The 67,646-nt window shown below is 41.3% G+C and overlaps 6 protein-coding genes across 8 annotated transcripts in view; 3 read left to right on the top strand and 3 right to left on the bottom strand.

Moving 5' to 3' along the window:
- The window catches only part of LOC123514659 (girdin-like), a 320,990-nt gene extending 318,748 nt beyond the window's left edge, over positions 1 to 2,242 (bottom strand). Inside the window, 1 exon segment of the mRNA XM_045272682.1 lies at positions 1,995 to 2,242. Coding sequence (XP_045128617.1) covers positions 1,995 to 2,063 — 69 coding nt within the window. The 5' untranslated portion in view covers positions 2,064 to 2,242.
- A 7,847-nt stretch (positions 2,243 to 10,089) lies between these two features.
- On the bottom strand, positions 10,090 to 15,935 carry LOC123515045 (jerky protein homolog-like). The gene is made up of 4 exons (XM_045273437.1): positions 15,020 to 15,935; positions 12,601 to 12,797; positions 11,786 to 12,339; positions 10,090 to 11,404 (listed from the first exon to the last, which is right to left on the bottom strand). Exons 1-4 carry the CDS (start codon positions 15,216 to 15,218, stop codon positions 10,228 to 10,230), a joined length of 2,127 nt encoding a protein of 708 aa, XP_045129372.1. The 5' UTR covers positions 15,219 to 15,935; the 3' UTR covers positions 10,090 to 10,227.
- Positions 15,936 to 22,218: 6,283 nt separating this feature from the next.
- LOC123514796 (intraflagellar transport protein 80 homolog) lies at positions 22,219 to 35,089 on the bottom strand. 2 transcript variants are annotated; one of them, XM_045272978.1, is made up of 7 exons: positions 34,952 to 35,089; positions 28,946 to 29,050; positions 28,546 to 28,709; positions 27,887 to 27,997; positions 25,635 to 25,813; positions 23,537 to 25,210; positions 22,219 to 23,456 (listed from the first exon to the last, which is right to left on the bottom strand). In XM_045272978.1, exons 2-7 carry the CDS (start codon positions 29,038 to 29,040, stop codon positions 23,364 to 23,366), a joined length of 2,316 nt encoding a protein of 771 aa, XP_045128913.1. In that variant the 5' UTR covers positions 29,041 to 29,050; positions 34,952 to 35,089; the 3' UTR covers positions 22,219 to 23,363. The 2 variants fall into 2 exon arrangements, with proteins under 2 accessions (XP_045128913.1, XP_045128914.1); XM_045272979.1 differs by lacking the exon at positions 34,952 to 35,089 and adding an exon at positions 30,340 to 30,380.
- Positions 30,473 to 38,088, top strand: LOC123514797 (intraflagellar transport protein 56-like). 2 transcript variants are annotated; one of them, XM_045272981.1, is made up of 12 exons: positions 30,473 to 30,701; positions 31,005 to 31,127; positions 31,501 to 31,638; positions 31,974 to 32,171; positions 32,979 to 33,187; positions 34,152 to 34,344; positions 34,929 to 35,084; positions 35,608 to 35,718; positions 36,136 to 36,333; positions 36,589 to 36,697; positions 37,037 to 37,277; positions 37,622 to 38,088. In XM_045272981.1, the coding sequence occupies exons 2-12, from the start codon at positions 31,125 to 31,127 to the stop codon at positions 37,731 to 37,733; spliced, it is 1,668 nt and encodes a 555-aa protein (XP_045128916.1). In that variant the 5' UTR covers positions 30,473 to 30,701; positions 31,005 to 31,124; the 3' UTR covers positions 37,734 to 38,088. The 2 variants fall into 2 exon arrangements, with proteins under 2 accessions (XP_045128916.1, XP_045128915.1); XM_045272980.1 differs by having other exon boundaries at positions 35,590 to 35,718.
- An 8,956-nt stretch (positions 38,089 to 47,044) lies between these two features.
- Positions 47,045 to 57,976, top strand: LOC123514798 (zinc finger CCHC domain-containing protein 24-like). The gene is made up of 3 exons (XM_045272982.1): positions 47,045 to 47,202; positions 55,980 to 56,141; positions 57,574 to 57,976. The coding sequence occupies exons 1-3, from the start codon at positions 47,122 to 47,124 to the stop codon at positions 57,697 to 57,699; spliced, it is 369 nt and encodes a 122-aa protein (XP_045128917.1). The 5' UTR covers positions 47,045 to 47,121; the 3' UTR covers positions 57,700 to 57,976.
- Positions 57,977 to 62,456: 4,480 nt separating this feature from the next.
- The window catches only part of LOC123514542 (4-aminobutyrate aminotransferase, mitochondrial-like), a 46,083-nt gene continuing 40,893 nt past the window's right edge, over positions 62,457 to 67,646 (top strand). The window contains exon 1 of the mRNA XM_045272466.1: positions 62,457 to 62,665. Coding sequence (XP_045128401.1) covers positions 62,596 to 62,665 — 70 coding nt within the window. The 5' untranslated portion in view covers positions 62,457 to 62,595. The remainder of the gene's footprint in view (positions 62,666 to 67,646) is intronic.

The following is a 67,646-nucleotide window of genomic DNA, read 5'->3' as shown; positions in this document are numbered from 1 at the left end:
TGATAATCTATACACTGCTTTGTTTGCGTGGTTAGTATGTTATTCTCATAATTTTGTCCATGCATTTCCTTTGTTGAGTCCTGTGTATCCGTCTGTGCGAGACAGTCTGTACATCTGCCTGTCTGTCCGTGCATGACTAGACCGCCGTGGAAAAAATGAGAGCATCATCACAACAATGTTTCCTATCATCGCTCCAGCAACAACAACGCCAAGGGAAGAAGGCAAGAGTGAAACTAGTCGGGAAATAAACTCAACAATAACAATAACGAAAAACAAGCTTTACACGACTGCCTTCCACGACTCGGCAACACGAAGCTTCAACTCCAACCACTGCAAGAACATGAGATTCAGCAGCGAAGCATTACCTGGTCTCCAAACAGTCCTACGCCCGCCACCGCCTCACCTCTCGACGCTCTTTTTGTCCCTCCCTCCGCGCCGCGCCTGGCTAACTGTCCGCACTCGTGGGGCTCATACACTACTTGTAGCTAAAGAGAACATGGCATAGACAGTATATTTCTACTTCAACTTGAGTGCTCACATGCTATGCTTGTTTAGTATTCATAGTTTAAAACTAGAAAGTTGGAGAGTGCCACCGCGCTCGATAGATGCTCTACTCACTGTCACGGCACTGGCATCTGCTCGTGTCATTGTCACGTCTCTCATTTATCCTGAGTTTCTGAACACGCCACTCGGCTACACTTGGGTCGCCTCGGCAACTGCCCGGAGCCAGAATTCCGTCCCATCATCACAATACGTCGAGACAAACTGTCTGGGGCGGCGGGCATGACCCTCCAGGTGCAAGGAGGCTAACATGTTTCTAGCAAGGCAAGAGTTCTCCAGAAAGGAACGCCTTGGGCTCTCCATAGGAGCTCACGCCCGTGACATCAAGAAACCAGGCAATACCCTTAAAGGAGAGCGGATTTCCTACTGCAGTCCTTGCGAGCTGTGAGATAATAGATACTGAGGGTCAGCTGACTTCCCTCAGTGACACCAGGACCCGCTCCTACTGCCGCGGCCCAGTATTGTGTCATGGAAGGTGTGTGTGTTCTGAAGGGCAATGCTGACCTTCCATATCTCTCTCTCTCTCTCTCTCTCATTTATTTCCTGCTGCAGAGCCTTCAACGCTCTCTCTCTCTCTCTCTCTCTCTCTCTCTCTCTCTCTCTCTCTCTCTCTCTGCTGTGGATGGAATTGAACAAACGAGTAAAACGATTTGGGGTGATAAAAGGAATAAAATTTAGGATCTACAAGCCTGCCCGTCCCCACTTCCCTGAGGGAGGAGGGCAGGTTGCCTGATCGATTGGGTGGTGGTGGTGGTGGAAGTGTGGTAGAGTGGTGTGGTAGGCAGTGGTGGTGGCTGAGGGATGCGAGATCATACATGTAGGAAATTATGTGAGGTTTCAGATTTGTTGTTATTGTTGATGTTGGTGGTGTGGTAGTGTTGGGTGGCAGTGGTGTTGAGAATAATAGTGTTGGCCTTGGCAGTTAAATTGTAATCATAATGGTATTAGCGGTGGTGAAGAGGAATAGGAGGGGAGGTGGAGTAAGGTGTTGTGGTGGTAGTATTGTTACTGGTGTTATTGGTTAAAATGATGTTATTGTTGTTGGTAGTGGGATCGTTACTGCTACCGTTGTTGTCTGTGGTGGTGATGGCAGTGGCGGTGGACACAAGTAGCCACGCACTGCCCCTCACTACCTGGCGCGAAAACACCTTGTTTCCTTGGCCCAGCCCCCTCACTACCTCACTACACCATACCACCAAGCACACCAAACTTTAGCTATCCAACACACGACCTGACAGAGAGAGAGAGAGAGGGAGAGAGAGTCAAATACACACGCACACACAGTAGCAAATACACACAACCCTAATTTTATCACCTCTGCCTCTGACTCCTTCCTTTCCTACCTTCCCCCACCCTTACCATCCCTGCGTGAGTCCCTGTGGCCGGCGACCCCTGCCCTGGCCGGCCACCCCACGCGGCGCTCCAGTACTCACCCAGGTGACGAGGGCGCTCCTCATGAACTCCTCTACCGGGTCTGATGACATGTTGACCACCTCACTCATGCACACATGCACACATTCACATTATATCACCACACGCCTCTCCGGGCGCCACTGTAACTCCGCACGGCCTCGCGATCGACTCAACGATATCAGAACTAACATGTAAAGCGACACTTCATATTTTCAGTAATTGGTCTCCGCTGCGGAACAACGCACCTCACCGTTCGAGTAGGGAAATGACACTGAGCCCATTGAGGTGACCACCACCCATCTCCCGGCAGCGAGTTCCTCTACTACCGGGGAAAAAGCTTCTACCGCACTTCCTCCCAAAAATTACCTGACATTTCAGGCACCACAAAGCAGCGAATTCTCATGATGGGATCCGGTGTCACCCTAAAAACTCACTTAGCTTGCCCTGTGTTGTGGCTATTCATTTGTCTTTGTGTTCTGTGCATAAAGGTCATTATTAGAGAGAAGGGAGGGAGGCGGGTCTAAGGAAACGATAACAAGAGGGAACTAACTACCGTGACTTACTGACGGAAGGAAGACAACTTGGAACATTTTGATCTAACACGCAACACTGGGAGGGGTAATAGATCTCAAAACTAGATAAATAATAGGTAAAAACTTGTGTCCTTTTAAAATGTATACCACATGTTGACCTCTTTTTTAATAATATATCAGAAAGATCGTGTAGATCAGCTTAGCATTTAGCGTCTTTCAGGATGCGACACAGAGACTATACGATGAATATATACATTAGACAGACATATGTGTATTATGAGAGAGAGAGAGAGAGAGAGAGAGAGAGAGAGAGAGAGAGAGAGAGAGAGAGAGAGAGAGAGTTTGTGCTACTAAACTCACTTAACCTCCATCCCTAACTCATTCAAGCCTCTTCCCTCTCCCTTTGCCCTGTGTATCCTTATTACCTTGCCTGAACCAGTGAACCTATAGATGTAGAAGCGTAGATGAACTGTTGAGACATTGTTGTTGTTGTTGTTGTTGTTCACAGATGATAAAACTAATACCCACAAATTTATCAATTTATCAACTTACAGGAAGTAGGCAGAGAGAAAACTGTAGATGATAAAGATAAGAGGTTCTACAGCTGTGGTGCCTTGGAACAGACAAGCAGCATTTAGAGGAGTGAAGGTTAAAGGAGGTTGATGGTGATGATGGTAGAGATGGATGTTCGGTTTACCGAGTTGCTACTTCGCGATTTTGTGACTTGCCACACTACGAACTTCGAAGTTGCAAAGTTGAAAGTCACAAACGTTTTAAAAAAAGTTAGACTAAGCTAAGTCGCACCGTCAATTTTCCGCGACTTGTACCCTTACTTTGAACAGGGATCAAAGACAACTTCTAAAGAAATTGCCGCGGCTTGGGGAGAAGATGGGCCAAGAGAACATAGAGGAGGAGGAGGAAAAGAACATAAGAACATAAGAAAAGAGGGAAGCTGCAAGAGGCCGCCAGGCCTACACGTGGCAGTCCCTGTATGATTAAAACTACCTAATTGTATTATTTATTGTATTATTATTAATTGTATTATTCTTTTAAAGCCCATTATTGGCTCAACACTGACTTCATGACCACTGACACTGAGTCCGTTCCATTCATCAACCAGTCTGTTTGAAAACCAGGATGACCTGTATATATTAGTTAAGCTGTGTTTTAACTATATAGATAAGAAAAGCAATAATTATTGTTTCTCTGCCTTATAAAAGCATGTTTCTGTTATCGCCCTAATGTTTATTGCGTTATTTAACGGAGACGCACCTGAAAAAAGTCGCAATTGAAAATTCGGCGGCAAAGTCATAAAGTCACTCATACCTGAAAATATTAAAGTCGCCCCGACTCTAGATGATAGTAATGATGACGCTGATCATAATACTAATGATGATGATGGTGATAGTTGTGACGATAATAATGACAATGATGGCAAAAATAGTTACTAATGATGATAATGATGATGATGATGATAGAAATGGTAGTCGTGATAATGTTGATGATAATAAAACTAGTAATGATGACATATGATGCTGCAGCTGATGATGACAATGGTGGTGATGCTGATGATAATGACGATACTTTTGATAGCGCAGGGCGAACATATTAGTTCAGTAATATCTCATTTTATTTATCATTTATTGCCTATGATATTTACCTAAGATTTGAAAGACCCAGAATATAGTACATTTTTATTTTCTATTTGTGTAAACTTAAAAAGATTAAGAATTATTGATTTTTGTTTTGATAACAATTTTTTGAAAGTCCGCTGAAGTGATATAGCTAGATGAGCTAGGCTGGAGGGTTTGACACTTAATGTATTTTGGTGATTTTGGTAATGCAATTGATATATTATTTTTTTCTGCCGCGTCTTCGTGGCTAAATTGTGTTGAGGTGATGTGTATATTATACATTAACACTTGCCCGTGACAGTTTTTGAATGTTGTGGTGTGGTGAGGAGACGGTGTGGCGCCCGACAACCGACATCAGCCATTAAAACGGCTGCCATTCCAATACTTAGCTACGTAAAGTTTATTTAGCTGCCATGAAAGAGTGTCTTTAATCAGTGAATATTGAAGGTTTCGGAAAATTTCTTTACATACATGTATGAATAAATGAGTGAATGAATAAAGAAAGGAAATAATAATGGAAGGAAAGAGACAACTAAAGGAAACACAAAAATGAATAAATTAATGAGTGAATGAATGAAACATGGAAAAATGATGGGTGGAAAAAAAGCTGAAGGAATGAAGAAAAACAAAAACACTAACTAGAATTACGGCAACTTCTTCCCTTCTTTCTCATTTGCATTCTTCTGCAGTGCATGTTCCTCTCTTCCTGTTTTCTTTCACTTCGTTTAATCTAATGTTTTGTAATTTGATTTTTTTTTCTTCTCAATGTTTAGTTTCAATCTGCATTTCGTGTTCGAGCTGACAATAAGTGTTTGGATACCGTTGTTTCTGTCTAAACGTAGCTAATGAAGGGAGTCAGATTCTCTCTCTCTCTCTCTCTCTCTCTCTCTCTCTCTCTGGTAAGATGGCTAGTTCATGTATTTTAAGTGGAAGAGGTTCATAACGTTTTCGCCGTTTTGTCATACCGCTATCTTGCACCACAGATCCTCGTTTCTGATATCTCTCTCTCTCTCTCTCTCTCTCTCTCTCTCTCTCTCTCTCTCTCTCTCTCTCTCTCTGGTCTAAATAAGGCTTATGAAGGGTGTCTGATAATAAAGACGAAGATAGGTACTAATGATGATGAAAATGGTAGTCGTGATAATGTTGATGATAATAATGAAAATAGTAATGATGATAATGACAATGGTGGTGATGCTGATTATAATGACGATGCTTTTGATTGCATAAGGCGAACATATTAGTCCAGTAACATCTCTCATTTTATTTTTAACTCATTGCTTCTATTTACTTAAAATTTGATAAACAAAGAATATAGTATTTTTTTTTATTTTCTATTTGTATGGACTACAAGACTAAAAACTATTGATTTTTGTTTTAATAACATAACTTTATGAGAGTCTGCTGAAGTAATTAGTCTAGATGAGCTAGTCTGGAGGGTTTTCTTTACTCGACGCTTGTTATTATTACATGTTGATGTTAATTTTTGTGTCGCTTCATAGTGACGAATTTGTATTTTAATGATGTAAAGATTCACTTAAACTTGTCTGGGATACTTATTGAATATTATGATGTGGCGCCGAAACGGCTGCTATTCCAATACTTAGCTACTTAAAAGTTCATTTAGCTGCCATGGAAGTGACTTCAATCAGTGAATATTGAAGGCTTCGAAAAAATTTCTTTTACATACATGAATTCATAAATGAGTGAATAAATAAAGAAAGGAAAAATAATGGACGGAAAGAGACAACTGAAGGAAATACAAGAATGAATAAATGAATGAGCGAATGAATGAAAGAAGAAAAAAAGATGGGTGGAAAAAAACAGCTAAAGGAATGAAGAAAAAAAAAAAAAAAAAAAACTAACGAATTACGGCAACTTCTTCCCTTCTTTCTCATTTGCATTCTTCTCTCACCTTGAAATGATGTAGTGCATGTTCCTCTCTTCCCGTTTTCTTTCACTTCGTTTAATCTAATGTTTTGTAATTTGATTTTTTTCTTCTTAATGTTTAGTTTCATCTGCTTTCGTGTTCAAGCTGACAATAAGTGTTTGGATACCGTTGTTTCTGTCTAAATGTGGCTTATGAATGGTGTCTGATTTTCTCTCTCTTTCTGATAAGATGGCTAGTTCAGGTATTCAAAGTGGAAGAAGTAGCGTTTTGTCATACCGCTATCTTGAACCACAAATTCTCGTTTCCGACATAACTATATATTACCATCTCTCTCTCTCATGTGGCTTATGAAGATACTAATGATGATGATGATGATGGAAATAGTAGTCGTGATAATGTTGATAATAATGAAAATAGTAATGATGATATATAATGATGCTGCAGCTGATAATGACTGGTGGTGATGCTGATAATAATGACGATGCTTTTGATTGCATAAGGCGAACATATTAGTCCAGTAACATCTGATATTTTATTTAATTCATTGCCTCTATTTAGCTAAAACTTGATAAACAAAGAATTTAGTATTTCTTTTATTTTCTATTTGTGTCAATTTAAAAAAGATAAAGAATACATTTTTTTTTTCAGCATAACTTTATGAGAATCTGCTGTAGTAATTAGTCTGAGGTAGTCTGAAGTTTTTTTTTTTTTTCGTAACATTACCACATCTAATCTATTTTACTTGATAATTATTTCTGCCGCGTATTCGCTGCCAACTTGTTGAGATGATGTGTAGATATATTAACACTTGCCCGTAACACTTTTGACTTTTGTGGTGTGGTGAGATAGTGTGGCTCCCGACACCGGCGCCATTCAAATATTGTGCTGCATTAAATTCATTTAGCTGCCATGAATAAGTGTCTTTATTCAATAAATATTGAAGGCTTCGGAAACATTTCTTTACATTTTTTTCATTTTTCTTTTCCGCATGGTGTGGTGATGCTGATAATGACGATGTTTTTTTTTTAATGTTAGGGTGAACAAATTAGTTTTTTTTTTTTTTTTTTTTTTTTTATGTTGTGGCCTATATCGCCTGTAGGTTTACTAGAAGAGTATGGGAAGCGCTGTTCAGCTTCCTTCCATTAGTGGCGCAGGCAATTTTAAATTTAGTGGTACCCATATCACCACCCAAGCGGATCTTTAGTGTAACCACCTGGAACCTGGGTATCATGGTGATACGTAGGTAACTTTAAACTACTCGACAAATGGCGGTGTCAAGGTGGTATCAGGGCCCATTGAATTATTCAATGGGCCCTGGGTGGTATGTGGTGGGATGCGAACGAACGCCTGGACGTTTGCCGGAATCCACACTCACCACGCTATCCACTATAGGCCACCGCCTCCCTCCCTATATGTAAGATTTGCTATATCCAGGATATATATATATATATATATATATATATATATATATATATATATATATATATATATATATATATATATATATATATTTTTTTTTTTTTTTTTTTTTCTCGTTTTTGTAAACTGCAAAATACCTAAGAATGTGTTCATTTTAATTATCAGCATGACTTTATGTGAAACTGCTGAGGTGATTAGTTCAGATGGGTTACTGAGAAGGGTTTGTCACTTTCGTAAGTTAAAGACAACTATAAAATATAAGGTTTAAAGATGGAATTATTGACAATATATGTAAAAATAAAGAGTGTGTTTGAGGCAGGAACACACTGGATGAAAATTATGTCTTGCTATCCTTGGCTGATCACAGAGATGCTCACTTAATCCTTTCATTACTGGGACGCATTTTTACCATGAATTGTGGGTATGATTAGAAAATTTTATTCACACTAGGAAGGATCTATGGATACCAGAAGATTAATAGCCAGTCCACTATTTTAACTCCCACATAAGTTTCTGAAGATGTGTAAAATCACCAGATAGTAAGCAGAATTAACATGAAAACTTGTCATGGTACTGAAGAGGTTAAGGGACTTAATACCGCTATGGATAAAGAAATCTGAGGTTAGCGACTCTGCGCTGCGAACCGGTGGGTCGCGACCAAGGAATATACGAGGAGGTTGTGGTGGAGGTTAAAGTTTGGAGGACAGCGACGGTGCTGCCATCTGTTAGGAGAGAACACTTTCATTGAAGACGTTTTCAGGAGTAACTTATGAAGATTTCTCCCATGCTTCCACCACCCCCTATTTTTCCCTACATTCTCTCGTGTTTATGAACTTATAAGGCAAATAAAATATGTTAATATATGTGTATATATATATATATATATATATATATATATATATATATATATATATATATATATATATATATATATATATATATATATATATATATATATATATATATATATATATATATATATATATATATATATATATATACATACACGTTTTCTGCCAGCCTCCACCTGGGCCACACCATACTCAGTGCTCACTTGCACTACTACATCTGTCTCCTGACCCCTTCTGCCCTTGGTGTAGGACTACCCCTGAGGCCATGGAATATTTCCAACTTCAATACCCACGCTAACACTCACCATATTGCACTACGCTCATGGCTCTTCGCCATGGCCATCATAACACTTGACATGCCCACCCTCCTGGCAGCTTCAGGCGTCCACCCCTCCTGGCAACATACTGTCCTTCGCCTTACTTGTGACTTCTTGAGGAAGACTGGCCAGCTACCACGCCTGTAATACCCACACAGGACTACCCCAGGGCTCATAACGATCCCTAGATCTTTGTGGCCTTAACAGTTGGATCCTTATGAGCCCTGGGATAGTCCTGTGTGGGTATCAAAGGCGTGGTATCAGGCCGGTCTTCCTCAAGAAGGCACAAGTAAGGCGAAGGACAGCAGGTTGCCGGGAGGGGTGGACATCTGAGGCCGCCAGGAGAGTGGGCAGGTCGAGTGTTATGATGGCTAGGGTGGAGAACCGTGAGCGTAGTACAGTATGGCAAGAGTGGAAGCGTGACATTGGAGCAGGAAATGTTCCATGGCTTCAGGGATAGTCCTACACTAAGGGCAGAAGTGGCCAAGAGACAGATGTAGGCGGTGCAAGTCAGCACCGAGCGTGGTGTGGCCCAGGCAGAGGCGGGCAATGGCTGCTGTGGCTTGCGTTCCTTCCCGTGACTGACTGACTGTTTGAATCAAGGATTCTACAGTAAAAGCCCTCTTATCCGGCATCAACGGGACCGCCGACATGCCGGATACTGTTTGACTGTCCTGGCCGTCCGGAACACTGCACTGTGACTGCAGGCTGCAGCCCTGCTATCAAACGCACCCCAGAAGTTGCCAGATACTTGAATAGAAGTGAAATTATGTCCACAATCACCACCCTACGCTCACGCATCTTACCAGAACAAAGATCAGACTGATCGCCGTGCCGCGCGTCGCGCGTTGATGAAATCTTACCCTAGATTTTGTCGATTTTACCCTAGATTCGAGTGTTTTACCCTAGATTGTTGAATTTACTCATTAATTGTTGATTAATACACTCTTATCTTACATAAGTTTAAATATTGCCCCCCACCCCTAAACACACACACAGGACTACACACTACAGCCACTACTGCGGGTGCTCTGTGTGGACTCGTTCTCGCAAGTGACTGACTCTGTGTGTGAACTGTGATCTAACCGTCCGAAGGTCCAGAACGTGTACGCGTAGTAGACGGGTGAGTGGAGACTGGGGAGAAAGGGGATGGGGTGGGAGGGTGAAGGGATGATACAAGTCACGGGGATGATTGTGTACATGAATCGAACATGAAAGAGAACCATCCTGCCACCAGATTGGCACCATTCCAAGCACACCTATCCATAGGACGGCAGATTACCCTAGTTTATGCATTACCCTAAACACTACCCTAAGAAGGGTCCAATTACCCTAGTTTAGGGTATTTTACCCTAAAATGGAAGCACTGGTCGCCACCCCCGATGCCACCTCACACTCACCAACACACAATACTTACATTCTCTTTAATACTTTCCTCTTATAAATAAGTTGATGGGTTACAAAAATAAAGTATACACTTATTTGCTTTATTCAATATTAGCCAACAAGTATAGCAAACAATAACATTTCAATATAAACATAGGGTATAAAGATGTACAATAAAGATATGAAAAGTACGCGTTTGTGACACTTTTTCGCTCCCCACACCTCTCACTCAACATCATCAGATTCTGTACTTGTTTGCCCCACTTCTTTTCCCTTACAAGCTAAATAGTTTCTAATGTCTCCTTGTTTGCAGCTCTTTCTTCTTTGCAACAAAAACTCATTTTCAATGCAGTGAAGGGTCATAACATCTCGGGTTGACATGTATGTGCACTGCTCAGCAAACCTGACAAAGCCAGCTATGTGTTTCGCAGCCTGTTCCCAAGTTACTTTAGGCTCATTATCATCATCATCACTATCATCACTAATTTTCTCTAAATGATCATCTACTACAGCGTTGATAAGTTCCTCGTCTGTGAGAGTGAATGTTACAGCCTGATTTTCATCCACGTCCACCCATTCCCGTAACGCTTCATCTGTCACTTTAAGTTGCACATTTCCCCCCATTTCCCTCAGCTCGCTCACAACCGAATTTTTCATGCCACCTCCAAACCCTTCAAACTCCTCATTATCCTCACCAAACATAATCAAAGGGTAAAATTTGCGCCAACTTCGCATCAATGTTTGCCTTTTAAGGTCTAGCCAAGCAAGTGAAGCCATGAATATCGCATCCTTAACATTAAACTGTTTTTGGAACTCGGGGATTGTGCCGTCCTCATAATTAACAAGTTTGCGAAGGAAACTCTTACGATAGTTCATCTTAAAATTTTGAATGACTCCCTGATCCATGGGTTGAATAACACTTGTGACATTAGGGGGCAAATATACAGCAAAAATATTTCCCACAACAAGTTCCTCTGCTGGTGGATGAGCTCTACAATTATCTAATAATAAAACTACCTTACTGTCCTCTGGGAGACCATTTTTCTTCAGATTTTCCTTGACAGATGGCACAAAGCAATGCTTGAACCAGTCAAGGAAAATTTCAGCTGTCATCCAAGCACTTCGTTGGTTACGATAATCGACAGGTAGGTAATTCACGTTCTTAAAACAGCGCGGCTTCTTGTGCTTGCCAACCACGCACAACTTGACTTTGTGCGTACCAGCCATGTTAGCGCAGCACAGAACTGTTAGCCTGTCCTTGCTCTGTTTGAACCCCTTCACGTCTCCCTCTAACTCGCTTGCAAGTGTGGTTCTTGGCAGACAGCGGTAGAACAGGCCAGTCTCGTCGGCGTTGTAAATCTGCTCAGACGTCAGGTTATGCTCCTCAACTATCCTCGCAAACCTATAAAAAATAAAAACAGAACGTGGATTAGATAAAGAAATTAGGTTAGAAGAAATTAGGTTACGGTAGCATAGCCTAGGCTTAGTAAACAAAATCTAACCATGGTAGCATAGGCTAGGCTTATTAAACATAGTGATAACAAATATAACATGGTTTAGAGAACGAAATTAGGTTAGAAGTAATTAGGTTACGGTAGCATAGCCTTATTAAACAAAATTTAACCATCGCAGCAGCTAAGCTTATTAAACATACAGTGAATGAACAAATTTAACATGGATTAGAGAAAGAAATTAGGTTAGGATAAGAGTAGGGGACTTAGTCTATTAAAACATGGGTAGCACATGCTAGGCTTATTAAACAAATTAACAAATTTATTCTTACCTATCGACAAACTCTTCAGCCGAGGGTAAGTTGGCAGATTTTGATTCTCCCGAGGTGTCCAGCTTCCTTATGGCGGGATCACACGAGCAACTAACTCCTGATGGCAGAACTTTGGCTTTTGCAACCAATTTCACAACTTCTTGCATGAACCATATTTGATTTGTATGTATAAGTTTGTCATAGGTTGCTTCCACAATGTTTCCCAAGCTCGAAGCCTCAACAGACGCTGATTTTTTTTTGTTAATATTTTTCACATAAGTTTGCAATGTCTCCACACAAGAGTCAATATCTGAGACAACACTTGATGGCCTCTTTCTTTTCCTTGTTGTCGTGGGCCTCACTGGCAATTTTTGGTGACACGGAACACCAGCTTCAGCACTGCTACTAGTACCAGGTGATGGCTGTGGGCTGGATTCCTGTTGCAGGCGTGTAACCTCTCCAGATGGCACAGTCTCACAATCTGTCACCTGTAGGTCCAGCGTAGTTAGACAAGGCATTTCCTCCTCCCTCATGGAGCCATCTGGTGAAAGGCAAAGTGTTGGCACCAAGTTAACCTGTGAAGATACCAGGAAAACGAAAGGAAAAATATTAGTGAATAAACAGATTAAAGTTCAGAGTTCAGTTGTTACTGTAGTGTGGCACAATTTGAATACTGTACTGGGCTGTATTCTTTACAATTACCCAGTACTTACCTATGTTAATTGTAAATCTCAAAACAGTTACGTGGAATATTTTCTATTATATGTGCAGTATGAATATTAAACAAAATATGTCTTGAACATGCATGACAAGCAATTGGAAATATTGTACTGTACCTGCTCAGAATTGGGTACCACATAAGTAGATGTGGTGTTACTGGTATAAACCAGGCTGTCCACCAGGAACATTGCAGTCTCAAATAAAGGCCACTTCTGTCCAGGCTGTCCAGCAGATCCACTTGGTGTCTTCTGAATCTTCCTGTAGAGATTCTGGAAATAGGTCCGAATGTTCTTGAATTTCATCCGGACATGTTCTGCAAGGTAAATATATACTGTTAGTTGGCAGTTATTTTAGACGTTAAATATGTGACCCAAACTAACCTATCTTAATTTAACCTAACCTAACCTATCCACATCTTAATCAAACTTAACCATAGCTTCCTTTAGAGAGGTCTGCAAACTCAACTGAACCAATTTTAACCTAACTAAAGCTATCTTAGCCTAACCCCATCCCCTTTTTTATTTGGTCTCAGCTAGTGATGTATCGGAGGTCAAATTTCGTGGCTCCGCGGAGGCGGAGGCGGAGGCGGAGGTCAGTTTCTCAAAAAATGCGGATGCGGATGTAGTTGCGGAGGTTATGGAATAGTTTTTTGCGGAGGCGGAGGTTGTTGCCTACACCTCCGCGGAAGCGGAGGCGGAGGCGGAACAGATTTTTTTTTTACCCATTTACAGTACCGGTACTGCGTCGACAATAAACTCCTGTTACTCCTTTCCCTCACTCAAATTTGGGTACAATAGGAGATAGTAATCAAGTTTTGGCAGTGTCAAATCTATAACTTAATAATTCGGATGCAGCAACCAATGAAAAGAGGAATCATACGTCTGGCAGTGTGCGAGATTAGCTGTGGGTGGGGTGCATGAGATGAGAGCCGTATACGCGTATGTTTCACGTTCAGACGCGGTCAGAGAGGCCATATGTGCGTACTGCGTACTACAGTTGCATGTTACTGTTACGCCGTAATGAAACAAACATCTTACTATATTTTGGGGTGCAACTGTGTGCCGAAAAATACAGGTACCGGTAAACATCCGCGCCTCCGCAGTTTTAAATTGCGGAGGCGGAGGTCTCATTTTCTGAAAATGCGGAGGCGGAGGTCTCATTATCTGAAAATGCGGAGGCGGAGGTTAATAAAACGCGGAGGATCCGCGGAGGCGGATATCCGATACATCACTAGTCTCAGCAGTTACATTGAGCTGCCCCCAATGTGTTGCATTTTATCATAAAAGAAAAAACCTAACATGAAACTTTTAAAATAGGCAAAAGAAAAGAATTATACCACCGTGTACAGGGAAAAAATGGACATGTGAATACCAACTCCTTATAATCTTCTCTTTTACACCCCATCCCCTCCAACAAGCTTGGGGGCATGTAGGGAATCATGAGTTTTAGGGGGAGAAACATATATCAGTAATATAAGGCAATTAAAAATCTGTAGTCAAAGAAATCTAGTTTCCATGATTTTCCTCAAGTCTAGGGATATACTAAAAAAATAATATTTGACCTCCCTAACCTCCTGGACACACCCCAAAGGTTACTAACCAAAGAGCCTAACCTAAACTAACCTAATCTTTGCCAAATCAATAATGCGTAGCTCCGCTTGCCTCGCTCACTCTGCATGGTCCTTAAACCTAACCTAACCTTCGCCAAATTAGTAATGCGTGGATCTGCTTGCTTCATTTGCTCTGTCTTTTTTCTCTCACCCCTATTCTGTCCTCTCCAATGCACGAGTAAACCAGTATTCTCAATCTTTCATCCCTTTCTCTGGTAAACTCTGGAATTCCACTCTCTACTTGCTTCTATATCTCCCCCTTCCTATGACTTGAACTGTTTCAATGCCGTGCGGCACCTCAGTGTTTTTTTTTTTTTTTTTCTCTCAATGGATTGTTGTTGCCCTTGGCCAGTACCTCTTTTCATAAAAAAAAAAAGTACAATAAGATGCAGAATAAGGGCTTCCTCAGAATTGACCTATAAGTTGGTCTTACATATTATACTAACTGTTTTTAATATATGGCCATGTGAAGGTTCGAATGAATAGTGTTAGGCTAGGTTAGATTAGGTTAAGTTTGGTTACATAAAGTTAGGATCTATAAGGTTAGGTTAGATTACAAAAAAAAGTTACGTTAGGTTAGGATCTATAAGGTTAGGTTAGATTACAAAAGAAAAAAAAAATTAGATTAAGTTAGCTTACAATTGGTTAGGTTAGGTTAGGAGCACTCCTTTAAACCTTCATTCATGTGTTAAGGACAGTTAATACAATATGTAGGCCCAACTTTTAGGTAAATTCTGAAGGACTTATTTTGCATATCTAGCCCAATAAGAAATTATCACTTGTGTGAATATTGTACAGATTGGAGAGGATTTGCTGCCCTACAGATTGGTCGAAAAGTGTTGTGGTGGACCTAATATTACTCTTGACCTGTACAAATATTCATGAAACGAATATTATGCTATCAATAATAAAGTATAATAGCTTACCTCCAGTTAGCTGGCGGAGCTCCTTAAACTGTTGCCTTATGACACTGGCAATCTGGGAGAAAACCTCCTGTCTCCGCTTGATTTTGTGGTAACCTGGTTGTTTAGGATCCCACACATTGCGGTGTTCTCTTATCAATTCCAAAAGCAGTGCCTCAGCCTCCCGTGACCAGGGAAGCTTTTCAAATTTCACAGAACTCATTGTTGTAAACACGAGGGACGCTCAGCCTCAGCTGACGACTTCCTCTTCTTCTTCTTGCGCCCACAACAATTGCCGACCTCGGGAAAAAATAACCAACATACTGATTGCCGAGATTTCTCGAGAAAATTCGCCGACTTCGCCGCGAAATGCTGCCGACTTTGAATCTCGGCAGAAAATTCTGGAGTTAGTTGCTCGTGTGATCCCGCCTATATGCCATGACGAACCTTGAACCTGTGGAGCCAGCCATCAGAGAACTGGTATGCCCTTTCCTCGTCCATCTTCTTAGCTAAGTCACGCCCTTTCTCTTGTAACATTGGGCCTGTAATTATGACTCCTTCTGATCTTTTCAAGCTGAACCACTCGTGTAACACTTTGTCCATCATTTCACCACGATGATACTGTAGTGTGTGACGATTTTCCGTTGCCTTTGGGGTGTCGGTGGCTTTCATGTAATCGCGCAACTTTTTCGTTTGGGATTTAATGTCATAAATAGTTGATGAACCCACACCATATTCCGCCATTAGTTTGTCTGCTTTCACCTCTCTCTAATCGTCGACAAATGTCTACCTTCTGCTTAAGTGTAAGCACAATACGCTTCCTCTTTTCTACAACTTTAGGCATGATGAAGGCATCAGGCGATAAACAGTGCACACGTGGGACTGAGTCACTGAGTGAACCAAGGAATATAGAGAGGAAGTTTTGGTGTGGGTTAAAGTTTGGAGGACAGTGACGGTGCTACCATCTGTTGGAAGCGAGTACTTTCATAGAAAACGATGTTAGGAGTAACTTAAAATTTCTCTCATGCTTCCTCCCCCACCCCCTATTTTTCCCTGCATTATGAACTTATAAGGCAAATAAAACATGTTTATATATATATATATATATATATATATATGCATTTTCTGCCCGCTTCCACATGGGCCACACCATACTCCTTGCTTGCATCATATACGTTGACCGTCTCGTGACCACTTCTGCCCTTGGTGTAGGACTACCCTGAGGCCATGGAACATTTCCTGCTTCAATGCCCACGCCTCCTCTCTCAACATACTGCATCACGCTCCCAGCTCTCCACCCTGGCTATCACAACACTCGACCTGCCCACCCTCTTGGCACTGCTTGATGTGCCTTGCGCTCCTTCCCGTGACTGAATGACTGTTTGAATCTTGTAAAGTTGTAACGGTGCTTATTCTCCCCCGCTGATGGATCCCCCCATCCCTCACCCCGTTACTACCTGCGATCCGCGTGCCATCTGTTAGAAGCAAGGTTCCTTAATCAATTCCTCCAGCCCTTCCACTGAACCTGTATATCCTCCCTAGAATCCTTGGAGTGAACAGTGCAGCGGGCCGTGGGTGGCGCAAAGCAGTGCGCTCTGGTGGCGAGGGGACAAAGTATGCCTCGCGCAGTAATTTTAATCGATTTTATGTGTATACATATTGATTTTTTATTGATATTTAAGGCTCAGGGAAAAATGTGCTGGATACTTGAAGCTGCCGGATACTCGAATGCTGCATAAGAGGGATTTTACTGTATAAGGATATACGGGTTCAATGAGCAGGCTGGAGGAATTGATCAGGGAGCTTAGCTTCTAACAGATGGCGCACGGATCGAAGGTAGTAAGGGGGTAAGAGATGGGGGTTCATAAGCGGGGGACGAAGAGTACCAAGGATTCTAGAGAGGATATACGAGTTCAATGGGCGGGCTGGAGGAATTGATTAGGGAACCTCGCTTCTAATAGATGGCGCGCGGGTCGCAGGTAGTAAGGGAGTGAGGGATGGGGGGTTCCATCAGCGATGGAGGATGAGCGCCGTTACAAGATTCAATGTCAGTCCGTCACGGGAAGGAGCGCAAGGCACATCAACTGCTTGGGCCACACCACACTCAGTGCTCACTTGCATCGCCTACGTCTGTCTTGTGACCCCTTCTATCCTTGGTGTAGGACTACCCCTGAGGCCATGGAACATTTCCTGCTTCAGTGCCCACGCCTCCTCTCTCAACATACTGCATTATGCTTCCGGCTCTCCGTCCTGGCCATCACAACACTCAACCTGCCCACCCTTCTGGCGGCCTCAGGCGTCCACCTCTCTTGGCAACCTGCTGTCCTTCACCTTACTTGTGCCTTCTTGAGGAAGACTGGCCAGCTACCACGCCTGTGATACCCACACAGGACTACCCCAGGACTCGTAAGGATCCATAGATTTTTGTAGCCTCTTTTGAATGCTTATGAGCCCTGGGGTAGTCCTGTGTGGGTATCATAGGTGTGGTGGGTGGCCGGTCTTCCTCAAAAAGACACAAGTAAGGCAAAGGACAGCAGGTTGCCAGGAGAGGTGGACGCCTGAGGCCGCCAAGAGGGTGGGCAGATCGAGTGTTATGATGGCCAGGGCGGAGAGCTGGGAGCGTAATGCAGTATGTTGAGAGAGGAAGCGTGGGCTCAATATTGAAGCAGGAAATGTTCCATGGCCTCAAGCGCAGAAATGGTCACGAGACAGTCGACGTATCCGATGCAAGTAAGGAGTATGGTGTGGCCCACGCGGAGGCGGGCAGAAAACGCATATATATATATATATATATATATATATATATATATATATATATATATATATATATATATATATATATATATAAACATGTTTTATTTGCCTTATAAGTTCATAATCACGAGAGAATGCAGGGAAAAATAGGGGGTGGGGGAGGAAGCATGGGAGAAATTTTAAGTTACTCCTAACAACGTTTTCTATGAAAGTACTCGCTTCCAACAGCTGGCAGCACCATCGCTGTCCTCCAAACTTTAACCCACACCAAAACTTACTCTCTGTATATTCCTTGATGAGCACCGTTACAAGATTCAAACAGTCAGTCAGTCACGGGAAGGAGCGCAAGGCACATCAGCCATCGCCTGCCTCCGCCTGGACCACACCACGTTCAGTGCTCACTTGCACTGCCTACGTCTATCTCAGAACTCCTTCTGCCTTTGGTGTAGGACTACCCCTGAGGTCATGGAACATTTCCTCCTTCAATGCCCACGCTTCCACTCTCACCATACTGCACTACGCTCCTGGCTCTCCACCCTGGCCATCACAACACTTGACCTGCCCACCCTCCCAGCGGTCTCTGGCGTCCACCCCTCCTGGCAACCTGCTGTCCTTCGCCTTACTTGTGCCTTCTTGAGGAAGACCGGCCAGCTACCACGCCTGTAATACCCACACAGGACTACCCCAGGGTTCATAAGGATCCAAAAGAGGCCACGAAGATCTTTAGATCCTTATGAGCCCTGGGGTAGTCCTGTGTGGGTACCACAGGCGTGGTAGCTGGCCGGTCTTCCTCAAGAAGGCACAAGTAAGGTGAAGGACAGCAGGTTGCCAGGAGGTGGACGCCTGAGGCCACCAGGAGGGTGGGTGGGCATGTCCAGTGTTATGATGGCCAGGGTGGAGAGCTAGGAGCGTAGTGCAGTATGTTGAGCGTGGAAGCGTGGGCGTTGAGGCAGGAAATGTTCCATGGCCTCAGGGGTAGTCCTATTCCAAGGGCAGAAGGGGTCAGGAGACAGACGTAGGCAGTGCAAGTGAGGAGTATGGTGTGGCCCAGGTGGAGGCGGGCTGAAACGCATATATATATATATATATATATATATATATATATATATATATATATATATATATATATATATATATATATATATATATATATATATATATATATATATATATATATATATATATATATATATATATATATATATATATATATATATATATATATATATATATATATATATATATATATATATATATATATATATATATATATATATATATATATATATATATATATATATATATATATATATATATATATATATATATATATATATATATATTTTTTTTTTTTTTTTTTTTTTTTTGCCTCATAACCATGAGAGAATGCAGGGAAAAATAGGGGATGGAGGAGGAAGCATGGGAGAAATCTTCTTAAGTTACTCCTGAAAACGTTTTCTATGAAAGTACTCACTTCTAACAGCTGGCAGCACCGTCGCTGTCCTCCAAACTTTAACCCACACCACAACTTCCCCTCTGTATATTCCTTAGTTTGAATCTTGTAACAGCACTCATCCTCCCCTGCTGATGTACCTCCCCATCCCTCATTCCTTTCTGCCTGCGACCTGCACGTACGCCATCGGTTATGGGCTACACTCCCTAATCAATTCCTCCAGCCTGCTCATTGAACCCGTATATCCTTATAAAATCCTTGGTGGCCGCTATCCACTTCTCCGGCTACATAGCAGCCAGCAAGGAATAAACAAGAATATAGAATCCTTGGCAGCCATTAACAATGATGATGGCATTGGTGCTGGAGTGGGGATCATGAAAAAAAAAAAAAAACTCGCCTAATTAATTTGTGCAGGATATGAGGGCCTGTGATGTGAATGTTGCCGGAAGCAAACCACACCCCATAAAATCAATGGTCTCTTTTATCATTACGTAATTCCTTGGTGAAATAATTATGTACCAGCTGACCTCCAGGCTCAATTCCAAACAAGGTCACATTTCTTTCCCCCCCTTCCTCTCTCTCTCTCTCATTACATCTTAGGCAAATCCCCCCCTCTCTCTCTCTCTCTCTTTTACACTGTCCCTTCCTCATGTTGCATTTCATTTCCTTTACTTGCCCTCTTCTTCCTTTCCCTCATAAATTATCTCAAATTATTTTTTTCCTTTATCTTCTCCACTCTCAAATTCCTTTTCTCTCTCTCTCTCTCTCTCTCTCTCTCTCTCATAACTTCAAAAAGGTAAGAGAGAAATGGGTTAGTTAATGTGCCAAGATTATCCATTGTTATCACTGGCAGCAGTATTACCAATACAACAGTGAACTGTTTCTATTTGAATTTCATTGCCCCTGGCCAGAATCTCTTACATAAAAAAGAGACAACTGCTTTTATTTCCACCATCATTGCTACTACTACTTTTATTACAACAACAAAAAAAAAAAAAAAAATAAATAAATAAATAAATAAAAAATAATAATAACAATAGTGAGATGTTGAACAATGTCTTTTTTAAACACCCAACACAACACTTACAATTACTGCTACTACTATTACTACCACCATCATCACTACTACTATTACACAACTACAAACAATAGTGTGGTATTGCATTTTATGAGCCCACACAAAGAAGCCTCATTCTTTGAGCGTCATGCTTTAATAAAAGCAAATGAACAGGAATGGCTGTATTAATACACTGACTGGACACGGTTGATTAAAGTCCCAATATTGCATGATTTTACTTTATTCAGGTCACTTTTTTCTACAGGTTACCAATATTGAGTGCCCACAGGATGCAATGAAAAATAATGATAGTCCATCTCTTTCATTGATCTTATAACATGGTCATATTTAGTGATACACTCATACAGATCAAAAGCTCCTGTAATGAAGGCACTCCACTCTGTCTTAGGCACTGTGATTTATTAAAGAATATAGTTTGACTGACTCTCTTTTCTACGCCAAACAAAACAAGATTGCATGAATCAAATATATGTACTATAACATAAACCAATATCTTCACCTTCATCACCTTCCATTGGTTTGCATTTAGTGATGTTAAATTTTACACAAATGATCAATTCCATGCAGTGTCATGAGATTCTTAGAGGTTATAAATCTTTAACCCCTTCAGTACCATGAAGCATTTTCATATTAATTCTGCTTACTACTTGGTAATTTTATACAACTTCAGAAATCTATGTGGGATTAAATATAGTGAAGACTCTGGCCATTAATCATCTGACCTCCATAGACCCTTCCTAAAGTAAATAAAATGGTCTAATCGTACACATATCTCAATGTGTCCCAGTATTGAAGGGGTTAATGGCTATGCTAAGAACTAGAATGTGAATGAGTTTTGAGGACAATAATGTGACTAGAATAGTTCCTGCACAACATACATGAGTAGACTTATTATTGTAAGTTATAGTTAAAATTCTTTCTTAATACAGGTAACAGAAACACACACACACACACACACACACACACACACACACACACACACACACACACACACCGTGTAGTGAAGTGGTTAGCACGCTCGACTCACAATCAAGAAGGCCGGGTTCGAGTCCTGGCGTGCCAAGGTAAATGGGCAAGCCTCTTAATGTGTGGCCCCTGTTCACCTAGCAGTAAATAGATACGGGATGTAACTTGAGGGGTTGTGGCCTCACTTTTCCATTGTGTGGAGTGTGTTGTGGTCTCAGTCCTACCCGAAGATTGGTCTATGAGCTCTGAGCTCGCTCCGTAATGGGGAAGACTGGCTGGGTGACCAGCAGGCAACCGTGGTGAAAAAATTACACACACAGCTCTCACTTTATCACAGGCTACAAGACACAAAGGTCCCTTCCATACAGCTCTTCACCCCTAAATGCTTTGGACCCAAGAACTAAAAACTGTCTCTAACTCACAGATGCATCGTAATGAGCTGCTACTACATGAACAAGGCCGACAAAATGAAGCTTGTATGGAACCTGAGAAAATATACTATCCATAAAAGCTGCCACATGTACATATTAATAGTAACATCAGAGCTTTCAGTATAGTACTTCATCTGCTGTGAGATTCAAACTGGCTACACTAATAGAGATGTCAAACAGGAATAACAAAGCTGAGGATCAGAACAAAGCATTCTCCACCATTCTTCCCAGCTTAAACCTATTTTTATTTGGGCTCGCTGTTTTGGATGAGCTATCTCCATCTACCTATTTCAATCTTGTGCTTTCTTCTCATTAATTCCCTTCTTCAGATCTTCTCTCATGCACTCTCTCTATCTCTTTCTCTGTTTCTTCCTTCTCCTTCTACCTTGAACCTCCATCTCCTTAGCCTGCTTTCTAACATGATCCTTGTCCCTTCTCAATGAATGTCCAAACTATCCCAGTCTCCCTTCTTGTACTTTGATATCTCTAACTTTGTTGTCCCTTTTATATAATTTCATTCCTAATTCTAACCTCTCTTTTAACTCCAGACATCCAGCTAAGATTCTCATTTCTGCAACATTCATCATCTTCCTAGTCTTCCTCATGCTTGCTATTTCTGTTCCATATAGCATTGCTCTTAGCCTTCCTCATGCTTGCTATTTCTGTTCCATATAGCATTGCTGCTCTTAACAATGTCTTGTGGAATTTTAATTTCAATTTCATTGGTGTCCTCTTGTCACACAGGACTCCCAAGGCACCTCTTCAGTTGCTCCACCCTGTCTGTATCCAATGTTTCACTTCTTCCATACTTCCATTGGCACTGACTATGGATCCTAAGTACTTATACCTGTCTATGTACTCTCTTTATTTAATCTCCATCAAGTCCATTCAGTCCTTGTGAGCAGTGGCTATGGCTGCCAAACACACCCACAAGATGTCATTGACAAGATTATGCCAACTCTATTGCTACCTTGTTCATTTGCTCCACTGTAATAAAGCTTTTTTTTTTTTTTTTTTTTTTTTTTAATGTTATAGCCTAAAGCACTTGTAGGTAAACTTGAAGAGTATGGGAGGTGCTGTCCAGCTTCCACCCATTAGTGGCACAGGCATTTTTATTTATAGTGATACCCATATCAAGGCCCATATCACCACCCAAGCACATCTTTGGTGTAAGACAATTACACTTGAACCTAGAACCTAGGTATCATGGTGACATGTAGGTAACTTTAAACCACTCGACACATGACAAAGTTTCATGACAGCTTGTGGTGGGATTCGTATCTATGCATGGACGTCTGCCCAATCCCACACTCACCAACTTATCTGCAACACCACTACCTCCCTATCCATCACCTAGTTCTTTTCCTCTATTTCCTTTCCATTGTGTTTCTTGCTCACATAAAACACCTCCTGTCTTCATTCTCATAAGGTCAGACAGTTCTCTACCTATCATTGACCCAATATTAAGCTGACATGCTCTAACCCCACTGTGAGTTATCTTCTTTACCAGCACCTACTCCTGGTGCAATAGCCCTTGTCCAGCCACAGAGATAGGGCAATGTATCTGTGCGTCGTTTATGGAGGACGACCTACTACTATCACCATCCATATTTTGGCTCATTCCATTTGTGGCTTTGGCAGACAGTTTTAAAGCTAGATGCCCTTCCTGACAGCATTCCTCACCATTCATAAGTTAGCTTGTGGAGATGTTGGCTTCTCCCTCTCCCTCTGGTACTCCATTGCAATCTTCTCATTAATTGTCTTCCAGTCTATATTCACCTGTGGAAAAAATACAATTAGAATAAACACTGAACTGCTCACATTTCTATGCATTAGTATCACTTGTTCGCAATCCTCACCTGCTTTTCGTACTGCTGGAAAATTTTGCTGGTTTCTGGCTTATTGAAGCGAGCCAGGTACCTCTTCCTGTATGCAACTACTGTATCCACATGAGTCTTGTGTCTGATGGCCAGCTGCAGTGCTCGCTCAAAGTTGTATGTCATGAGATTCAGCATTATGGCCCTGAAGTGAAGGCCAGACTGAACTAAAGTAGCCTCAGCATCTCCTATGTGGCCTCCCAGCATGGCCATCTCAGCTACTCGTACTTCCTTGATGGGTATTTCCTTGATGTAGCGAATGTACTGCACCTTCTCAGCCTGGTTTATCGCAGCATATGCCACCTCAGCAGTGATGAGTTCCTTGTGAGCAGTGGCCATGGCTGCCAGACAGGCCCAAACAATATCATCCTTCACAAACCTGGCCAGCCTCACTGCATCATCCCAGCGCTTGGCAGTCACGTAGTTGTGGAGCAGTGCAGGATATGGGGTGATGCTTGTAGTGACCAGGCTACCATCTGCCCGCCTCACAGTCACCACAGAGTCCAGGAAACTGTCAACCACCGCATTCTTGCCATACTCCACTGCATCACGCTCCATGGCGGTGGCCTGCAGCATGTCACGGTCCACAAAAACCACAGCAGGATAGAACCAGACAGTAAACTTGGAGTCCTGCAGTGCTGCTAGCATATTTGCCCCATCATTCCAGCACAGGGACTGCACCATGCCGCCAAGCTTTACCGCCCGGCTCATGGTGCCCACACGCTGCAGGGTCACCAGTAGGAGGTCACGGTTTCGATCCACAATGGCCATACGCCTTTCGTGAGCTGTCCCAACTTTGTCCAGGGCCACCTCCACTATCTCCAGCTTGTGGGACCAAGCCTTGCCATCATTGAGGCCCTTGCCTGTGGTGGCGTCAAACAGATGCACCACCTTCTCGTCACTCTTGTCCCTGATGGCCAGCGTGTCATTGGAGAGCGAGACAGTGCGGCTGTTGAGCACATCTGTCCGCATGCCTGGCCAGCGTGGTGCACACAGCACCCGGCCGTCATAGGAGTAGACATAAACATTAGCCCCGTCCACCACCAGGAAGTGGCGTTCGGCTTGCATGATAAGGCTCACGTTGGACTCTTTGAGATCGAAGATGAATGGTGTGTTCCAGTTCCGTGTGGAGTAGATGTAGCCCTGGGAGGAGGTGATGATGACCATGTAGCCGTAGGACAAAGACACGTTGATGATGCGGTCCCTCATCTCCAGTTTCTCCCAGGCCTCGTTGGTCACGTCACGTAGGGCAATGCTCTTCCGGCTGGTCACTGTGGCCTCATAATTTTTCCATTCTAGGTGTTTCTCAATGATATGGGAGAATATGACTTGCCCGTTGCCACACGCCCCAGCAAATTGGGTCCCATCACTCGACCAGGCAATATTGAAGATGCTGCCAGTGCTGGGCTTCTCCAGGGAGTGACACCAGCCAGCCTTGTCACAAAGTCTGAGGGTGTTGAAGGACCCCACCGCAAAAAGCTGGCCATCGGGGGACCAAGCAAGGGAGGTGATGGGGTGGTGGTGTGGGCTGGAGGTGTACAGCTGGCGGCCAAAGTTGTCCCACACACGGTATTTGGTGTCCTCGCCACCTGACAGGATGAGGCCAGTGTTGGGGTTCCATGCCACCTTCAGGATCACCCCATCATGTGCCTTCCACTGTGAGACAAGCATGTTACATCTAAATATGTAGCAATTAATTGGTTTATCTAACGTTGGAGAAATAAAATACTCCTGCTACTCCTGAGTTTCTTTCCATCACCCACCAACCCTTATCTATTTATCTATGTTAGAGTGGCAATCCCACATAGGGCATCCCACACAAAGCACCACACACTCATATACACACCACTCACACTCTTAGCTCTGTCAGCCCCTGTTGCAAAGATGACTTCTAGTGTGACTTCCTTTATTATTCAGCAATAGCAGATATTTTGACAAAGCAATAATAAAGTATGTTCTTTGTTAGTACATATATACAAAGATACCAGTAAAAAAAATAAGTAGAGAAATAGCTGCAATAAATAAATAAATCATAAATGGAAACAAATCATTCTAATCTAATACCTATGCTGCCTCTCACCTGTATAGGCTTTGAGTTGGGGGCGAGTGGCTTGATGATGAGGTTGGTGCCTGTGGTATACAGTACCCCATCAGAATCAGGGGCCCAGGCTGCCCCATACACCGGCACAGACACCTGGACCAGTGTAGACCTCAGCATGCCACTGCGGGACCAGATCTTCACTAACCCATCCTCACCAGCTGCAATGGGACAAATCTCACTGCATGGACCAGATGTGGTGTGGGAGGGAAAGGAAACTAATATTAATGAAGGAGATAAGCAAGGGAATCTATTGATTATGAGAGCTTTTATCTGCAAAAATACCAAAACATGTTACTGTAAACAGATTTGAATACACAGAAAGAAATTTTTCAAAACATGATACAAGTATGTAAAACAATATATGTACCAAGAACAGTACAAAACTATGATATATTGAAATATCATAATCCTTGAAACAAAAAAGCATCTTAAATCTAAATAATATACAGGCAATCCCCGCTTAACGAAGAGGTTACGTTCCTAAAAAACCTTCGTTAAGCGAAACTTCATTAAGTAAACCAATTATAACATGTTTGACCCCTGACTGAGCTTCCATTGAGAGCAAAGAAAGCAAGAGTGCATCACAGTACAGTGAAAGGTTTAATGAAAGTAAAAATTATGAAGTTAAACATTTAAGCAGTTTAATTTAAGACTAAGTCATTATAATGTACACTAATATATGTATGTAAGTAACTTTATAATGTTGATGATCTTAAATTTATGAAGGGAGGGAGAGTGGAGCAGGAAATACGCTAGCTGGCAACCTGTGGAATGTAAACAGAAGCACATCATTGTACCGCATACAAAACTTATATACCACATTTCCACAAGGCTTTCCATTTTACCCATTGCAGAGTCATGAGTTCAGGTGGTTCTTTTAGCTTGCAAGGAAGATATGATCTCACCAGCCTTCTTAATAGAGTCTGCTGACTTGAAAATGGTAGACAGTAGATGGAGTCAAGCCATGGTGGGAAGCAATGTTATTAGTTTTCTTGCCTCTCTCGTGTCTGTGAATAATATCCAGCTTCACTTCGAGAGTAAGAGACTTCTTGGTCTCCTTAGCAACGCTAGGCAACATTGCAGGGCGTTTTGGTGGCATGTAGAGTGAGGGAAAACGAGTTTCTGCTGATGCTGTTATTGTTTTGAACAGGGGGAGTGAATGGTGTGCATTTTGTCCATGAGAGGCACTGGTGTATTCAAAAGGCTTGCGTAATACGGCGGGGCTTTCAAAATTGGAAAAAAATTACCTGGATAAAATTTTGTTAAAGCAAGTTTGGTGTTCATTAAACGACCAGATGGTAGTACAGTAATACTCCGCTTAACGAACAGGATAGGGGGTGTCAAAGATGTTCGTAGAGCAAAAATTCGTTAAGCGGACGTAATTTTCCCATAGGAAATAATGGAAATAGGGGGGGATGCGTTCTGGGCTATACATTTGGCAGCATATTGGACCACTGGTGTACCACTACTTTTATGATGTCATATGAGTCATTGGAAGTTAGAGGAGCTATGTACAAATTCTCTCACATTCTCGCATTTATGTTCACAAAACAACATTTCTATTAGCTTTTTACAAACCTTGCCCCCAAGAAAGGATTGTTTTGTAATGCATAAAGTGAAACCTCAGAGCAACCTGATAGCAACCTTGTCACCGTCTCTCCAAGCATTCATGGATACCATTTCACGGCAGGAGATTGCTCTGACGTTGTTAAAGAATCTTGGATCCAGCTCCAGGAGCGCTAGAGACAGAGGCGGGGAGCCAGCCAATCACAGCGAAGCTGCCGCGTTCGGTCCCTCACCCAGCAGATTCAAACCCAGAAAATTTGCTAAAACGGATGTGGTTGTACGTTATGCGGACTTTTGGTCTAACTTTATATAGTACGTTAAATCGGAAATTCGTTAAACGAACGTTCGTTAAGCGGAGTATTACTGTAAAAGGAAATCTTCGTTGTAGCAAAATTTCGTTGTGTGAACCTTCGTTAAGCGGGGGTTGCCTGTACACATTACACAAGACATGGGGCATCAAATCCATCTGAGTTTCATTTCTTAACAACACTCTAAAAGAAAACAAAAGGAATATAAAAAAGATAGATCAAAGGTAAAACACAGGACTTCAAAATAATAATACACACAATAAGGATTAACAGAATAACAAAAAACTCTAGCACTCATATCTCTAGTGTACACAAACAAAAGATGCTCCTGCCACACTGGATGGAGGAGGGACACACCAGTGACAAGTCCGGCCCCATCATGGCTCCATTGCCCTGCCAGCACAGCCCCACGGTGAGCCTCCACAGTTTTCTCAATGCGACCATTCCGGCTCACTATGTAAAACTTTCCTGAAAAAATAATGAGTTATAAGTACATACACTCTTATTCCTTACTATCCTCCAATAACTTTTCCATTTCATACAGTTTTCCCACAATCTCACTTTTATCTACTTATATGTGATAACTAAAATTCTAAGCTTCCATCTCAAAACAATGAGCATTTCAGAAAAATGCAAAGACAGTGGATGAATCGGTAATATAGTTAGGTGGTTCTAAAATTCTTTGTTCATTACTTGACTTTCCATGACACCTTAAGTCTGTCCTCCAAATTGAGAGTTACATCAACTTGTTGGTTTCCTAATGCTGTAACAAGAAAACAAGAGTAACAACAACATAAAGATGCCCTGTTCAGCACCATCTAACACAAATCATTGCTATCTGTTGTTACTCCAGCATCACTCAAACATGCATCATTGCTATCAGACTTATCCTAATATGTTCTTCGGCTGTCCTTTCGTGAAACTGTTAGTTGCTTGCCATTCCACTGAAATTTATTAACTATTGCATGATTCACATAACATTACATACATGCACACCACAACATCCCAAGCCTTACCATCACATGCAGTCAGTAAAAATACCTCTGACCCAACTTTGGTTTTCTGCACAGCTGTCCTGGGAAGCCACTGCAGGTCAATGGGGTACAGAGAAGAGGTGAACTGTGCAATCTTTGTGGTCTCATTGGACACCAGATTCCACTGAAGGAGTTGCTGGTCATCACTGCAACACAACATACACCATCACTATGCACACACTACACCATCCATCATGAAAAGCAAACCATTCAAAATGACATCCCACTGTTACACATAAACATCATTAGTAAGACATGCACATTCTTAGTAGTAGTATACATATCAGAAAACATTACATTAATAGTCCATCATTAAATTACATCACCACCATTTACCTACATTTTCTAGTACTACCAGACATAATCAAAAAGCAACACTCACCTACAGGAATACACTTCATCAGGTGACATCCATCCCACACATGATACAATGTCAGTGTGCTTGGGTTTATTCAGCATTGATGTTTTGAAACGCATTATCACAAGACTGTAAATATATAAACATAAATTGCTGATATGTATCAAATAATATGGAGGTAACCTTAGCTTATTCTCCTGAGATTAATACTTGTATGCCAGATAAAACTGAGGTTGCAGAATATCATGCAGCAACACTGTCCTTATGTATTTGGGTCCTCTCATGCTCACCAAAGATGACTATAGCTTTCTTCCATTTCCAGTTTCAACCATTTAGATTTCTTTGGCATTTGTTGTGTAATTTTAATACAGTGCCAGAGTTGAGTGAAAAGATCTTGCAAGTGCAAAAATTATTCGCTCACATGCTTCGCATGCTTGCATCCTGTGAATCTCCTGGGGCTAAATCCCCCTTTTTTAAAACATAGTGACGCCCCTGAACAAAACCAAGTATTTTCCAGGAAGTAATCATCAGAATCATCAAAAACACAACACCTTGGTCGTCTGCTGGTCACCCAGCCAGTCTTCTCCATTACGGAGCGAGCTCAGAGCCCATAGACCGATCTTCGGGTAGGACTGAGACCACAACACACTCCACACACCGGGAAAGCGAGGCCACAACCCCTCGAGTTACATCTCATACCTATTTACTGCTAGGTGAACAGGGGCCACACATTAAGAGGCTTGCCCATTTGCCTCGCCACAACAAACACATGACCAGAATCACTTAAATACACATAAAGCACATTCTGCAATCATTGTGATGAACAATGTATTAAAAATTTAAGTTCATATTGGAAAATGAATCTTTACCTTCGGAAAAAAAAAAAAAATCACTATCATGCTTTACATAGTCCAATCTAACTTAACTTGAAACCTAAACTAACCTTTACTAACATGTTTTACATAATCTGCTGTGTTTTAGATGATTCTAATCATTCATTCCGCAGACAATACTCGTTTTCGTCTTACTCCACCAGAAAAACCTGCATTCCTCAGGTCTCCATGCCTGTTAAGGGTAAAGGAAGGTTGGTGGCATTTTTTTCGCCACTTTATATTATCGTATTACATGTAAACACTAAATTTTCCTCAATTTAAGGGTGTTTCATAAAAATTTCTTCTTGAAATTAAACGTTCTCGGTAAAAGTAGAAAGAAAAACTTGAGGGAGGCAGGGAATTCCAAGGCTGAACGGTGTTGAGTAAGTACTTAAGGAAAACGTGGCTTTGACTCCTAGTTTAACTGATTCAGACGTTACTGGCTCCTGACCTGGCGTTGTGGAGGCAGCGCCAGAGCCAGAGCCAGAGCCAGAGCCACACACACACACACAAAAGATAACAGGTGACAGGTGACAGCTTCCCTACCTCCCGCCGCCCCGCGTTCACCACTCAGGAATGTAAACAAACACGACAGCCACGTGAGGAGGGGGAACACATTTATATGCTTTTCTTTCTTCATTACTTACCAGTCACTTAATAACTAAATCACACAGTCAGATAAAAACACAAAACATAATCAGAAACTATTTTGAAGCTTACATCTTGGTATTTTAGCTTTATTTTAAGAGCTTTTTGCCTGCCTGACTCTCGTTACCATGGCAACCTGAAGTAACAAACATTCCTGGGCCGCGTGGGGGCGAGAGGAGCCAGGGAGCGCCAGGCCACTTCAAAGGAACCTGCCACTGCCACAAGCAAGACATGTAGCCCTGGGGCGTGAGAGAGTAGAGGTCAGTGTGTGTTTCCAGTGATTAAAGCAACACTGAGGAGACTTTGCGCGGGGAGTCGTCCTACCAGCTACTTCCTGGCATAACATTTCAATCCTTACTCAGTTATCAAGAATATTCCAAGACGGTTTCATTATATGTATTTCATCTCTCTCTCTCTCTCTCTCTCTCTCTCTCTCTCTCTCTCTCTCTCTCTCTGTGTGTGTGTGTGTGTGTGTGTGTGTTTAAAATCTGATGTACTGAAGTATGAAAATGTAAAATAATAATAACAACAACAACAACAGTAATAATAAATTTCATTCACAGTCTCCAGTGTTTGAGGGTGAGCAGTGAGCTGACACACCCCCTGCTGCCCCGCTGTGGGAGGCCAGGGTCTACCTTCATCCTACAGGTGTTCCCCGCAGGGAGTCTCCACCAACACCCAAGATGGTGGGTGGGGAGGAATTTTCTTCTTTATTATCTTATATTTTCTACTTTCAATGAGATGATTTAGCATATCACAAGCAGCCTTTTCCTCAAATTGTGATAATCTTTCTCTCTGCACTTTTATTTAACTAGCATCTTCAGGAGCTAGTTATTCTTATTATAGCCTTACAAATCAGAAAAAAAAAAAGTTTTGGAGGACAAGGAGGTGACTCTCTACTATTCTTTTTGTTTTCCTTATATCTTTTTCATACTTATTGATATTAGTGTTATTTCTCAATCTTTACAATAATTTACTTTTTGTAAATAGTGTTTATCTTTTATATTTGATGTGCATGGCTCTTAATGTTTATATCTAATCAGTATAAATATATTCCAGATTCTGTCACGTGCAAAACCAGCTTTGGGTTCCAATGCTGGCGCTCAAGTCAGCGCTGGCACTAACAAGAAGGCTTTGCCAAAACTTGAAGATTTCCTCAAGAAGAGAGACTTTACAGGGGCAATCACTCTGTTGGAGGTGTGGCATCTATGTATTTTATGTTCGAAGTTGTAGTTTGTAAATGTGTTTATTTGCAAGTTTTTTAGTTTGAAACAAGCACTTTGGAGAAACAGTATTTATTTCATGTTTAAGAGAGATAGTTTTGTGGCTTGTGACAGCATTTCTTATTAAATCTCACATCAAAACAACCACTCTTTGCTTTTATTGATGGCAAGCATATTTTATACAGGGACTGCTGCATGTCAGCTTGATGGTTTCTTGCAGTTTCCCTTATTTTCTTATGATTACATGTTCTCTTGATTTCCTTCCTAGGACCAACACTAAAGCAATTTTTTTTTTTTTTTTCATCCCAGTTTCAACGTAACAGTGGTAATGCCAATGAGCAGACTGACCAGTGGATTGGCTATTGTGCCTTCCACCTCGGGGACTACAAGCGAGCGCTGGTGGAGTTCCAGAAGCTGACAGTGAACCACAAGAACCCAGCGCCAGAGAACTGGATCAGCTTGGCCTGCTGCTACTTCTACTTGGGCATGTACCCTGAGGCAGAGGAGGTGAGTGTGGATCCTGAGTCACTTCATTATCAAGATACAACCAAGAGCTGAACAATGTACGGATATGAAAGTGTGATGTGTGGTATGATTTTGCTACATAATGGTACACTATATTGTTCTTACTGGAGCTGTAGTATATGAGTTTTAGTGTGTGTGATGTGACACAATGTTTTTTATAGTATTTATCTGGTAGGATCTCATTTATTTTTTAAGATTACAAGGTTTGATGCTTATTTGGCAGGTTCATTTTAGCTCTTTAATTTTTTGAAGATCTCTTTCAACTCATCTCTTGTTGTGGAGCTTTTCAAAGTAGTATCCACAGTTGTTTCCTATGATGTTAAATGCACAATTAGAAAACAATAGTCATCATTATTGATTACAGAATTCATTAGCTTATTTTAAAGCAAGGGGTGTCTGTGTCATGAACAGATGTGTGAAACTAATAATGTGTCATCCTAACTTTGAGTGTTTTAGTGGGAACATATTATTTAGTCTGATAGCCCCTCACTAAATTCACCCACAACTATTGCATCCATCTTGTTTACCTCCTCTAATATATATATATATATATATATATATATATATATATATATATATATATATATATATATATATATATATATATATAATCAAATTGTATATCCCTAAGTACTGATTGTGTATATTTAAGTACTGATGACGAGGTCGCTGTGTGACTGATACAGAATAACCTAGATGGGCCCTGGTGGCCCTTTGTTATCCTATTATTTATGTTATGTTATAAGCTTGCTGTGAGGTGCTTTAAAGTAACCCTCTCTACCCCCCCAGGCAGCAGAGAAGGCCCCCAAGTCAGCACTGCGCACCCGCCTTTTCTTCCACCTGGCTCACAAATTCAATGATGAGAAGAGGCTCATGATGCACCACCAGCAGCTGGAGGACGTGATTGAGGATCAGCTTAGTCTGGCCTCCATTCACTACCTGCGCTCCCATTACCAGGAGGCCATCGATATATACAAGCGCATCCTGCTGGACAACAGGTGGGTGGTGTTGACAGCAGTGTATGGATTGGTATATGATAATGATCCATTTGCTCAGTTCTCATTTGTCTTCAGTTCCTTCTAGACTAAATCATAAGCTACATCCACTGAATTATAGTTTTTTTTTTTTTTTTTTTTTTTTTTTCTTTTGATGCTTTTGCCCTATTTTCATGTCTTCGTTCCTTTCAAAATAGATTGAGCTACAACCCCTGATTTAAAGTTCTTTTTCTATGTTTCAACATCTCAGCTTCTAACCTAACCCTACCAAGAATTCCTCACATATCTTCATGCTATTACACCTGCTTTCCAAGTTGTATTTGAGTTACATCTGGTTAAATGCAGTTACTCTTATGTATTTCAACATTTTGGATGTTAGCTAAACTTTGCAAGAACTCATTAGGTACACATCTCATTCCTCTGACACCTGCCTCTGTCTCCTTGACTGTTAGATATGTTCCTTGCATTGCATTCTTTTAATATACCATTGAAGCTGTATTTTTTGTATTCTCCAGTCATCAGCTTCACACTCATTACGTCATATCCTAAGAACACCTTTCTCTGCCAATACTTTCATATACATATATTATGTACTAACATATGATTCTAACACCTGCTTCTTCAATAGCTAAGTTTGCTCAATCTTCCTTACATATCTTCTAGTATGACCATCTGTATCACTTCTTAATTCCCCAGTCACCAGCTGCACATTCTTTCCATCTTTTTTTTTCCCTGGAACTCCCTACCTGCTTCTGTACTTCCATCTTTCTATGATCAAAATTCATGTAAGAAGAAAGTTTCAAGACATTTATCTCATTCTTTTGGTTAACTCTCTTGGACCTGCTTGGGGGCTGGCATCTAAGTGGGCCTTTTTGTTTAATAATATTTGTTACCTTTGGCTAGATTTCCCCTTTTTTTTCTACAATGTCACAATCTTCAGTGCAGTAACCATTCACTACACCTGCAGAGAATACCTGGCCCTCAATGTCTACGTGGCACTGTGTTACTACAAGCTGGATTACTATGATGTGTCCCAGGAGGTGCTTGCCGTCTACCTACAGCACTACCCTGACTCCCCCATTGCCATCAACCTCAAGGCCTGCAACCACTTCAGGCTCTACAATGGAAAGGCAGCAGAGCAGGAACTTAGGGCATTGCAGGTGCTTCCTAACTATCTGGTTTCCTGTACTTTTTTTTTTTTTATTTGTTTTGGCTTTGATGTGATGATTTTTGCTGGTTTGTAAAGTTTTCTATTGGGCCTTTTAGTCGTGTTTATTATTTTTTTTTTCTGAGACTTTTTTTTATCATGTTTGTTGATTTGACAAGGTTTCAATTTCATTTAAATAATTCTTTTGGATTGATCATGTTTATTGATTTTTCAGGTTTACTATATGATTATTATCTTTCTTTAATATATATTGTCTTTATTTCTTAATGCTCTCTTTGTTATTGTGATTTTAAATATATGCCTTATTTTCTTTTCTATGTTAAAGGGTCTCTAGCATAGGGCAACAAATACTATGAAAAGAAAAGGCCCACTGAAGTTGCCAGTCCTAAAGGATATAATCTGTAAATGATTATCTAAATTTGAGAAGTGTCTTGAAACCTCCCTCTTGAAACAGTTCATGTAAAAATAGAAAACATACAGAAACAAGTGGGGAGTTTCAGAGTTCAGAAGCTACAGTACATACACTGTACTTATGCATAAGAGCATACTGGTTCTCACATAACTCAATGCATTCAGGATGTCACATCGTCACCACTCACCTTTGCCCAAGACCTGGTGCGCCACAACCTAGTGGTGTTTCGTGGGGGAGAGAGTGCCCTGCAGGTGCTACCGCCACTGGTGGACGTCATTCCCGAGGCTCGACTCAACTTGGTCATCTACTACCTCAAGCAGGTGAGTAGCAGCAGGTGTCTTCCTGAAGCTCCACACTGATGCTGAATGGAAGAAGGTAAGCATATTGAGGATTACTAGAGGGATACTTAAGGAATTTTGTTTACGAAAGTTTACTTGATTATTTCTATCTTTCATTACTTTTCATACTTTTAAGTGTATTGAACCAAATGTGAGCTTACAATAGTTGTAATCATTGAAAGCTTAAAGTACTACTTGGAAGATTTCACCATTCCTTGCATTGAATGAAGTTTTCTGGTGAAAAATCACTGGAGATAAAGACCAAATTAGTAATTAAACACAAGCCATAACATTTGGCAATAGATCCTACTTTGAGTGTCCTGTATAAGGAAAAGGTTTAATGTTTGTAATGTATATAATTTTCACCTTGACTCACCTGATGTGGGAAGATACAATGAATTAAATCAATGATGACAACACCCTTTCATCAAACATCCATCCACCCACACTCACATGCACTGCGGTGGTGTTGTCTTCATCATAACAGACTGGTTGTGCCCTGCAGGATGAGGTGCAGGAGGCATACACTCTCCTCAAGGACCTGGAGCCCACTGTACCCCAGGAGTACATCCTCAAGGGAGTTGTCAACGCTGCCATTGGACAGGAAACTGGATCTGTGAGTTGCTTTCGTGGAGTAACCTTTGTACTGCCATGGTCATCCTTTCATACCATTCAGAGCACCATGGAAAATATCTGCATAGACACAAAGAAAAAAAGATTGAATAAGAGGTTAAGTTCATCTTTTCTAAGCTAAAAAATTATTTAAAAGACTAAGCATGTAGCCAGCTGTGCTAGACTATATCTGGTGTACAAGTGTGTGGTGCTGGCCAGGTATAGAGATATATAGGATGACAGAACAATAATATGGAAGATTTTCTCTCAATGAATGGGAAAATGCTTACTCTTGTTTTGCAGAGATAAACTGAAGGTAGCATAACACTATTTTCATTTAGCCAGTATAGAAATGATGGTCATATAGTAGATTGATATTGATGATGAAGACGATGACTTAGCACCTACTGTGGTTTTGCAGAGGGAGAACCTGAAGATTGCACAGCAGTATTTCCAGCTGGTCGGTGGCAGCGCTTCTGAGTGTGACACCATCCCCGGCAGGCAGTGCATGGCCTCTTGCTTCTTCCTCCTCAAGCAGTTTGATGATGTCCTCCTCTACCTCAACTCCATCAAGTCTTATTTCTACAATGACGACACCTTCAACTTTAACTACGCCCAGGTAACTTCAAGCATGATGTGGCAGCCTCACCTGTAATAGAGGTGTGCAGGTTATTAGTATTACAGTATATAAGGCAATACTGAAACAGAAACTTTGAATAGATGTTCTGTACAGATAGATATGTGAGCAGTACAACTGAAGGATGAAAGGATGGTATGCCATCCCTTGGAAACTCTTGGAACTCATAGAACAAGGACTTTTCTTTATTTCTATATAAACACAAAATATAAAGGTAACATTTTGTTTCTTTCTCAGGCCAAGGCAGCAGTGGGGGATTACAAGGAGGCTGAGGAAGTCTTTCTTTTAATTCAAAATGAGAAGATCAAGAATGACTATGTGTTTCTATCCTGGCTGGCAAGATGTTGTGAGTTTCCTAAGAATATTGATTTATGTTACAGACCTTATTCAAACAATTTTCTGAGCTTTGAAAATGAAATTGGAGATATGATTACATTAGGATAATGATAATTTCAAAGCTCAATAAGAGGCCTTACACATTATTGCAGTCACCCATTGTAATTTCCCAGAGAACATTATTTTGTATTTGAGTTTTTGTATTTGAGGCCTTGTTTTATGATTTTCTGAGCAGATATGAACACATCTTTAAAGCAATAATAATAAAAAAACTGATAAAGAGACCTTACCCATTATACCAGTCATCTACTTCCCTCATAAGTCTTCCCTTAAAATTATAAATCTTCAGACATCATGAACAGCAAGCCCAGACTGGCCTGGGAACTGTACCTCAAGATGGAGACATCAGCAGAGGCATTCAGTCTGCTGCAACTGATTGCCAATGATTGCTACAAGATGGGCCAGTTCTATTATGCAGCACGGGCCTTCGACGTGCTGGAGAGGCTGGACCCCAACCCAGAGTATTGGGAGGGCAAGCGTGGGGCATGTGTGGGCATGTTCCAGATGATCATTGCTGGAAAAGAACCCAAGTGAGTTTTGTTCCTTTTGTATGATTGGTATGTGTATGTGGTGTGTGTAATATATGTTCTTATTATATAAAAAGAAGCACTGGCCTAGGGCACCAAAAAGTACAAAAAGGACTCAATGAGCTGTAAAGTTCATAAATACCCATAGAAGTAAAAGGAAGTCATTTTGTTTGGTTTCTTTAATACAAATTAGTATTTTGGTCAAATGTTGTTGTTTTTGTCATGATCCACTTGATCTGCTATCCATATGTTAAACCAGCAGCAAGTTTGTGGGTAACCTTGTACCAGTTTTTTCAAGAATACACTTGAGTGAAATCACGTGCTGACCATTGTTGCTCTATCCACAGGGACTCTCTGGGTGACATCCTGCAGTTGCTGAGAAATACAGCTAATCCGCAGGTGGAGGGCATCATTAGGGTCATCAAGAAGTGGGCCAAGGACAACCACATCCCAGTGTAGCACCAGCAACTCCCATTCTGTTCACTTTTCAACCATGCACACATTGAATGATGTAGCATGTACTCAGCAGGATATGTATACGTATGTGTATGTGTAAAGCAGCACAGCTAATTAGTGGTTAGGAAGCTCAGGTGAGACTCAAGAGGATTCAGCCTGAAATCCCAAGTTATGTGGAGACAGTTTCAAATTGTCTCTTTCAGCACTACAGCCTCTGTTCACCAGGTGGTGTGGGACATAGGCCAAAGGCTTGGCTTATAGCCTGGCAAGGATAGCAGTCCCACTCTCTTCTGTGTGTGTGTGTGTGTGTGTGTGTGTGTGTGTGTGTGTGTGTGTGTGTGTGTGTGTGTGTGTGTGTGTGTGTATTTACCTATTTGTGTATTACAGGCCCTGAGCTAAGCTCTCTGTGTCCTGTCTCCTTGTCCATTCCTGTCATATCTTTCTTTCATCTGATTGACACACACCGCGTCAACGACATGACTGCTCAGTTTATCCCACTTATCAATGCTACAATGCGGGAAACTGTATTTTCTCACGTCATTTAGACAGATGTCTTTTATTAGCTTTTTTCCATGTCCTCGGAGATGATTACTTGTGGTCACCTTTATCAACTCTCTGTCCAGTATGTCAATCTTGTTCACCAATTTATACATAGTTATCATGTCTCCTCTTGTTCTTCTCTCTTCTAATGTGGTCAGCCCCAGCTTCCTCAGTCTTTCCTCATAGTCTAACTCCCTGAGTCCTGGTACCATCCTTGTTGCCAGCCTCTGTACCCTTTCTACCTTCTTCACATTTTTCTTCTTATGCATTGACCAGACACAAGCTGCATATTCTAACTGGGGTCTTATTAAGGTACATAATATCTTCTTCATCATTCCTTCATCTAGGTAGTGGAATGCAAGGCCAGTATTTTGAAGCATGTTATATGTTTTCAAAAAAATCTTGTTAATGTGTTTCTCCGGTGACAAAGTGTTTTGCATGGTTACTCCTAAGTCTTTCTCCTCATTGGTCTCTTTAATTTTCTCATCACCCAGCCTGTAATCCTTGTTTGGTCTGTATCTACTTCTTCCCATTTTCATAACATGGGTCTTGTCTATATTAAATTCCATCTGCCACTCCTTACTCCACTCATATATTTTATCAAGATCTTCCTGTAACTTGTTACAATCTTCCACATTCCTTACTCTCCTCATAATTTTAGTATCGTCCGCAAACATGTTCATGTAACTGTCAATTCCTACTGGCATATCATTAACATAAATAAAAAACATGATGGGACCAAGCACTGACCCTTGTGGAACTCCACTGGTTACCTTCTTACACTCGGACTTCCTTCCTCTCACCACTGTTCTCATTTCTCTTCCCACTAAGTAATTTTCCATCCATTTTGCTAGTTTATCATTTACTCCTCCAATCTTCTTTAGTTTCCACATCAGTCTATTGTGTGGTACTTTATCAAAGGCCTTTCTCAAGTCCAGGTAGACAGCATCCACCCATCCCTCTCTATGTTGTAGTATGTCAGTCACTCTTGAATAAAAACGTGTGTGTGTGTGTGTGTGTGTGTGTGTGTGTGTGTGTGTGTGTGTGTGTGTGTGTATTTACCTTGTATTTACCTAATTGTGTTTTACAGGAAAATAGTTATGCTTGTGCTGTCCTGTCTCCATACCTATAGTCATTCAGTTTAGCCTTAAAGTCATGAATATTTCTTGCTTGAACTACTCTTTCATCCAAACTGTTCCACATTTCTATGCTTCTGTTTAGAAAATTATAGTTCCTAATGTCTCTTCTACACACAGTCTTTTCAGTTTGCTGCTGTGTTCCTTTGTATTTCTTGAGTCCCACACTACTTCTTTGTCAGCTATATCCATCCCCTTCCATGCCCTGTATATAACATTTAGGTCTTCTCTTTCTCTTCTCTGTTGCAACATTGAAAGTTTTAATATCTTTAATCTGGCCTCATATGTTAGGTCTCTTAAACTAGGAACCATTTTGGTTGCAGCTCTTTGAATCCTTTCTATCTTCCATATATCTTCCGTATTATGTGGTGACCATATGTATTTACCTAGTTGTAGTTTTACAGGGCCTGGGCATTACGCTCATGTGACCTTGTCTCCATATCTACATTTGTCCAACTATTCATTAAAGCTATGCACACTCCTTGCTGACACTACATCTTCACACAAGCTGTTCCATGCCGCTAAACTTCTTTGGGGAAAGCTGAATTTTTTTGTGTCCTTGAAGCATCTTCCCAGCCTCAATATTTTACAATGACATCTTATGCTTTTACTGATGACTTCATCTCTAAGTAACAGCTCCTCGTTATGTACTACATCCATTCCATTCAGTATTGTATTAGGTCTCCCCTCTTTTTTTTTCTGCTCTAGTGTTGGTAGATCCAAAGCCCACAGTCTCTCCTCGTATGTCATCCTTCTTATCTCTGGTACTATCTTCATTGCTGTGTGTGTATTGTACAGGTTTCAAGCGGGGCTCATAGTGTCCTGTCTCCATATCTCCATTTATCTAATTTTTCTTTAAAGTTATGCACACTATGTGCTGCAACAATTCCATTATCCAATGTGTGTGTGTGTGTGTGTGTGTGTGTGTGTGTGTGTGTGTGTGTGTGTGTGTGTGTGTGTGTGTGTGTGTGTGTGTGTGTGTGTATTCACCTAGTTCACCTAGTTGTAATTTTACAGAGCCTGGGTATCATACTCGTGTGGCCCCGCCTCCATTTCTACACACATCCAACTTTCCTTTAAAACTATGCACACTCCTCGCTGACACCACCTCCTCACTCAAACTATTCCACACCTCCACACATCTCTGTGGGAAACTATATTTCTTCACATCCTTCGAGCATATTCCCTTGGCTATCTTTTTACTATGCGATCTCGTAGTTCTATTTAAATTTTCCTCTCTCAACATCATTTGCTCATTATCCACTTCATCCAGTCCGTTCAACAGTTTATAAACCTGTATTAAATCTCCTCTTTCTCTTCTTTGTTCCAAGGTAAGCAAATTCATTTCTTTTAATCTCTCCTCATAGGTCATTTCTGCCAATTCTGGAACCATTTTTGTTGCCATTCTCTGCAATCTCTCCAACTTCCTTATATGCTTCTTTTTATAAGGGGACCAAACCACTCCAGCATATTCCAATCTTGGTCTAATTACCGTACTAATTAATTTCTTCATCATATCTTTATCCATATAATGAAGGCTAATCCAATATTTCTAATCAAATTATATGTTTCTCCAAACATCTTATCAATATGAGCCTCAAACTGCCCATGGTCTTGTATTATCACTCCCAAATCCTTTTCCTTTTCCACCTTTTTCAACACTACTTCTTCACCCATCTTATATGACCCTCTTGGCCGTCTTCCACTCTTCCCCATCTCCATCACATGACTTTTGCTCAGATTAAATTCCATCTCCCACCTCTTGCTCCACTCCCAAATCTTATCCAGATCTGCCTGTAAAATTTCACAATCTTCTTCACTCTTCACATACCTACACAACTTCGCATCATCCGCAAAAAAATTAATATAACTGTTTACATCCTCTGGCATATCATTAATATAGACAAGGAAAAGTATTGGTGCCAGCACTGAACCTTGTGGGACTCCACTCTCCACCACCAACCAGTCCGACTTTGCATCCCTTATTACCGTTCTCATCTCCCTCCATCTCAAGTAGTTTTCCATCCACTTTAACACTTTTCCTTTCAGTCCTCCATAAATCTCTAATTTCCATAGCAGTCTCATGTGAGGTACCTTGTCAAAAGCTTTTTTAAATCCAAATATACACAGTCCATCCATCCTCTCTCTCTTGTATTTTGTCAACCACTCTTGAATAAAAGCTCAGTAGATTTGTTACACATGACCTCCCTTTCCTAAAGCCAAATTGATGATCCGATAATAACTTATGATCCTCCAGGAACCGTATCCAATATTTCTTTATCACCCTCTCACAAATCTTACCGACCACACTTGTTAGAGACACAGGTCTATAGTTAAGAGGCTCTTCCTTACTGCCTCCCTTATAAATGGGCACCACTTCAGCTCTTTTCCACTCTACTGGTACTTCCCTGTTTCTAATGAGCACCTTATAATATCATATAATGGATCAATCAATTCTTCTCTACATTCCTTCAATAATTTTCCTGAAACTTCATCTGGTCCCATCGCTTTATCATCTTTAAGTTCCTCCAACATTTTATATAACTCCTTTTTAGGTATCTTAATGTCATCCATGTGCACATTTCCTTGTACATTCTGAGGCTTTACAAACATTGTTTCTTCAGTAAATACTTGTTGAAACCTATTATTTAGCAATTCCGCGATATTCTTAGGGTCATCTACTATCCCGTGTGTGTGTGTGTGTGTGTGTGTGTGTGTGTGTGTGTGTGTGTGTGTGTGTGTGTGTGTGTGTGTGTGTGTGTGTGTGTGTGTGTGTGTGTGTGTGTGTGTGTGTGTGCAATTCACCATAGTTGCCTGCTGGTCACCCAGCCAGTCTTCCCCATTACGGAGCGAGCTCAGAGCTCCTTCAGGTAGGACTGAGATCACAACACACTCCACACACCGGGAAAGCAAGGCCACAACACCTCGAGTTACATCCTGTACCTATTTACTGCTAGGTGAACAGTGGCTACACATTAAGAGGCTTGCCCATTTGCCTCACCGCTTCCTGGGACTCGAACCCGGGCCCTCTCGAATGTGAGTTGAGCGTGCTAACCACAACACTAAGTAGTGTGTGTGTGTGTGTGTGTGTGTGTGTGTGTGTGTGTGTGTGTGTGTGATTTACCACGGTCGTCTGCTGGTCACCCAGCCAGTCTTCCCCATTACGGAGCGAGCTCAGAGCTCATAGACCGATCTTCGGGTAGGACTGAGACCACAACACACTCCACACCGGGAAAGCGAGGCCACAACCCCTCGAGTTACATCCCGTACCTATTTACTGCTAGGTGAACAGGGGCCACACATTAAGAGGCTTGCCCATTTGTCTCGTGCTAACCACTACACTACGCGGTGTGTGTGTGTGTGTGTGTGTGTGTGTGTGTGTGTGTGTGTGTGTGTGTGTGTGTGTGTGTGTGTGTGTGTGTTATATACAGAACATTTATATTTATTCTGCATCTTGGTTAATTTTGAGCACTAATGCCACTTCATACTTTCCTGACACACCATGCTCCCAAGGCCCTCCTTGTCAAGACACACCTCATCTGCCATGGAATATAAATGTATTCTTAAGAACAAGACATTGTTCCCTTTTCTCTTAACTAGAATAAAATATTTAATTGATACTATTTCTTACAAAAAACACCACACTGTGCAATATTTCTTGATAAAGATGACAAGCAGCACACACCACTTATGCAAGCTCAGACATACATGAACTACATTAGCAACACCTCAACACCTGCTGTACATGTTGTGCTGTGTGCTGTAAAGTTGTTAGATTCTGTCTCAATGAGCCATGCATCCACTTAATTGCAATCCCAAAATATGAGGTAAAATGTTAACCCAAAATAAAAAGTTAGTCATAATGGGTAGCTATACCTCAGGTAATATTATTCAAAAGTACTCTTTGCACAAAACAACATAAGTCATGGTGAAAGTTGTGCATGTAAGGAGGCAGCCGTTAACCTTTCTAGCCCCTCTGCATCTCACAGTTCTTTCATCTGATATGTTTTGTTTACAAGGAAGCCATCTCTGTTTGAAAACAAAACAAGATTAGTACAATAGCAACATAATTCTTTGTGAAAATGTAAGTTTCAGGAGGTGTCTTGGTAAGTCTGTCTCTAGCTGACCACTACCACCTATCTACTATGCTACATGAAATCATTAAATTCTTTGCAGTGATGTCCTTTGTTTGCACCAGAGACTATGCAAGAAATGTAATCTTTTGATTGTTTTCAAGTGAAATGTATGTGGTGTGTTGGAACACCTTTGTCATGTATATATATATATATATATATATATATATATATATATATATATTATCCTACCAGATCACAGCACCATTACTGTGGTTTCATAGCATCACACTTTTCATCACATGTGGTTTATACAACCCTCATCACCATAAGATGTTAAAAAAAAAAAAATAATAATAATAATTATTTAATAAACAAATATTTTCATAATGTATTTTGAGACTGTTACATCCATTACTAGTTCTCATAAGTTGCACTTCGCCTTGTAACTCACCACTCAGAGAGAGAGAGAGAGAGAGAGAGAGATAATAGTGCTAATCTAGTGTTTTTTAAAGTTAATTTATTCCTTATTTGCATCAAATTCAATATTATTTCGAGCCATTTTATTCATTATATATCTAATATTCTTCATAAAGGCGAGTTCACACGAGCCAATTTGCGAGTGAGATTGCAAGTCGCTGGAAGTATCGACTGACCCCTTCTATTCGGAACACACCTCACATAACAATTGGAAAGTATCAATTACATAGTTGGCGCCTTGGCGGGAAGTGAATGTAAACAAACAGCTACCCGCAAAGATGCCTTCTTCCAGTGACGATGCTGATGATTTAATTTGTGTTATTCATTAATATAAATTGATAATTCTCAAAGAAATAACCTAGAAATTTGTAACTAGCAAAAAGGAAGAGCTTTGGCTACAATAGGTCCCCACCAGAAGGGAAACTAACCTAACCAATAATTTGTAATTTCCCAATCAAGGATTTTCACCCACCATGGATGCTGCCATTGTTATCATTAATTTCCAACATGGTAATGTGAGGTTGTAAAAAAAGAAGGGGGTATTGTTACACCAATTACTTGATGAGTTTATGACCGGTAAAGTTCTGTCCTAGACCCAAACAATAACTTCAAAGGTTATAATTAGAGTAAATTAGCCTACATTTCTCATAAGAAAATTGTTAATCTTAAGAAGACTATGCACAATTGTGATCAAATTAAACCATGACCAGTCTTCAATCCTCATGGTACAATAACGATCAAAAAGTTATTGTACTATGTCAATCCTCACCTCCAACCTTGAACAACACCCTGCATTGAGGGAAACAGTTCTTGGAGTGTGGCGGCTATTTCGTCGAACGACGATTTGCGCAAGCTTTTATTTACCGTATAATTAATTTCTGTGGTCCCAGCTGTGTTTTTCCCTCGCCAACTCTAACCTGCTGGAAACCACATTTTCAAAGCTCACTCCGTGACGTCACAACGTAAATAAAGTCGCAAATCATCTGAACAAGACCAACATTATGGTCTTGGTTGCAATTTCAGTCGCAAATTGGCACGTGTGAACCCGCCTTAGTTAGTGTTTGTGTGTCTATGACGTCTTATTTTGATCATAGTTGGTACACTGTATGCACAAAATTGCCAGCCTCTTATTTTCATATTAATATTTAACAATGATATTCATGACTATAGGAAAGAAGTTAATAATTAGATGAACACTCTTTATTCCTCTCTGAATCCTTGGTTTCAATTAAGCCAGATGGATTATCATAATATTGCTGGTATTTTTGTAAATTGTTCCTAGAAAGTTACTTAGTAACACTTAGTGATAGCTACAGGATTTTTTTTTTTTTTTCTATTCGCTTGAAAGCTCCATTTATTTTAGGATTATTATTAGCGAATGCAAACACGAAATGTGTCAAATATAGAAACAGTAGATTATTTTTTTTTTTTTTTTTTTTGTCACGCCCTTCAAAGCTTCTACACCTATAAAAATTGGCACTCCACCCCTGCACACACACACACACACACACACTTGCTGCTAGGTGAACAGGGGCAACACATACGATGCTTGCCCATTTGATGCGGCGATGCAAATTGGCGAGTCTCTTAATGTGTAGCCCCTGTTCACCTAGCAGCAAGTAGGTACGGGTTGTAACTCGAGGGGTTGTACGTGGCCCCGCTTTTCCGGTGTGTGGAGTGTGTTGTGGTCTCAGTCCTACCTGAAGATTGGTCTATGAGCTCTGAGCTCGCTTCATAATGGGGAAGGCTGGTTGGTTGACCAGCAAGCAACCGTGGTGAATTACACACACACACACACACACACACACTGACAGTTTCCTGGGGGTGACCATTTTTGTAGCGCTCAGGAGTGCTACATTCAGCTGTCCCAAAGGGCAGGAAGGGGAGTATATAGGCAAGATGCAGAGGGAAGCGTCGGTTGGAACGCAGCTTTGATGACGACAACAATAATGATGTTGCAACAACAAAAACTGCAGCTCTTCTGTGTATGTATGTGTGTGTGTGTGTGTGTGTGTGTAAAACAGCGATAACTTCACCAGCTTCTTTCCGGGACAAGATCGAAGTCCAGAGTCAGAGTGAGGCAATGTGCTTGAATCGGACAGTGAGGTAATGCAGATAAGGACGAGATACTCACATTCACAAGCCTTTATCAGTGTTTACATGAACATGATAGCAGAGCGACATGAAGCAAACGTGATTTTGCGGATCTCTCTCTCTCTCTCTCTCTCTCTCTCTCTCTCTCTCTCTCTCTCTCTCATATGCATTATTCTATCGTATCCATTTGATGTTGTTGTTGTTGTTGTTGCTGTTATTATTGTAGTTACCATTTATGAATGACATTTTCTTTCTTCACTTAGTAACACTCGACTATATATATATATAAAAAAAAAAAAAAAAAATCAAGGGCAATAAACAGATGCATAAATAGAAAGGCTGATTTGATTAATGCATGCTATTGTAACTTCATTCACGCAAAGAAAAATAATAATAATAAGAACAAGAACAAGAAAGAAAGAAACACGACAGTAAAAGCAATGTAATGAGAGGAGACAAAACGAACTAGGTACAGCTTGTCTCAAATCTTGTAAAGTGAATTGATAAACAGAAAGAAAAGAATCATTGAATTACTCAGATGAAACATGTAAGTAGTCAATACACGTAGAGAGGTGAATAATGAAATACGTAAAATGCACAAGTAAGGAAAGGAACACAAAACAAAGTAATACAAGAAGGAAGGAATGAAACTAAACACAAATAGGTAAATAAATGAAATAAATAAATGAGAACAAGCAAGAATAAATCAACAAGAACATACACATACACACACAAAAAATAAATAAATCAATCAATGAATAAATAAGTGAACAAAATTAGATAACATAAGATAAAATGAAAGATTAAATATGTAAACAACTAAATGAAGACACAACAAATAAGTAAATAAATAAATAAATAAATACCAGTCACACAATCTACATATTTACACAACTTTGAAGCTGATACAAGAAGTATTTGCCGCTGCCGTGCTAATCTGGCAGTTGATAACCAAGAAACGCCCTCTGACAACCCTGCTTGCCAAGAATACATATAGAGCGCTGCCAGGACGGGATCGGGACTAGTAAAGGGACTAAACTCGAGTTGAATATATCTCGCTAAGCCACAATGGTGATTCCAGTGAAGAGCTCGACCAAAGAGAAGATTGTAGCCCCAGTGAAGGAGGAATCTACGGGTCACGAAAAGGAGGTTAGTAAATCAGTAATGTTTTTTCTTTTCTTTTTTTTTTTTTTTTTGCGTGTGTGTGCATTGTGTGTGCTTTGGTGGTACTTTTGTAGTTATCTGGTTTAATGTGTGTGTGTGTGTGTGTGTGTGTGTGTGTGTGTGTGTGTGTGTGTGTTAGTTTTGATGGTTTAGTTTAGGTCTAGTGAAAGTTTTATTTCCGCCATTCTAGTGATAGTTTTACAAGCTCTAGTTGATGTTATCGAGGCTTCTTTTGTGATTCCAGTTTTGAAGTTTGTAGTGGAAATTATTATTATTTAGGTATCTTATTTTACGGTACTCTATTTTTTTTTTTTTTTTTCTTGAAGGGAGTGATTTTATTTCATTTTCGTGATTTCAGTGATAGTTTAACATGCTCTTGTCTGAAATGAATGAAATCTTCTTTGGATGTTTTCAGTAACAATTACATAAGCTTTTTTTTTGTAGGGGGGAGGGGAGGGGAATGGTTTCAGAGATTCAACGTAGTGACAGACGAGCAGAAATTCTTGTACAGGCTCTTAAATGGACCTTATATTTAAGAGTTCATTATTCTAGTGATAACAAGTATATAATCAAGGAATCTGTGTCAGCGTTTAATGGAAATTACTGGGATAGTTTTCAAAGACATTGTCTCATCATGCTAACAGTAAAAAAGAAAATATAAGTAAATAAACAATATTAAAATAACTAGCCATAGGAACCGGACGAATCATCAAAACTTTTTAACAAAACCATGTAAAAGCACGGAAGGAGAGAATCACATTGCCACACAAAAGGTCAAACCACACAAAAAGATCAGCTGAATTGTGATAGGTGAGACTGATAGTTCAATACTCTGTTGTAATCCTCAACACTTGAGCATGGGGAGGATACAGTGAACAACATGTTCAGTGGCCGTGTTCATCAGTCTCGCAAAGTCACTGGTGTGATCAGACTGAGGCTTGAGAGCTTGTCCCTCCCTCACTCCCCGCCCCCGGTCTGCCTGGCAGACGTGGCGCCTCTCTCTCTCTCTCTCTCTCTCTCTCTCTCTCTCATCGACAAGGAAACTGATACATATGCTTATGTTTTTCTTCTCCTTCCTCTTCCCTGAATCACAACTCTGTTCGTCCTGCTCTTTTCTCCTCTTAATTAAACTTACTAATATTATCTTGTTTACTGATTCAATCCCAGTGTGTGTGTGTGTGTGTGTGTGTGTGTGTGTGTGTTCCGGCTCCCACATTTCTATTCCCTCAAGTATGCGTCATCAGTGTCCGGTCCGTGTGTCACCGGTGATAGCGTGGGAGAGGCGAGATAAAATAGTAACCGAGGAATGCACTGATTAGCTTGCCGATGCCCGGATGCGCCGCTCCTCTCAAGGCCTTTATCGCCGGCCTGCATGAACACTGACCACTGAACAGGGAACAGCGACTCACTTGTGTCTTAGAAATAACCTCTGGCAATGAAGATTAATAAAGTTTCAGATAATATAGATTATGATTGACATGTATACATTCAAAATAGTTATGTCATATTTTTCTGATATAAAAGAACATTCAAGTCTGATTTGGATATGCTAAAACAGTTACGTTTTTTTTTTTTTTTCTGGTTAATGAGGAAGTTTATGGTATAGTTTTCTTGGCATTACCGAAACCAACCTTCCTTTGTTTACTCTCCAGCCGTGAAGTGTTTGTGGCTCATACACAACTTGATACGATGAAATAGCTGTTGAATTTAATCTTGAATTTAATCTTGCAGTACAGGAGAAAGTTCATGTTGCCTTCTTAGCCTTTCTGAGAACCCCTTGCCTTTGTTTATCACTCTGCCACCCGTTGACAGTCAGCGAAAGATACAAGTTTGTTTAGATTATGTTAAGATGGCTGCGGTATTTAATGTTCCAACGATTAATGAGAAAGTTTATTAGTCTTACCATCTGTTTGGACTCTGCCTTCCTTTTGTTTACACTCACTCAGCCTTTGACAGTTTGGGCGCAGTACAAATTAGATTCGTGTTTACGCAAAAAGAAAAAGAAGAAGAAAAAAAAACTATGAATGATACATATATGAATTCATAAATACTGAATAGATGAGTACGAATTCTGTTGAAAGTTTTCAAAGTGAAAAATTGCAAGAGTTTTGAATGGTTGATGGGCGAAGGATGATCGATAAACTAAGTGCCGCAGTCAGCGAGATCGGCACTGCCCTGATGGAAGAGGGTGACAAATGATTTGCTCACGTCTGCAATCTTCACGACAACTGTACTTTGTGACTTTGAACTCTTGCCGGATAACATTTCAAGACTTTTCTGTACGTGGTTTTCAATAATCTTTTTGGACTCTTTAGGACTTTTATTGATTTATTTTGCTTTATTTTATTTTATTATTATTATTATTATTATTATTATTATTATTATTATTTTGGTGGTGTAGGTCAGAACAGCTTTAAATAACAGTGATAATACACCGGGGGAAGATTTTGATATCTTTTCTACGTGGTTTTCAGTGATCTCTCTGGACAATTTTCGTTAGGACTGGCAATTTTTTTTTTTTTTTTTCTTTTTGCGGTGGGGGAGTGGTTGCTGCAGGCCAGAGTAGGTCTAAAAAACAATGATAATACACCGGGGGAAGCTTTCAATACCTTTCTCTACGTGGTTTTCAGTAATCTTTCAGGACAATTCTCTTTACGACTGGCATTTTTTATTTAGTTTTCTTCCTTTCTTTTTGTTACACTTGGCCAGAACACCTCTACAGTAGAAACAATGCTAATACACCGGGGGAAGATTTCAATACATTTCTCTACGTTCTAGACAGTTCTTTTTGTTACTGGAGTCTTTCATCTACTTTTTTCTTTTTTGTTGTTATTGTTGTTGCTCTTTGATAAAACCCTTAAAAAAAAGATAATACAAGAAAAGAAAAGAAAAAAAAAAGCCCTGACTCATCCAGGGAAGGAAAAGGGAGGCGTGGGATTGTCGTTGTGTCAGATTCCCACGCGATGATCGAACATAGGAGGTTAAAATATCCGTCTGTCATGTTTTGTAAAGCTCTTAACTTTCACAAACATTATCATCAAACACTACATATAGTCATGTATTCTTATGCGTATTTTCTTTCTATGAATAATGAAGAAATTCTATTATACTATCACTAGATTATGAAAAGACTTGAAAGCCTCAGCGACGTAACGGAGCATGATGGAGAGCGTTGAGGTGAGACGCGGGTAGCTTGGAGGATGTGCTGTGAACTTTCTTATCACTGTTTTTCTCCCGCCGGTGATGCTGAGACACTCTCAGACTATCACTAGCATCATCAAAACACCATTGGAAGCCTCAACTCGTACTGTACACTGGAGCATGATGAAAGAGTGGAGACAAGAAGAGAGAACGTTTGAGGAGCGTTGTCAATTTATTTATCCATTTCAATTCGCATCAACGTTCTCCTTCGATTAGTGATGCAAAATATTATCAGACTCTTTCTAACACCATGAAAACGTTCTTGAAAATCTTGATACGTATATTAAACTGAAGCAGGAGTTGAAAAAGGGAGGCGGAGAAACGTTTGGGAGGCGCTCCACTGAGGCTACAACAAAGCAGAGGACGACCTTGCCACTCATCAAGCATCTTCATTATATTACGTTTATTCCTTGCAGCCACTTGTGTTTCCCAGTAAGCCAAGTCACTCATTATCAGTGTATTCTCCCACTGGCTATGTTGAATGATATGTTAAATTATCACTAGAATAATTTAGATAACCTTGAAAACCTCAACAATTTGAACTGATGGCGCATGGTGAAAGAGTGGAGACGCGGCAACGTTTTAGGAATGCGCAGCCAGTTTATTTATTTATTTATTCTGTGTTCTCTACCCACTGGCAATGCACATATCCTATTAAATCATCACTAAAATCACCAAAAAAAAAAAAAAAACACTATAAAAAAACTAAGCAACGTTCACATAAGCGTGTTGTAAGAGTGGAGAAATGGAGACACGGGAACGTTTGAGAATGCACGCGAATTTAGGTCAGCATCAGCCTCGTCACTCACTAAGCGCTTTGCGTTACGTACGTTCCCTGTAGTCACTCTTGTTGTCTTTCCCAGTAAACCAAGTAGGAAGGCAGGCTGCATGCACGGAGCTTCTCACGTTTACACTTCAAGCAAGGTTATTTATGCACTTCCTCGAACCTTCGCCTGGCCTGCTGGCCAACACTGAACTCGTCAGCTCGTCAAGTTCAACTTTTCTCATACTCGTCCTACCCCTTCTCTCTCTCTCTCTCTCTCTCTCTCTCTCTCTCTCTCTCTCTCTCTCTCTCTCTCTGGTTAACATGAATAAAACAGATAACACAATATTCATCATAACACCATTCCGGAGTTACGTCATGTCTCAAATCGGTGGGAGCCTGCAAGAGAGGGAGAGAGAGGGGAGGTAAGGGTGAGGGTGCTACAGTCCTTCCTTTCCCCGGAGAGCGCAACGGAAGGGGGGGCAGACTGGCTTCTCGCTATGGTCACTCTTGGTCACTCTCACGCCGCCTCGCATCCTCTTCCAAGTTCTCATGCTTGCGTGAATGGTACCCTATCAAAACACTGGTACCTCTTGTCATGCTGTGTAGGTGTTGGGCTTTTAGGTTTAGGAGTGCTTGGAAGTGCTAGTGTGGGTTGTGGGGTTTTATCACACACACACAAGGGAGAGTTGATATGGTTGTGTCATGATTAGTTTCTCTCTCTCTCTCTCTCTCTCTCTCTCTCTCTCTCTCTCTCTCAGTACTTACACTGATGAAGCATAGTCAACAATCACGTAGTTAACACTTTAAAACAACAAAAACAATCTCACAACATCATACACGTATCGTGGAATATACAGATATAGAGAAAAATATACTCGTTTAGTACGCGGTTTGTTCTCGTCTCCCACCCTGACTCAGTTCAGTTGGCAAGCTGCTACGCTCAGATACAAGCACAGGGCCACAGGCACTTACTCGCCCGCACTGACGCGTCCTCACTCACTCGCTAGGAAGCACCGCCGCGGGCAACATCAAGCTCACGCGACGTAGTTTCCTCACACCCATCACGACGCGGACGGTACAGTAAGTTGATCTTTGGTGTTTGAGAGAGAGAGAGAGAGAGTGTGTGTGTCATTTCGTTGTTGTTTTTTTTTCTCTACAAGTTTGATATTTATATTCGTATTGTGTGTATCGTGAGTTTATCCATTCGTGCCACACAATTGCTGATTCTCTTGTGATGGAGCTATAGCGTTTATGTTGTGTAGCATTCTGTTGTGGCCAAGAAAATAATATTGATAATAATAATAATAATAATGAATGTGTGTGGGGGGGTAGTCAGGCGTGGGTTGTCTGTCACGTGGTAGTGTTGATAGCTGTGTGTGTGTGTGTGTGTGTGTGTGTGTAATGGTTTTAGTGGTTGCGTGAGTGCATTTTGTTATACTTGGTGATCGTGATGATTATGATGATGATGGTGATGACTATGATGATGATGACGATAATAATGATGATGGTGATGACTATGATAATGATGATAATGACGATGATGATGATGACGACAACGACGACGACGACGACTTAGCTTACATCGCTATAGTCAAGAGAGAGAGAGAGAGAGCTATACGTTGTGCTGAGTTGTTAGACTTAGGGCGCGCCGGACGGTGTTAATGGAGGTCAGATAAGGAAGTATGGAGCATCACAGGCAGCCTCAGGAAAAACATGTTTACTGCGCCCTAGCTCGCCTCAGCTTGCCTCGGCCCAAGGCGGCAGAGGACAGAGTGCCTTGACAGTGAACAGACGGGCTGAGCGGGAAGTGCATAACGCGTGACTAACGGTACATATTTTTATCCATTTCATTTATTATTTATTATTGTTCAGTTATTTCTCATCCATTACTTAGAAACGTGTTCTCTCAAATGGACAATTTTCTCAATGTGTGATTCGCTAGTCATGTGTGTGTGTGTGTGTGTGTGTGTGTGTGTGTGTGTGTGTGTGTGTGTGTGACATCCTGTTAAACAATCACGTAAATCTTGAAAATACATGTGAAAATCTCAGTTTCTAACGTAAATGCAGCACAATTCAGTTCTGTAAGGCACGTTTGGATTAGTCCAGACTGTATTGCTTTCATTTTTTTCCTATTCTCATTATCCTTTTTTCCCTTTTTTTCTCGTTTTTTCCATGTATATATCTTTTCACCCTTCTCAGTTCTTTTATTTTTTTCTTCTTCTCTTCCTCTTCCTCTTATTTGTTTCTCTTCTTTCTTTCTCCTCTTCTTTCTTATAATTTTCTTATCACTCAGTTCTTCTTTTCTTATTTCCTCCTCCTACTCCTTTTACTCCATCTTTCTCCTCCTCCTCCTCCTTAAAACGGGAAAACGCTAAACAAAACTGACTCATTAACGCCGGAGTTTGTATACCTTTTATTAATATGAAGAGATACAGGAATGGACATTAAATCTGTTATGGTGTCTATTGCTTACCGATGTACCTCTCCAGTGTGGTATCAAGTTCTCCGGGTATTGAAGAAAACTTTGGGGCGTGGAATGATAAAGATTAGGTAAGAGGACAAGAGAAATGATAATAGTAATATTGCCAGCTAGTCTCTCTCTCTCTCTCTCTCTCTCTCTCTCTCTCTCTCTCTCTCTCTCTCCTGTAAAGAAAAATTTGCAGTTTCATGCCGAAGTAAGACAGGAAAGGGCTATTAACACTGTAGGGTGAGGAAACGATTGCCACACCTCACTGCTTCGGGGAAATAATTAATGTGAGTGTCAGTGTTTGTTTAGTGGTGTGTTTCAAGGTTTGGCTGAGTTTGTTAGTGTATGGCTGGTATACTACACGAGTTACTCCTTTAGATTGTACGTTTTCCATCATCTGATACGTTTTCTTATGTTTTAGATAATTTGACTATCATGGCACCAGGCCCAGCATGGCACACTATATGAAACGTTTTCTATTATGTTTTAAAGGAGACTATATTATATTCATGGCACCGACCGAGGCCCAGCATGGCATAGTATTCAAAACGTTTCCTGTCGTGTTTTGATTAAAGGGGACTATATTATATTATCCAGTTTTATTTTATTTTGTCTTATTTGTTATGCTGATGGACAATTTTCTCAATGTACTAAAACATTCCCTGCCATGTTAAAATAAAGATTGAGTTAACTACTAATGATATTGACCCTAAAGGAAATCGATGATGTTAACCAGTACTAAAACGTTGCCTAACATGTCTCAGTTCAAGTCTAATTCATTGTTATGGTTACCAATACTCGAACGTTTACTACCATGTCTTACGAGAGATTCATTTCACGAATATGCTTATCAATGCTAAAATCTCTCTCTCTCTCTCTCTCTCTCTCTCTCTCTCTCTCTCTCTCTCTCTCTCTCTCTCTCTCTCTGAAAAAGATAAAATCATCATTTGAATCATGAGGGCATTCTAAAAAGACGATTCTTTGAAAAATCTGTGGAGATAGAGGACCGGAGAGTGCTTGAAATTTTGGAGGGCAAAGAAAAGACAGTCCTTGAGAAATTTTGGGCCTTCAAGTAGTAGAGAGTGTTAAGTGTTACGTGTGCTAAATTTAGTATGTGCATTCAGATTAACCCCTTCCGTAATGAGACGCATTTTTACCATGATTTTCTTATATTTATTTATTTATTTATTTGTATGGTTAGATGACTTTATTTGAATTAGGAAGGGTCTATGAAGGTCAAAAGATTAATGGCCAGAATCTTCACTATTCTAATCCCAACACAAGTTTCTGAAGCTGTATAAAGTCGCTAAATAGTAACCAGAATGAATATGAAGACTCGGCATGTTACTGAAGGGGTCAACACAACGGTCGGGGTAAGGGGAGGGAGGCGTGCATAAAGTGGTGTCTGTTGCCTATATGATTTCAAAGAGGAAGTGCTTGTGGGAAGTCGGTGACAATCAAGGCCTGCATTCTCAAACACTCCTGTCTGTCCGCACCTAAACCACTTTCCAAAGGCTTTAGTTGGCAGTTGAAGTGGCGTAGATTTTTAACCCCTTCGATACTGGGACACACTTTTACCTTGAGATTTGTGTACTATTAACCCATTTTATTCATAGTATAGGAACGGTCTATGGAGATCAGTATATTAATGGCCACAGTCTTCACTATTTTAATCCCCCACATAAGTTTCTAAAGCTGTATAAAATCGCCAAATAGTGAGTAGAATGAATATGGAAACGCGTCATGGTACTGAAGGGTTTAAGGTTGTTCTAAAGGCTCTACCACTGAAAGATTAACATGTACACTTAAACCAATACCAAAGGCTTTCGTTGGTATTTGAAGCTTTTAAGGATTTTCAAGGTTGTTTTTACAGAGTCCGTGATAGATTAATGTGATTCCTACGTTATTAACAGGACGAAGACTCTTCAGAAACTGCTTAATTATCTCCATGTCCTTTGAAAACTGTCGAGGTGAGAGAGCAAGACTGTTTGAATACTGGCCTTGCTCTCCACGTCAGTAGATAAAATGGAAGAACACGGCTTATCATCTCCAACGCCTTCAAATAACAAGAGTGGCCTGGCAACAGAAAGAAAAGAATAAATGAGCTTTAAAGTAACACGAAATAATTAAGATTTCTTGTTATCACCCCCCTCTCTCTCTCTCTCTCTCTCTCTCTCTCTCTCTCTCTCTCTCTCTCTCTCTCTCTCATTCCACCAGGAATAACCAGGTGAGCTTTTATAGCCTTTATATAGAGTTATAGACAAACCCGCGCTCTCACCTCCTCAAACAGACACAACAACAAAACCTTAACTAGTATTTACTTTGCAGATGCCCACCCAGAAGAAGCTAACACCATATCAGGGGAAGAGGAGAGCCTTCGGGCACTTCTACTGCGAGGAGTGTGACAAGGAGTGGACCTCCGCGAACTCCTGGGCCAACTGTTACCAGATCTGCAGGGACTGTGACACGTGTGTGTATCCGTATAAGCAGGTAAGGAAGAGATTGAAAGTTGTAGTTCGTATCGGAATCTAAGAAACTAAATGGTGAAATTGAACTTAAGAGAGACCCTATATATGTCTTTACGTGGTATATGAGTTCTAACAAGAGGGACGTACGCAAAGTTTTCATGTTTAGTAATAAGGATAGAATAAGAAATAAGAATTTCAAACGAAAACAAAAATAAAGATTCACTTAAGAGAGAGAAAGGAAGTGGTTTTTAATTATAAAGTGGTAAATAGATGAAACGGACTCAGTAATCAGGCTGTTGTAAATCATTAAAAGAAGATAAAACATATTTATAGATGGGGATGATTGATGGAAATAGATTGGCATGTTTCATACAAAGACTGCCGTGTGTATGCCTGATGGCTTCCTGAAGCTCCCTTATTTTCGTATGTATCTAAGAGGAGGGATGCTTTCGAACTAAACCTCTGTTTATTCAAATATGAGAGAGCTAAACGCTTCAAATCTTGATTCACACGTAGTAATTTAGGAAAACTAAACGCTACGATAGTTAAACCTTTCTGTATTCAAATTTAAGAAGTGAACCCTCTAAAACAACTTTTTTTTTTCTATTGGAATCTAAGACTGTAAACGCTGATAGTTTCACGTGGAGGTTGAATGATGATGATCATATGAACACCTTTAAACAACATTAATATTTTCTTCTACTAAATTTCATTACTTATTGAGAATAGAGATTATATGGTACATTCCACACTACAACAACAGCTAAGATAAGACCACAAGAACACTAAAACAGGGACCTATATATACCCAACACTACCTGCCTAAGCCCCCAACACGCCTGAGAATAGGGATCTACTAGTAATGTATATCCAGCATTATAAGATTAAGACCCTGAAAAAAAAAAAAGCAACATGAGAACATGAGAACCAGCTCAGGAGCCAACACGCTTCAGCACAGGGATCCTCGTGTCCAGTGGCGGCCATCAGTTGTGCCTTGTTTCGTCCCTATGGTGAATTGTGAGTGTGTCGTGAGGAGAGGAGTGCGAGGAACATAGACTGGTTGTTAGGTTGGTTAGGTTAGGTTAGGTTAGGTTAGATTTGGTTAGATTTGCTCTGGTTAGAATAGGTTAGGTCTGATTGCTTTTAGTTAGGTTAGGTTTGTTTTGATTTGGTTCAGTTTTCCTTTGGTTAGTTAGGTTTGCTTTGGTTTTATTTATTTATTTTTTGTTTTGTTAGTTTAGGATAGGTTAAGTTAGGTTAGATTAGATTAGATTGGATTTGCTTTGGGTTAGATTTGTTTACTTTGCTTTACTTTGATTTGGTTAGGTTAGGTTGGATTAGATTAAGTTAGGTTGCATCACAACAACGAAGCATGGACGCAATTCATGACTGACTGTACAACATATATCCAACTATTACACGACACCACCCTAACCAGCACGTCCCTCCCACAGCTAAAGCTTCAGAAAGGAGACGGAGACAAGAAGAAAAGGAAGCCGCACCGCACGGACCTTTGCCAGCGGTGCATTGAGACACATTCCTGCTGCTGGTTGATGGACTGGCCCCGTAAGAAGTCATGAGGCTATCGGAACACCACTAGGCCGCTAAAGCTACACCATACAGAGCGGCCCCCGGTTGACAAAGGGATGTAGGACGCAAAGATTTAACTCCGTGCGATGCAAGAAATATGTTTAAGATTGATGGAAAGGATCGAGATTCTTTTTTTTTTTTTTTTTATTTGTGACTTTTTTGTTTATATTTTTTTTATGGAGAACACTGATTATCCTTATTCTATTTTTTTTTCTTAGGTGTGTGTGTGTGTGTGTGTGTGTGTGTGTGTGTGTGTGTGTGTGTGTGTGTGTGTGTGTGTGTGTGTGTGTGTGTGTGTGTGTGTGTGTGTGTGTGTGTGTGTGTGTGTGTGTGTGTGCGCGCGCGCCCTTTAGTCATTCAGTTTACTAGTGATATATACAGTAGTTTAATTTGTATATTAATTTAGTAAACTTTTTATGCAAAGGGTTCTGTGCCAGAGATTCTGTTCGCAAGGGTTCTGAATCGAGATTCCGTCTTACAAAGTGTCCAGGTCTGAGCAGCGAGAAGTGTGTGTTGAGTGCCTGTGGTTCCTGGCTCACCGTAGCTCATGTACAAACTATAAGGTAATTGAAACTTGCTGTCTCGGTCACGGGGACTGAAGGCTCCATCACAGCGCCCGGCCAACCAACACTGCCGGAAACGTGCATGTGCAGCGCTTTAGGAATACTTGTACTTACCACGGTAATTGATTTATACAGGCACCACCATATCTTGCTTTTTGGTATCAGAAATTCAACATCGATTTATCTGTATGACCATTGTTACCTGTGCGCGTTTACACTAATGAGATTGTGGAATGTGTTATTCATCAGTTCTAATGTACAGAGAGTTCTTGTAATTTTTGTTATCATGACTTTAAAGTTGATCACATTGACCACCTTGCGCAATCGCTGTCTGCACACATCAGTAGTGGCAAGATTTTTTTTTATTTATTTTATTTTTTATTTAGTTTCCTTATTCCAGCAGGAGTTTTCCCCAGTTATAGTAATCATGTTTCAGATGAGTGGGTAGCACATCAACGGTGTGGAAAGGAACGCTAGTACCACAAAACAAAAATATATATATATATATATATATATATATATATATATATATATATATATATATATATATATATATATATATATATATATATATATATATATATATATATATATATATATATATATATATATATATATATATATATATATATATATATATATATATATATATATATATATATATATATATATATATATATATATATATATATATATATATATACAACAGAAGAAAATGTGCACGTAATTTAAAACAATATACTCGCGTCATTGTGTGAACATTCATAAAACTGAAAGCACAATCAAACTTAAATACAAAACTTGTGAGGAAGAGAAATAAGCGCACCACATGCACGGCACCGAACTCCTGTTGACGGCACCAGCCAGAGCGTGTAGCACGGCGATGCAAAGATGCAACCCTGATTCCCCATGACCAAGCACAGCAATGCTCTTAATCGTTTGATTGATAACAAGGAAAGTAATTTTGGGTATCAAGGGCCTTTTCGCCTCTATTATTAATTCCACACATTCTTAACTCATTGGTGAGTAATGTTGTTAAAACTATTGAATTCTCAAGGCCTTTTGATATAGGTAGTGAAGGAACTAAACGTTTAATACGAAACAATAGACTATATAAAACGTTTTTGCACTGCACCCCGACTGCTTTCCAAAGGCTCTATAGTTGAAGTTACACGGTTTTCAAGGATCTTTATTACAGTTCTGATGACAATTTAACAAGATTTCAACATGATGAACTAAAGCAACACTTGGAAACCTGGGTAATCGTCTCTTCGAAGGACGTCGTGGTGAGAGAACAAAACGTTTCAGAATGCAAGACTTTAGTGCCTGATTCAATGTACTGTGTATGATTTTCGATTTTCTAAACTGTTACGTCCACTAGCTGTGATTTTTTTTTTCTCTTTCTTTCATGGAAGATTCTATTTATATGTAATTTCAGTAAGAAAATACACTATGAAAATGTGATTGGAGTGTTTTGTTTTTTCCCTTGACCGTTTGTTTGTCGTGATTAAGTTAGGAAAGCGAGACTAGTGATATTGTGCGCTACGCCACTGTGAGGTTACCATTCTTGTTTGAGAGTAATGGACAGAGAGAGAGAGAGAGAGAGAGAGAGAGAGAAGAAAAGATAAAGAAAAAAAAAACAAAGTAACAAATATAAGGAAAGTTGGCGTTTTATCATGACTGTACTTTCTATTGAGAGAGAGAGAGAGAGAGAAACAATCAAAACAATACAGTACTTGCTAGTTTTCATTCACTTACTAGAACGCATTAGTCTGGTGGTGAGAGCGAAGAGTGAGTGAGTGGGTCTAGTGAATCATTTTTAACTACACCTTATTCTTAGTGAAGCTTAAATTAATCCTGAATATCCGCGTCTTTTCCTTCTTTCTCTCCTCTTTTTCTTATTTCTACTTCCCTCCTATAACCGCCATGGTGCGGTTAAGGAAGTAATTAGACCCTCGACGATGGACTCGATCTTTATTGATAGTTTCGGTCAAATCCTGATGAGCAGGAAGCGTAATGGTGAGTAAATATTCTTCACACTTCACATGCGAAAGTAACACAAAGTAGATCCCATAGAGAACGTAACAAAAGGTAGTATATATATATATATATATATATATATATATATATATATATATATATATATATATATATATATATATATATATATATATATATATATATATGAGAGTATAAGAACATCAAAGACATCACTAATCAGTGTCTGTCACTCATATTTTAATCTGTAAGGTCTTCAACTCACGTTTTGGGGGTCTAAGTGAACGTTCCTCGGTACATGCTCAGTTTGTATTAAAATGATGGTCGTCCTTTACTGCCTGCTGTCGCTATTTACGCCCAATGTATACTCGAGTACGTCGAACATGTCTCTTGCAGCCACAGCAGCCAGTGCCTCTCTGCCCTGCTGGGGCTCGCGGCAGCCCTGGCTACTCGAAGGAACGTCCAGTCAGCGCATTATCTTTATACTTTTTTTCTTTGTTTCTCTTCCGTACCTTTCATTCTTTCTCCTCTACGTATAGCTATCAGCTTGTTCTATTCTAGTCTTCCCCCTCTTGTCCGCATTGTCATTCTATTTCCGTCCCTGCCTTTTTTTTTTCTGTACTCTCTCTCTCTCTCTCTCTCTTCATTTCTTTTCTTTATGATTGTTACCGCTTTCACCAGTTTTAGTATATCTCGCCCTGCCTCCTCATTTTGCTATTCCTTGCTTCCTATTTCATTTTCCATTCTGATTCTACTCCCTCTCTTTAGTGCCTCAACACCTGCCTGTATTATCTACTTTAGTCTCTCCCTGCCTTCCTCTTGACTAGCGTAAATTCTTTCTTGTCCTTTTTATTTACGTTTTACTCCCGGCCTGCATGCATGTCTCTTTCCTCTAAATTTCTCCTTTCTCTTCTATTTTTCTTCTCTTTCCATGCCTCTTATCCTTGAATTATTTTTTTCTCTATATTTTTTCCGTCTCTCTCTCTCTCTCTCTCTCTCTCTCTCTCTCTCTCTCTCTCTCTCTCTCTCTCTCTCTTATTTCCCCTTCTTTCCTTTTCTTATGAACATTTCCAAGCTGCTTTCGCCCTCCTGACACTCTGACAATTGTTTGTATGCAAGTAGATCCATGTAGTGTTACACACACACACACACACACACACACGGCCCGGTAGCTCAGTGGTTAGAGCGCTGGCTTCACAAGCCAGATGACCGGGGTTCGATTCCCTGGCCGGGTGGAGATATTTGGGTGTGTCTCCTTTCACGTGTAGCCCCTGTTCACCTAGCAGGGAGTAGGTACGGGATGTAAATCGAGGAGTTGTGACCTTGTTGTCCCGGTGTGTGGTGTGTGCCTGGTCTCAGGCCTATCCGAAGATCGGAAACAATGAGCTCTGAGCTCGTTCCGTAGGGTAACGTCTGGCTGTCTCGTCAGAGACTGCAGCAGATCAAACAGTGAATTACACACACACACACGTCATCCATTAGGCGATGAAATACTTCCATGCTGAGATGTGTCAAGCGTGAGCACCAGTGACGCTCCACTGCTCATAAGAGACAATTTGCGCCTCAATACTGGCTGCGTGGTTGGCAGCGGTGAACCCAACACCAGGAGGCAGCAGCCGCAAGGCGCTGCTCGTGCCTTTAAGCAAAGGGACAAATATTTCATACTGAATCATCTACGTGAATTCACGGAAAAAAAATGTGTGAGGGGGCAGCGCCCCGCCTGGGCGTGGCCGCGCGGCCCAGGGTCCACCGTAACGATAATTTTAAGAAATTCAGCAATTTCAAATTCTACGTGGCGGGAACACCTGTGCAGTGGAAGGGCGTATGTGATGGTACTGCCTGGGAGGGAGGCAGCCAGTGGGCGGAGTGCCCATGTGGCAGACGTTGTCGTACCCGCTGGCCGTACCTGACAGAGGGATACTGCTGCATGCTGGAGTGTGGCGGTGGCAGGGAGGGGAGGGTGGCGCTGAGCGAGGTACCATGGACCTGAACCATCACCACCGCGGTGCCACACAATGGCACCACAGGCGAACCCCTCACGCAGGCGCTGCCAGGTTCTCGCTCTTCTCATTTACATTTCTCCTAATCACGATGCACAGGGAAAGAGGAGCGCAGCAACGCTGTCAGTGGCAGCTGGATCGACACCATCCTTAAGATATGTTGCACGGACTCCAATAAGCAGAGAGAAAAAAATATCAATTTAATCTCAACTGGCAGCTCCTGCTTGCCTCAACAAAACAGAAGGCGCGCGCGTCCCCGGTCAGACGTACTTGAGCAGTGCCGCGGCGAGGACCAAACGCCCCGCGCTCCTCTCACACCACCAAGATGCGAGTCCTCTCCCGTAACATACTACACCTCGCTAGGAGCCACGTCTCCAGGGCCGCCGCGGTGACAGGTAAGACAACCACTTCACCCGCAGTGTTCCTCAGGAACCTTGGCCTCGCTCCACGACGTCACCCACTGACATCTCTACAAAACTGTCACAGGAGTCCCCTATTCCTTGTATATATATATATATATATATATATATATATATATATATATATATATATATATATATATATATTGTTTGATGGCTTTAAGTGAAGGGAAGTGTTTCGTGGCATTTATGATATTGAAGTGACAGCAAAGCATGTGCCAGCGGACGCCTGGCGCCTCTAGTAGGTGGTGGAGGCAGGAAGTCGCGTGGCCTTCGTGAAGCAGATGCACTGCGCCGCGGTAATATGTTGGTGCTGCCTACAACACTCACATACACACAGACACACAAGGCTATAGTCCTGGGGGCGGCACACGGGCAGCGTGGCGGACGCGGCCACCTGTAACCCTCTCGCGCCACGCCGCCCCAGGCACTTTAAGCAGACCTTGGCAGTGACCCATCCCTACACACCCACGCCCAGCAACACCACCTCACTGCACACACCTCTGCAACGCGGTGGTGTCACGGCCTGCAGCTTCCCTATTCAGTGGCGTGGGAAGTGCACCCTGCCTCCTTCACCACCCGAAAGAGTGCACCCCCACTCCAAAGAGTGCACGGGTGGGTGACGGTGATACCATAGGGACGGCCGGGTCGCCCAGTGCTCTGTAGCAGGTAGGGGGTCGGCAAGACACCGGCCCGCGGCACACCCACGGATCAGTGCCCTCTCATTGGCTGCTGCACATTTGGGGATGGGTACTGTACGATAACCCTCACCAGTACTCCATCACAAAGCTGGCAGACCAAGTATAGTGCAAAAATTCATAATCGAATGGAAAATAACACTGTAGTGTTTTCCTGAAACTTTGGAATATAACTGCACTATTTAACTCACAATAAAAATAAAAGTGATGTCGAACAAGTGTTAACTGCAGCAGGAGTACTTAAGGCTGTTTTTTTTGTTGTTGTTTTTTTCACCCCATGAAGGTCGATCGTGCTGCAGTGGCTCGCCTCCGTGATCTCAAGCCTTACGTCAGCTAACCATTGACTGACTACCTCAGCATTGCCCTGCGTACCTCACGATGCGTCAGGAAGACACCCTATGATGGCGCTGAGTAACGATAGGGCGTAAGGGTACAAAACCAGTGTACTCTATGAATCACTGGAGGAGTGGTAAGGACAGTACTGGTGGCTCTCCGTATGTTAGGTGGCGGCGAGGAGTGAATGTTTATCGAGGTTGTCATGAGTGTGTTAGAACGATAAGAAGGAACATGATGTCTCATTAAACCAATTCCATCTTTATATCTTTCAACTATGTATTTATCTATCTGTTTATCTATTTATACATCTTTATGTAACCAAGGAAAGAGAGCTAACAGAGACAAGCCCGATTCACACACACACACACGCACACACACACACGAGCAGTACCTCATACCTTACACTCAAACCATCCACACCTACTGAACCTCTTAAAAAAAATTGTCTAAAAACAGAAGAAAAGAAGAAAAACCGACTACACTGACAATAAACAATTACTACCAATGACACATGAAGCAAAACTCTCTTATACCACCTATCTAGTTTGTACCACCTATCTAGTTGAGCATCTCAGGTCTTGCTCGTATAATAAATGCGATGTGGCAGACATTAACAAACATTGCCGCTATCACCGCGCCAACACTCATTATCGTATGGTATATAAATGATCTGTGTGATATTGAGAGTGCGTTTGATGGTGAGATATACCGTGGTGGTAGTGGTGGTGGTGGTGGTGGTGGTGATGATGGTGGTGAGCAGATGACCCCCTCTAGAACCAGCCTTCCTAACTCCTCAGTTTTGCATATCACAGATAGATAGATAGAGAGAGAGAGAGAGAGAGAGAGAGAGAGAGAGAGAGAGAGAGAGAGAGAGAGAGAGAGAGAGAGAGAGAGAAATTTATTGATAGGTAGATAGATAGATAGATAGATAGATAGATAGAGAGAGAGAGAGAGAGAGAGAGAGAGAGAGAGAAATTTCTTTTGGTCTCTTTTATACATTACAGTCGATTTTTAACAGACTGATCATGGAGAGAGAGAGAGTGTGTGTGTGTGTTTCACATATCTATTTTTGGTCTCTTATGCGTTAAACGTGTGACATTCGACAAAAGAATATCGTATACGCACACACACACACACACACACACACACACACACACACACACACACCGCGTAGTGTAGCGGTTAGCACGCTCGACTCACAATCGAGAGGGCCGGGTTCGAGTCCCGGTGCGGCGAGGCAAATGGGCAAGCCTCTTAATGTGTAACCCCTGTTCACCTAGCAGTATATAGGTACGGGATGTAACTCGAGGGGTTGTGGCCTCGCTTTCCCGGTGTGTGGAGTGTGTTGTGGTCTCAGCCCTACCCGAAGATCGGTCTATGAGCTCTGAGCTCGCTCCGTAATGGGGAAGACTGGCTGGGTGACCAGCAGACGACCGAGGAGGTGAATTACACACAGGACAATTTAACACGAAAACATCCGTCATTCTCTCTCTCTCTCTCTCTCTCTCTCTCTCTCTCAACATGAAAAACAGCAACAACCACCATATATCCATCCTAACACTCCTACCCTACCCTCACTACTCCACATTACCTTCACTCCTCCTGGCTCCTCCTATGACACCCTTCATTTTCTCACCACAGCCTTCATATACCCTCACTGAGACGGATTTCTGAGAGCCAAGCAAGACTCAGCTCCACAAGGCTTGAGTAACCGCAAGTAACCGTGTCAAACCTTCAACATTGCACCCAAGGACAGAGTGGCCAGGCGAGAGTGGCCAGAATTAGGGTGGCCAAGGCGAGAGTGTCTGAAGCGAGGGTGGCCAGGCAGTGGAGGAGAGTGCAAACTACAGTAGACTAGACACCATAAGCAGATAAGATTACCGCTGAAGGACAGTGAGGCAAGGAATAATGGAGGTGGTGGTGTTAGTGGTGGTGGTGATGGTGGTGGTAGAAAGTATAGAAGAGATGCAGGAGAAACACGAGATGGTTTGTAGTAGTAGTAGTAGTAGTAGTAGTAGTAGTAGTAGTAGTAGTAGTAGTAGCAGCAGTAGTAGTAGGAGGAGGGGAGGAGGAGGAGGAGGAGGAATGGGTGGTGGTGTTGGTGTTAGTAGTATAGTGGTGGGATTGGTGATGGTGGCAGTGGTGGTGGTAATAGTAATAAAAAGTAGAGACACAGAAGGAAGAGGCGATGGATTGTAGATTAACAGTAGTAGTAGTAGTAGTAGTAGTAGTAGTAGTAGTAGTAGCAGTAACACACAGTAGGTAGAGGAAGAAGGCAGGAAACACCATAATAACTGACAACGACTTCAATTGATGGAATAACGTGTGGTAGGCAGTGATGGTGGTGGTGGTGGTGGTGGTGGTGGTGGGGAGAGGTCTACAGGGTACAATGACAATGAGGATTTAAAGGGGCGAGGATGAGGGGGGCGAGAAAGGGTAAGGAAGCAAAAGGAAAGGAAGGGAATAGAGGCGTACTATAGAGAGAGAGAGAGAGAGAGAGAGAGAGAGAGAGAATACACATACGTAACATGATTATATAGACTTCTTTTTCCTCTTCTTCTTCCTCCTCTTCCTTCCCCTACCATCCATGACCCCAATCCTTCCCTGCCACCATCCCACCTCTGCCCCTTCCCCCTGCCATCTCTCCCTCCTCCCCCTTCCCTCAGCCACCCCAAACATACATAACTGCACCTCTATCTAACTCCCTACCCCTGCCCTGCTCTGCCCTGCCCTGCTCTACCCTGCCCTCCCTCCCCTACCCTACCATCCCCTACCCTACCGTACCCCTTTCCAGTTGCATCACCACTCTACCTGGGCGGGAAGTGATCAATACTACTCTCTCTCTCTCTCTCTCTCTCTTGGGTGACGTGTTGTGGCTCCATCTCTCACTGCGCAACACACACACGCACACACAAACAGAGAGAGAGAGAGAGAGAGAGAGAGCGTACTGCCTTGTTATTATCTAAGTAGGAAGCCGTAGAGTGAATTACTGGGCTCTCTCTCTCTCTCTCTCTCTCTCTCTCTCTCTCTCTCTCTTATGTGGTGCGTAGTGAGGAATAGACGCGCGCACACACACACACACACACACACACACACACACACGAGATAGATAGAGAGAGAGAGAGAGTGTGTGTGTGTGTGTGTGTGTGTGTGTGTGTGTGTCAAAAGTTGCAGTTGAACGAATCATTGTTCCAGCCCAATCCCTGTATTCACATAATCATTTCCAGTCCTTCTTCTCCTCGTGACAGAGTTGCCAGGTCGCTTTCTGTGTTCCCGCAGACAGTCCCAAAACCAGCCCAAAAACCGCTACTTTTTGTCTCAGAAACAAGGGAGAAACAGTCCAAAACTTGAACCATCACGATTGTTTGATATCCTAGATAACTGACAGAGGTATAACATAAAGGAAAAACATATTCATCATGCAATGTACTTTTTTGCATACTTTACAATACATAACAATGTGTGTGTGTGTGTGTGTGTGTGTGTGTGTGTGATCCGGTAATGCGACATGGTGAGCAGAGAGGACAGGAGGGGTGGGCAGTAACGACGGTGGAGAAATACTATTGCCACATACTCCACATTACTTTCTATTGAATCTATTGAATAGTAATACTGGCAGGGTGGCAGGCATGGTACCGGAGGGGAGCAAAGCATTCAGAGTTCGGACTGGGTAAGGAACTAATACGTTAAGTGAAGAGCACGTTCTAGGAGAGTCAGCTATCCGGCAGTATTTATCGAGTCGCCAAGATAATGTCAAGCATTCTGCCACACGTCTGGACACCGCCATACTATGGGAACAAAACCCATTGGCCATGATAACCCTTGTGTTCATAACCCTGTGTTAATGTATCAAGTGTTTCCAAAATTTGAAGATAATCTGCCCAAAAACCGCTAACCTGTTACTATCGTGTTTTGCCCGCCAA

This window comes from Portunus trituberculatus, chromosome 38, assembly GCF_017591435.1.
Source record: "Portunus trituberculatus isolate SZX2019 chromosome 38, ASM1759143v1, whole genome shotgun sequence".
Lineage (NCBI taxonomy): Eukaryota > Metazoa > Arthropoda > Malacostraca > Decapoda > Portunidae > Portunus > Portunus trituberculatus.
Note: the sequence above shows the minus strand (reverse complement) of the source record. Positions and strands in the feature narration are given on the sequence as shown.

Coding starts and splice junctions, on each gene's coding strand:
- LOC123514797 (XM_045272980.1), top strand. Junction 32,172..32,978: donor TGTACCCTGAGGCAGAGGAG/GTGAGTGTGGAT, acceptor CTACCCCCCCAG/GCAGCAGAGAAGGCCCCCAA. Junction 37,278..37,621: donor ATTGCTGGAAAAGAACCCAA/GTGAGTTTTGTT, acceptor CTCTATCCACAG/GGACTCTCTGGGTGACATCC.
- LOC123515045 (XM_045273437.1), bottom strand. CDS start 15,218: ATGAGTTCTGTGAAATTTGAAAAGCTTCCCTGGTCACGGGAGGCTGAG. Junction 12,798..15,019: donor GCTCCGCCAGCTAACTGGAG/GTAAGCTATTAT, acceptor TTTACCTTGCAG/AACATGTCCGGATGAAATTC. Junction 11,405..11,785: donor GCTGAAGAGTTTGTCGATAG/GTAAGAATAAAT, acceptor TATTTTTTATAG/GTTTGCGAGGATAGTTGAGG.
- LOC123514796 (XM_045272978.1), bottom strand. CDS start 29,040: ATGCGTTTCAAAACATCAATGCTGAATAAACCCAAGCACACTGACATT. Junction 27,998..28,545: donor TTTACTGACTGCATGTGATG/GTAAGGCTTGGG, acceptor TTATTTTTTCAG/GAAAGTTTTACATAGTGAGC. Junction 25,814..27,886: donor TGGGGCCGGACTTGTCACTG/GTGTGTCCCTCC, acceptor GTCCCATTGCAG/CTGGTGAGGATGGGTTAGTG.
- LOC123514798 (XM_045272982.1), top strand. CDS start 47,122: ATGGTGATTCCAGTGAAGAGCTCGACCAAAGAGAAGATTGTAGCCCCA. Junction 47,203..55,979: donor CTACGGGTCACGAAAAGGAG/GTTAGTAAATCA, acceptor TTTACTTTGCAG/ATGCCCACCCAGAAGAAGCT. Junction 56,142..57,573: donor GTGTGTATCCGTATAAGCAG/GTAAGGAAGAGA, acceptor TCCCTCCCACAG/CTAAAGCTTCAGAAAGGAGA.